This window comes from Mya arenaria, chromosome 9 (assembly GCF_026914265.1).
Source record: "Mya arenaria isolate MELC-2E11 chromosome 9, ASM2691426v1".
Classification (NCBI taxonomy): domain Eukaryota; kingdom Metazoa; phylum Mollusca; class Bivalvia; order Myida; family Myidae; genus Mya; species Mya arenaria.
Window position 1 is genome coordinate 23,686,438 of NC_069130.1, and position 72,089 is coordinate 23,758,526.

General features: G+C 34.7%; 1 protein-coding gene across 4 annotated transcripts; it reads left to right on the forward strand.

The window, feature by feature from the left end:
- The first annotated feature begins 950 nt into the window (after window positions 1-950).
- LOC128202747 (mitofusin-1-like) lies at window positions 951-29,997 on the forward strand. Of its 4 annotated transcripts, none has more exons than XM_052903852.1 (19): window positions 951-1,007; window positions 1,233-1,313; window positions 3,257-3,427; window positions 5,731-5,857; window positions 7,399-7,564; window positions 8,724-8,845; window positions 9,376-9,484; window positions 10,467-10,571; window positions 11,170-11,320; window positions 11,910-11,977; window positions 12,559-12,680; window positions 13,728-13,854; window positions 15,114-15,218; window positions 18,648-18,750; window positions 19,983-20,200; window positions 20,712-20,861; window positions 21,950-22,146; window positions 22,810-22,944; window positions 23,711-29,997. In XM_052903852.1, exons 2-19 carry the CDS (start codon window positions 1,268-1,270, stop codon window positions 23,787-23,789), a joined length of 2,301 nt encoding a protein of 766 aa, XP_052759812.1. In that variant the 5' UTR covers window positions 951-1,007; window positions 1,233-1,267; the 3' UTR covers window positions 23,790-29,997. The 4 variants fall into 4 exon arrangements, with proteins under 4 accessions (XP_052759812.1, XP_052759813.1, XP_052759811.1 ...); XM_052903853.1 differs by having other exon boundaries at window positions 957-977; XM_052903851.1 differs by lacking the exon at window positions 18,648-18,750 and adding an exon at window positions 16,261-16,363 and having other exon boundaries at window positions 980-1,007; window positions 3,242-3,427.
- Window positions 29,998-72,089: the final 42,092 nt, after the last annotated feature.

Genomic DNA, 72,089 nt, shown 5'->3' on the forward strand with positions numbered 1-72,089 from the left:
TGCCATATTCAATAAGTATCTTAATTAGTGAACATTTTCAACTTCGTGATTTTCGACATCGATTATTTTTAAAAAAATCTACTTTTTTTCAGATTTATTCATTTGCATAAATTGGTTAGACCATTTTCTTGCTTATTTTCATAGTTTTGGTATACAAACATTGTTTGTTTTCTCAAAGTAAATTTTTCACTAAGTTGAAAAATGTTACTAAGATGCTTATTAAGTACGGCCCCAGTTCAACATTATTTTTATGTGATCATTTTTATTTATTTTATGTTTGTAACATATTCTTCAAATGCGTGTGTGTACTTGATCTCAAATGCATAGTAGCTCTATATCAAGTTAAGTTAAATAAGGAGAACAACTCCAAACTTCGATATAATATATATAGTAATGCATTTTGAGTATATATAATGTATACATTGTTATTGTAGATAATTGAGTTCATACTAAATAAATTGCCAACAGAAGCAGAACTGCTTGTTATTTAAAATAGGGTGAAATGCTTCCAAGTTGCATTCAATTGTACGAAAAACGTTTCCCTTTTACCCCTAGCATGGTTCACTTCAAGACCAAGTCTTGGTCATTAAGTACACTTTAACTTTAGAATTGTCCGGCAATAACAGAGGCAGTGCAGTGGCTTAGTTCATATCATTTAACGAATAAACAATTTAAATTTTCTTTATTCATTTTTAAACCCTTTTCAGTTAGGAACGATTCTTTTCATGAGTTATAATATATAATAACACTTTTTTAACTATATGATTAAAAAGCAGATACCTGAACGGCAGTCCCGTGTCCTTTAATCGTTGTTTGTCTACCAAAACAGTCATTTCAAAGATAGTAATTGTATCTTAAAATATGCTCCCATATATCAAGGGGTTAGCAATTCTTTCAGAAAATAATTTATTTGATGATTTTGTTGTTTCGACGTATCTAGTCAGTCAATCATCTGCGTCACATAGGCGCTCTTTGAGGTTTGCACGTTTCTTTTAATCTGAAATATGGTAATATTTTTGGTACTTTTCTTTCTAATAACACGTTTCCTGTTGTGTATTTTCGTGTTGCAAAATTCAAAACATTCGAATATATGAAGCGTTTATTGTAGTTTAGGTTTCTTGAACAAGTTTCAGGCGGAAAACAGTATTTGCGAATGACCTTGTTTATGTCGCGAAATCTGATGATATTTTTTTTACATTGTCGTGTATTTTTCTCATGTTATGTAATTGCAGGGTGTCTGAGATCAAGAAACTAGTTGTTGTAAGGAATGTCAGGAAGTGTTTACACACCTATGGAGAACCCTGATCACAGAGGTAAAAGCTTTTAAATAAGGCACTTCTAATACCAGGGTAAGGGGTTTAAGCCTGGCTTTAAGGAGACAGTTGCAAGGTTGAGAAGTTAAGAAAAGTAGAAGGGAATGTTGTACCAGACTATGGAGAATATGAAGATTACATATTTTACTTAATATTTTAGAAATTGTTTTTTTTTATTTTTGTAATTTTCAACCGCTTAATATATATATGTTTAGAATGTGTTTTCGATCCATATATACAATAACTTTTACTCACAAGGATGCACCACCCTTCATGACTCATTAGCTATAACCCTGCAGTGTATTCAACTGGTAAAATTTTAATATATTGTAATCCTCAGTCATCGAATTTAGACTTAAGTATGAACAAGCCTGAATATTCCTATAATTTTGCTTGACATTACATTTTTGGAAGAGCCCTGCTATATAAAATCCAGAATTTGAGCAAGCCTGGAAAGCATTTTACCTGTGAAGGGCTTGCAGGCTTGTGCTTATTTGGAATTATTGGGGTAAAATTGAGCTGCGTAAACCCTTGATCAAATCTTCGGAATGTGGAGTTTCTTCCTACTTTCTCTTTGTTGTGATTATCATGATGTTAATTGCTTTTCATATTCTGATTGGTAGCTATTTAGTTATGTGTGATAGTCATTCATGCAGTTAAACTGGCTACCAAGATAAAAAGCAGTGTCGGGGCTGTTTCTGAGCAGTAAGGTATTGTGGCCATTTCAAAAGGGAATTTAAAATAAACGCAAATAAGTATGCATATTCTAAAATTATATCAAGTACAGAATCTGAGCTGTATTCTTGAGTCCTTGTAAATAAGAATCACATAACTGAATTTATGTTGCAGCATTTTGCAAAAGAAGATGCTTCTACCTTTGATTAGTTCTTGTCTTTTTTTGGTTAGACTTTTTCCATGATAAACAGGACAGCCTGGAGGAATTTTGGCACAAAATTGGGACAATGAGTACTTCTAAGTGCCACAAATGACTAGTGTTAAAACTGTCAAATTAAATTTTTGTGTATTTTGATAAAAAAAATTGAACTGCATGCTTAGATAATCCTTCAGTAAAATGTTTTTGGTATAGAAAATGTGCTCAATGCTATAGACTGCCCAGTGTCTAGAATCAGGACAGACTGGACACAAATGTGTTGAGTTTCAAATAGCATCCGTCTTAAACTTGTCTAATTGTATTAAGCCTAATGAGCAAAGGAGATTCTTGCTTCCTCCAAGATATCAGCTCACACTTTACTTTGGCTAGTGTTATTACCATGGACCTATAAACCATGGACTGGCAACTGCCCGATATCGGTGAAACGATAAGAAATAATAATTTACCCACAATCCTTAGCGCGCGCTCGGCAAATAACGGAAAATTCCGCCGAATCTCTGATCGGTGATTTACAGCGATCTTCGGTTATTTCCACAAACTCTGCTAATAATGCCTTGTTCGTTATAGATTTAATTATAATTAATAACTGTTATTTTAATCAGATTCCATTGGACTATTATGTACTCAAATGAAAGTACCACTTATTTGAGTCAATTTTATTTAATGTTTTCCTACATGTATATATTCGGCCGATGTCGGTCGTCTAGAAAATGACCACACGGTAAGATCTCGGAATGAAATCCCGCTGCACGCGTGAGTTTGAGATTATCGCATTTACACCGATGAGAGTTGCCAATCCATGGTTTATAGGTCCGTGTTGTTACCAGGTGAAGGTGATTTCCAATTCAAGTAATATTTTATGAGTTTAAATTTATGTCATAATAACAATAGTTATTAATAACTCATTACAGCTCACCAATTTATTAAAACGCACAACACTTGACATCTTATGGTTTCATATCTTTCTTGCTTGAATTCCTAATAATGCTTTGTCTTTATGAAAAAGTTTGCAGTGCTTGAAACATATCATTTTTAGACCCTGATTTATTAGGTTCTGGAGATGCTGGTGTTGGCCACCGCAGTATAGGTCATGGACGTAATGGAAATGGACGCATGTCACCAAATTCACCACTTAAGAGGTTCGGGCAGGCTAAGAAGACAATAAACGACATCTTCAGAGATGTCCTTGATTTCATTAAAGAGGCGGATAATTTTGTGGAAGGTAAGTTGGAAACAAATAATTGCAATGTTTTTCCTCGCTTTTCAGTGATTTAAAGGGCCTGAATTGGTATTCATAAAACATCTTAAGTAATTTCCTTACTACATCCATTTCTTCAGTTAAGTATCTCGCTTTAATATCATATGAATTTTTTGATATAATTGCTTCATAATATCTGAGAAACTTTGTTTTCATTGATTCAAGATACATACTTCAACTTTTATGTAATAAAAACACTAATACTTTTCTTTTAATTGGAGTAAGAAAATTTAAGGAAATTGACTTGAGTTAAGAAATGACTTATGATATGTTATGAATACTGCCCCAGGGCCCTTTAGATTGTGAAGATATTGAGTGTCACACTAAATTGTCAACTTAAAAGATTTTAAAAACAAGGATAGAAAACTTGCTATAAATGGGGCTTATAGCGCTGTGACTTCTTTAAGGAATGAATTGCGGGGTTGATGTCATTATCGGGGTATGAACGCAATTGGGTTGGTCAATGTGTGTGGAGTCCGAAGGACTCCACGCGTACTTTGACCGACCCAATTGCGTTCATATCCCCGATAATGACATCAACCCCGCAATTCATTCCTTATATTTACACCAATAGTTCATTATTTCATCCAAGAATTGTTAAAAAAATACTTCATTTCATTTAAGAAAACCTTTCAGTAATCCGTTCTTACCTATTCTGTAAATAGAACGACCCGACTATAACCGGAAACATTTTTTTTCAAACGACGTCACAATAACATGGGAAAAGATCAACCACTTGAAATCACTTTAAAACGTAAAATTGAAACACTTCTGGTACCAATATATTTAAAATATATTAAACTATCACTTTTAAAAATGTTGATCTATATTTTACGGGACCTGCAGACACAATACAACCAATAACAAGATCAATAGCTTTCATGTATATTGTTATGCAATGAATTACAATCCGAACATATCCGAAGATGTTGCGTTCATCGATTGATGAACGCAATTGCCGAAATGACGTTCATTTAAGGAATGGAAGTTGAGGTGTTAATATATGCTGATATACACCAGTATGAATGAATAATTAATTTAAAACAATATGCTGACAAAATGATGAAGACACATATGTATTTGATATAATTATTAAAAGAATTGTTAATTTTCCCACCACTTTTGTGAAAAAGTAGCCAATTTGAAGATGTGAATGAGGCACAATTCCCCTCCCCCCCATCATAGGTTGAGAAATGACACTAAATTGATAGCACTTAAAGATGTACACTTACTCCCACATAAGATTAACCACAATTTATGCTTTTGTTTTAATATTCCAAAAAGGATGAATACACGTACATGTCGAAAACAACGGTTCTTATGAAGGATACCAAGTTAAATTTGAAAGAAAGGTGCATAAAACACGGTATTTCCACCTTATGAGACTATAATCTTTTGGCATTCACCAATCATTTAATATTTTTGCATTTTCAGCTATTAAATACACGGTTACAATCTTGTTATCAGTAAATAATATTTTCCATAAATGCATCATTTAGTAAATAGTAAAAGGTTTATCACTCAAAATTTATGTTTGTTATACATGTGTATGTATTGATTTTGAATAAGAGTGTCACTTTAAGTAAAACAGGGAAAGAAATTTTAAAGGTGGGGTTAAGTGTCTATCCATTTCTGATAACAATGGGCACTCTCCATTTTCAGTGGTCCATTCAAAATGAATGGGAACAACAATTATCAGTCTTAAGAAAAAAGTTATATTTTGATTTACGTTTAAAGCTGCACTCTTACAAATTGAACGTTTTGACAACTTTTTTTTTATTTTTTGTCTTGGAACGAGCCAATTTTTGTGTAAGTGTCTGAAAACCAGTGATACAACACCCTTGACAAAAGATCAAGTCGCAGTTTTGCATATATTTTATGTTCAAAATATGATGTTTTATGCATTTTTCTCTGAGCGTTAATAATGCTTTCAGCTATAAAACATTAATTTTCGAATGGAAATGTGAAAATCTGCGATCTGATCTTTTGTCAGCAGTCGTATCTCACTGGTTTTTAGAGATTTGGGCAAAATAAAAAAAGTTGTCAAAATGGTTAACTGAGAGAGTGCAGCTTTAAAACCTTTCGTTGGAATGAATTTTGTGGTGTTTCATTCACATTATTATTCAGCAAACCAGACAATTTTAAATGATACCAATATTATGTAGGGTCACTGGGTATCCAATTTTAAAGTAGCGGTATGGTTAATGGAGTTATGAGATTGTTGGCTTATTTGTTGGTTAATTACCTTTAACCTTCCATGATTACAGGTATTGCCACAGGCGGTTACCTGGAAGGGGTTTCTTGTCAAGATCAGGTGAAGGAATACCGGGAAAAGGTCTGTGGCATTATGGAGGTGCTGGCCCGGGACCACATGAAGGTTGTCTTCTTTGGAAGGTTGGTTCACGTTCCTTGATAAATGGGTTTTAATGAAAATATTTCATTCACAAACTACATGTATATGGGCTTCATTTTGTTTGAAAATAACTTGATGAAAGTCATTAAGGGGATCTTCCACAGCATGTTTTAAAGGGCACCAGAAATAATATCCCATGTGGGCTGACACTAATTGCCGGGGTGTTACCATGTCTATACTGGTTCATTTTGAAACCCTGATGCTTTTAGTCAAAACATCTTTCCTATCGATCAGATTACGTATAGGTGTAAGCAAGGTATGCTGATCAGGGGCATAATACCCTGTGACACAAAGCCTTATTTGGAACTAGAGTATTCTAGTAAGGGATATTATCTGTTTAAGCTGCACTCTCACAGATTTTCCGTTTTTACAGTTTTTTTTATTTTTTTGTCTTGGAAAGAGCAAATTTTTGCGTAAATATCTGCAAACCAAGATAAAAGACTGCTGACAAAAGATCAGATCTCAGATTTCATATTTCCGTTCGAAAATTAATGTTTTATGGCTTAAAGCTGCACTCTCACAGATATAACATTTTTACAGCTTTATTTTTTGTCTTGGAAAGAGCAGATTTTTGCGTCAATATCTGCAAAACAGTATAAGACTGCTAACAAAAAAATCAGATCGTAGATTTTCATATTTCCGTTCGAAAATTAATGTTTTATGCCTTTAAAGGGTTTAAGACAAAATGCATAAAACATCAATTTTTGAACTTAAATCTGCTATTTAATTTTTTGACAACTGTCTTATATAACTGGTTTCCTTGGATTTTCGCAAAAATTGACTCGTTCCAAGACAAAAAATAAAAAAGTTTTCAAAATGTTCAATCTATGATAGTGCAGCTTTAAACCTTTACCAATGATTTAAGAAAAAAGCATAAAACATCTATTTTTTAACTTAAATAATCTGCAATCTGATTTTTGTCAGCAGTCTTATATAACTGGTTTCTATGCAATTTCGCAAAAATTGGCTCATTCCAAGACAAAAAATGAAAAAAGTTGTCAAAACCTTCAATCTGTGAGAGTGCAGCTTTAACATGCAATGACAATCTGATGTTTATCATGAAGGCCAACTGACAAAATAGTTTTCTTTATAACTTTTTATTTACCTCCAACCATTTTTTTTAAACATTTTATCATTGTAAGAAACATATATATTTAGTATGCAAGGTCATATAGACAATATCAAAATATAGGATTTGACTGGAATATGGTAAACAACTTATGAAAGTCCTTTGCAAAAACTTGAAAAACATTTTTTTCAAAAAGAAGAAGAGTTTTTGAACATGAAAAAGTATGTTTTTTGACAATTTGGTGATTCAAAATGGTTCAAAGAAATGTGCAACCACATATTTTTACCTTGAAATAAGAACAATTAGATTAATTTGAATGTGTGAGTACTGTTATCCATGCCAAAATATATCGGCCCTAACTATCGACCCTTTAATACTTATTTCTGGCCGGAACCGGAAACAAATTTGTTTTTGTTAGGCCTAACTTCAAATGATCTTCATTCTTATTACCAGAACATCCAATGGCAAGAGTACAACCATCAATGCTATGTTACGAGAGAAAATCCTGCCAACCGGTATTGGACACACGACCAACTGTTTTCTACAAGTGGAGGGGTCAGACTCAACAGAAGGGTACCTGCTTACAGAGGAGGAACCAGAAAAACCCAAGAGTGTTCATGTAAGCTGGAAAGCAAACCCTAGATTATTTAGATAAGCTTGATACTTAAACCAAGAGTGTTCAGATGAGCTGGATTCTAAACCCAAGAGTGTTCAGGTAAGCTGTAAACTAAACCCAAGAGGGTTCAGGTTAGCTGTAAACTAAACCTAAGAGGGTTCAGGTTAGCTGTAAACTAAGCCCAAGAGTGTTCAGGTTAGCTGTAAACTAAACCCAAGAGCATTTAGGTTAGCTGTAAACTAAACCCAAGAGCATTCAGGTTAGCTGTTAACTAAACCAAAAAGCATTCAGGTTAGCTGTAAACTAAACCCAAGAGTGTTCAGGTTAGCTGTAAACTAAACCCAAGAGTGTTCAGGTAAGCTGTAAACTGAAACCAAGAGTGTTCAGGTTAGCTGTAAACTAAACCCAAGAGTGTTCAGGTTAGCTGTAAACTAAACCCAAGAGTGTTCAGGTTAGCTGTAAACTAAACCCAAGAGTGTTCAGGTAAGCTGTAAACTGAACACAAGAGTGTTCAGGTTAGCTGTAAACTAAACCCAAGAGTGTTCAGGTTAGCTGTAAACTAAACCCAAGAGTGTTCAGGTAAGCTGTAAACTGAAACCAAGAGTGTTCAGGTTAGCTGTAAACTAAACCCAAGAGTGTTCAGGTTAGCTGTAAACTAAACCCAAGAGTGTTCAGGTTAGCTGGATACTAAACCCAAGAGTGTTCAAGTAAGCTGTAAACTGAACCCAAGAGTGTTCAGGTTAGCTGTAAACTAAACCCAAGAGTGTTCAGGTTAGCTGTAAACTAAACCCAAGAGTGTTCAGGTAAGCTGTAAACTGAACCCAAGAGTGTTCAGGTTAGCTGGATACTAAACCCAAGAGTGTTCAGGTAAGCTGTAAACTAAACCCAAGAGTGTTCAGGTAAGCTGTAAACTGAACCCAAGAGCATTCAGGTTAGCTGTAAACTAAACCCAAGAGCGTTCAGGTTAGCTGTAAACTAAACCCAAGAGTGTTCAGGTAAGCTGTAAACTGAACCCAAGAGTGTTCAGGTTAGCTGTAAACTAAACCCAAGAATGTCAGATAAGCTAGAAACTAGACCCAAGAGTGTTCACCATTGTTGCAAATAAAGGCCTCATATCTAAACATGTACAGGTATATATAAACATATTTTCTCATATTTCTAGTCAATCAAGCAGCTTGCCAGTGCTCTAAGCAATGTGAAGTTGAAGGAAAACTCATTGATCCGCATCCTGTGGCCCAAGTCCAAGTGTCGACTGCTCAGAGAAGAAGTGGTGCTAGTTGACAGGTATGTGATTTAAAAAAAAGTTGAGATATTATAATAGTCTTGGTGTCGTTAGTGGTAGCGACAGCTTCTGTGTCATGCAAAAACATTAACCTTAAATGAACTTAAAATAACTCATTGGAAAAATAGCTCATTGAGCTAATGTTTCTTGATAAAATGTACCCAGCATTTAAATAAAGATTCTTATAACTTGTATCTTGTAACCTGGGCTGTAAATGAAAAAAACATTTAAGATATTTGAATCAAACTTTGTATATGCATTTCTTGTAACAACTCTGAAAAAAATAAAAGTTCAGTTATGCCTATTGTTCATCTAAGAAAAAAGAAGAATGAAATACTCAAGTATTATTTAAGCTTATACTATATGGCATGATTTAAGTGGTGCATTTCCGGCTTTACTTTCATTCCATCTGGGTATAGATGTAACCCCCTGATGTAGAGGTTTGGGTCGACAAGTTCTGTCTGAATACTGATGTGTTTGTCAATGTATCATAAATCAAATGACATGATACCATATTTGGATTCATTTTCAGTCCGGGTATAGATGTAACCCCAGATCTGGATCTGTGGATCGACAAGTTTTGTCTGGATGCTGATGTGTTTGTGCTTGTCTCCAACGCTGAATCTACGCTCATGCAGACTGTATGTGTTGTCATGACTTTCTGTAAATGACATAAGTATCTCAAATCTTTTGTTTTATTACGTATTTTACATGAAAGAAATGATGTCTTTGACATTGTCATGCAAAAGCTTAAAAATTGCCATAAACACAAAAAAAAATCCTGATATCTATGCCAAAATTATACACTTGTTTATTGTGGGAAATGAGATAGAAATCAGTTTTTCATATAATGTGTTCAGATTTTTAGCTCGTCTGTGTTCATAAGATAAAAGTCCCAGTTTTCTTTTAGCCATGGTATTGTTGTCAGTCAAACGCTTCAGCATGCAAAAACTAAAACCTTGGCTGTAACTAGTGTTGGGAATCGGTTCCAATTTTACTATCGATAATTGGTTCCACTCAAGTAACCGATTATCGATAGTACAATCGGTTTTTTAAAATACTAGATACTAAAGTGAAGTTTTATTCATGCACATTATTAAACTCTTAATCATTATATGCATATATGTTTGTCTATGATTAAAGTTATTAAGTGTTATATAAAAAATAGTTCATTTTTACTTGCTCATTGTGGCTTTATCAGCCATTTTGTTAAAGATTACATCTGAACACCTACTTATGTTTTTTTTCAATTGTTTTTTCGATGATCAATTATAACCAAATGCAATCGCTTGTCGCCGATTTCAGGCCAAACCAATCGATTTTCGATTATAATCGATCATCGGAACATCACTAGCTGTAACTCAAAAAATATTTATAACATTCAAATAAAACTTGGTATACATGTTGCCATGAAATATACATGCATGTGTAGCAAGGCAGATAACTCTGGCTATGTTTATATTAAGTTATTTCCCTTGTTCAACTGAAAAAACAGAAAACAAGCATTGGTGTTTACTCTGTGACGCTCTTGTTCCTCATTCAGGGTAATAAATGATGTGTAAGAAACAACCAGAAACAAAAACCTTCATGTGTATCATGTGAAAATGTTCTGTATATTTTCAGGAGAAAAATTTCTTCCACAAAGTGAGTGCCCGCCTGTCCAAGCCCAACATCTTTATCCTCCAGAACCGTTGGGACATCTCGGCATTCGAAGATGATGTCGATGAGGTATTTGTTTTCCTTTGCAAAGCTTTTGTGTATAATTTAATCCCTTCTTTCAGACTTCCATCATTATTTTGACATGATAGAGATTTATCTTCAAATCTGCTTGATATGTTGTTGATCAGTCATTGAATATGTTATCATTTTTGGGTAAATAACTTATCTGTAAATTGTCGAATAAGTTGAAGCTTCAGAAATCAAATTATTTATAAGTTGTAAGAATGTCCGTCACTTACTATGTACTTTTGTCAATGTTTGGAAAAGAACCTATTAAGATATATTTATCTTTCGGTCTGATTTGTCTTTATTTTATGTATGTATACGCTGATGATATGTTTAAATTAATATTCAAATTAAACTGTTATCCAATGAGATATTACTATTTAATAACCTTTGCCATTTTTATGATTCACTAAAATTTGTCATCAGAAATATAGTGGCTGTTGATTTTGCCATTCTTTCACTGTATCCTTTGACTCCTTTCTATGGTTTTATTGGTTGTAATTTTTTTCTCTCGATTGTTCTCGTAATTTTTTGCCTGAGTCCTATTTATGCTAGTGTCCTATACACGGTAATTTACCGTACAATATTTATTGTTCCGCAGGTGAAGCAGCAACATCTTGAGAGAAACCTACAGTTCTTGTGTTCAGAGCTGAATGTGATGGATAAACGAGAGGGGGAGGAACGAGTATTCTTCGTATCATCACGGGAGGCACTCGCCTCTAGGCTGAAGGAACAAGGAACACCTACGCCGAGTAAGTACAGATACAGTCATGAATTGAGGATAAATATTGGAGGCTGCTCATGTAAAAGGGAGCTATCAGGTTCTTTATTTAAATGGACTAGACACTAGATCATGCAATTGCAATTAAAAAAAAATTGTTTAAAACAAACATAAAACTGATATCGTTGTGTACAATGCATTGAATCTTACTTACTGTTGTATGACATTGCTAATAACATCATTATTTTGTATCAGTTATCACTTATAATTCCATTTTGTAAGGGATATATTACAAAGCTTATACACATACTGCAGATTGTGATTGTCCCTTCTGTAGTTATAGATTTACAATTTTCTATAAATGCACATTGCAAGTTTGTAAGCTTGTGTCTCAGACTTTTGCAGTTTATGGACTTTTGCGCCTGTGGTATACTAATGATTGATCAAATATATAAGCCAGAAGGATAATCTGGAGAACAGTTTTATACGGCACATTGCCATCATGCATATTCAACAAAGTCCGGCCTTTGGGCTTGTGGATTTTGCTAAGACTGTCCATAGAATTAATGAACACAAATGTCAATTGATCCGTCCTAATTTTCTGTCGGCTATTGTTTCAGCTGGTATTCTTCAAGAAGGCTTCCAGGAGAGACTGTTCACTTTCGCCAACTTTGAACGTGTCTTTGAGGTAACTATTATTAAAGCATTTCAGCCTCAAAATAGTCATCACTCTTCAGTTGAAAAAAAGCATGTGTGTAGGTTTCAAAACATATTTACACCTTAAAAGATACATTGGGCCGATTGTTTAGAACTTTGTCAAAGTTAACAATGTGATTAACGACATCTTTGTTAACTCTTAGATGTGAAATATTTGACAATGTGCTCACATGTTTTTGTAATTTAAATACAAAAAAGTACAGCTGAAATGGTTGTCTCCCAAATCTTGTTTTAAATCGAGCAGGTCACAAGTGTTTCCATTGAAGATCAAGAGCAGTTACAATTTAAAAGTTAACAACGATGATTTTAACAATGTTGTAAACTATAACAAAGTTTTGAAGCTGTAGTTTTCATTCTTTTATTAGATTATCACAAGATGGATAATGACAAAATACTGAAATGAATTTTAAATTTAGTTTTAAGTACCATGGTACTGTTTGTTGTTATGGCAATGTTTATTTGGAAGATTACATCCAAGATTTATGAAATGCGTGCATAAGAATAATCCCTGACATACCAACTCTTGTATTAAATTAAATATCTGTGTTTTAGGAATGTATATCAAAGACCGCTGTAAAAACAAAGTTCGAGCAGCACACAAACCGAGGGAAAAACATTACAACAGAATTGCGCTCTTTGATGGAGAAAATGCTCAGGACTTCACAGGAACAAAAGTATGTTACAACGATCAAATATGAGGATTTACATGTGTTTTTTTTAGTATTTGTGGGAAATGACCTATACCAATGGAATTGAAAATGTTTGCTTCTATTTTACAGGATTGGGAAATTTTGATAAATAATTATTTTAAGGCTGCACTCTCACAGATTGAACGTTTGGACAACCTTTTTTTTTTGTCTTGGAACGAGCAAAAATCCATGGAAACCAGTTATATTAGACTGCTGACAAAAAATTAGATCGCAGTTCAAAAGTTGATGTTTTATGCATTTTTCTTAAACTGTTAGTAATGGGTTAAGCCATAAAACATTATTTTTCGAACGGAAATATGAAAATGTTCTGATTATTTGTCAGCAATCTTATATTATTGGTTTGCAGATATTTATGCAAAAATTTGCTCTTTCAAAAAATGAAAGAGTTGTAAAATTTGTGGTATATCTGTGAGAGTGCAGCTTTAAGTTGAACATACATAACATTTAACTGTTTTAAATCATTTAATGTGGGATTCTATAACTTCAACAGCAATAAACTTCAATTTTTAAAGAGAACTTGAAATTTTCAATTGAAAAAAAAACACATTGTTTTTGACATTGGAATGATAGCCGAATATCATCTATAAAAATAGCTGTTAAAAACACCTGAACTTACATTCGAAACCCATATCTTCTTTTGATATTTTTAACTGATTTGAAATTTAAGCCCGCTTTCAGTTCCAAATCAAACGTCAGTGCGCATAGGGCTCAGACACAATTTCAAAAATGTTACATGTTGAGCATACAAATAAGCACGTTTTTCTAAAAATTTGTATTGAAATGAATTTTTATTCCAATTTTAGGCATATAATAAAAAGAAAATTGCTTGTTTCAGTGTAAGATAGCAATATATTTCACCTCATGAACACCAAATGTGAATATTTCACTTGAGGCTGCGCCACTCATGAAATATAAATTTTTGGTTCACACTCCGTGAAATATATTACGATCTTACACTGAAACAAACAATTATCCTCTATTTCTCATTTATGCAACACATCCATATTTCAGTGAGAGAGTCAATAAAGAAAGGAGAGAAATGGCCGATGAACTAGACTACATGGAAAAACAACTAACTCTGCTGACTACGGAAATAAAAGACAAGATTAAAAATATGGTGGAGGATGTAGAAAACAAGGTAATTGCGATAAATTACATGATGCAAAGCCTATATAAATATTAATAACTGTTTAACCAATGGAGAGATTTACTAGTCACACGATATCCCTGACATGCATGTAGACTGGGATTCAGTCTTGTGTTTTGTCAATCAAAGGCAGTCGTAAATCTGATTTACACTTCATTATCCATTGTTTGTACCCAAAAGGCATTCAAGAGGGAATTTTCATTGAGTATAAAAGAAGAGGTTAGGACTTGGTAATATATAACGAATTTATGATGAGAGGAACAAGTCCCTCGAATTAGAAAAAATATCGGGGTTTTCCTGGGAATTTTCAGCTAGGGGTCCTGTGTCGTGGTTGAACATTCAGGATTGGCTGGTAAATGATATGAGGTCCCAATATACTTAATGTATGCACTCAAAGGAAGATTTCTGTGTTAGGGAAATCCCTGGTGTGAAGAGATGAAGACACTCATTTCTGTATGATGAAGAAACCATGAGTTGTTTCTTTTAACGGCCCTGGTCACAGAGTTAAAAAACACTGTTCATGTTCAGATAAAGGCTATTTTGATGGATTTTGGGCCAGTTGAAAAACACTTAGTGGAACTAAAAAGGCCCTGGTCACAGAGTTAAACAACACTGTTCATGTTCAGATAAAGGCTATTTTGATGGATTTTGGGCCAGTTGAAAAACACTTAGTGGAACTAAAAAGGCCCTGGTCACAGAGTTAAAAAACACTGTTCATGTTCAGATAAAGGCTATTTTGATGGATTTTGGGCCAGTTGAAAAACACTTAGTGGAACTAAAAACTACGTGGAAAATTCTAGGTATTTGTCATATTTCATTATTTTTTATGAGAAGCAAGTGTTTGTTTAGTATAAACAAGTATTCCTGCATCAAATAGCTATCAACCTGGAAAAAAGCCAATGTATGTAGCTCATAAATCTTTTTAAATCACCTCAAATCATTTAATAAAAAAGTATTTCAGCTTTCTATTAATTTGTCGGGATCTGATTTATCCGCGGATTCCTGTGGATCAAATAGCTCAAGGGATAAAAAAGAAGGAAAAAACTGATTAAAAAAAGTTAACAGATTGTTTATGGATGCTACTCTATGTGTTGTTAGTATTGACACTCCTGTTTGCTATGAAGAGCCTTGAAAAGGTCATTTTAAAGGCCAGTTTTGCTTCAACCTCGTTAACCTCAATTGAGAATTACTAAAATTGTTCAGCCCTTCAGCTGCCAGATCAGTGATGTTCCTGTTTTTTAATCCCACAGGTTGCCATGACATTGAAGGACGAGATTCGAAGACTAGCCATTCTAGTTGATGAGTTTGACCGGCCATTCCATACTGACCAGACATCGCTTGACATATACAAACAGGTAAGGCCACTGTTGGTTTTGGTGATTAAGTGAGACTTATATTACCAAAATAGTAAAGAAAGACATTTAACCAAATTTTAGCTTGTCTGGAATAGCTTGCCATAACCTTGGCGTCGTTGTCTTCATCATTGTCTGTGTCGTTGTCATTTTTCGGCATGCACACACGTTAACATTGGCTAACACTCAACAACCTTGCAAGATATTCAAATGAAGCTTGAAACACATGTTGCTAGATACAATATGCATATGCTTAGCAAAGGACCATAACTCTTGCTTTGTAATAATTGTCAACTCGAATTAAAAGATGACTGTCTATGTTTGCTCTGCGGCACTTATATTGGGGCGTATTTGTTTACAAGATCGCATAAGAATTATTGTACTCTTATCTAAATGAAACAATATGCTTATGTGAAGCAGGGCCAGTTACTCTTACTTTAATAGTTGTTGAGTTATGCCCCTTTGTCTAACTGAAAACAACAACAGGAGAGCTTTGGCATTTGCTCCGTGGGACTTTTGTTTTCAGGATTGTCTGACCGTGCCATCCTGTACAAATGAGGCTTTTTCCTTCTATATTTAATGTTATTTTAACACTCGTTAAAATGTTTGTTAAAAGATCTAAACTTAAAAGTCTGCACAACTAAAAAGTATTATTAATCTCTTACAAACAGTGACCTCAATTTGATTGTTTGTACCACACAGCGCTTGCAGGAATCCTGAAAAACCTGAATTATTTTGAGTTTCCAATTACATCTTATTTACACATGCATTCTCTGTCCTACTATTCCATTGATTTTGTTTTTGGCTATTCTATTTAAACATATAACCCAGGGGCATAGGCACTTCCAAATTATGCCACCCCACCCCCACCCCAAATTTAACCTTTTGGGGTCCAAATAGTGAAAAAGAAGCCCCCCACCCCCCATGTACTTTGAAAATAATTGCCTTCCCTCAGTGGGATATATGTTTAACTGGAATAGCCCTTAGGAAGAAGAATATCAACATGCTATATATTTATTCTACTAATTCTTTCTGATCCCTGAAGGAGCTACATAGTTACCTAGAAGAAAGCATTATCCGTAACATGACAGGCCGCTGCTCAGGAGCGATACGTCACCATAAGGATTCCATGGAGGGACATATGATTGGTACGACATTGAAACATGGCAAATTGCTGTGATACGGTCGGCAAACCACTTTCATATGGTCGGCAAACCACTGTCGTATGATCGGCAAACCACTGTCGTATGATCGGCAAACCACTGTCGTATGATCGGCAAACCACTGTCGTATGATCGGCAAACCACTGTCGTATGATCGGCAAACCACTGTTGTATGATCGGCAAACCACTGTCGTATGATCGGCAAACCACTGTCATATGATCGGCAAACCACTGTCGTATGATCAGCAAATTTGCTCGCACTGTTGTACCCCTCGTAATCTTGCAGTATTTCTCTGATCTCTGCTGACTGCTGAGTGTTGATGTATTCCCAAGTCTGCTGTGTGAAAACGCTGTGATTTGTTACAAAGATTTAGTGCTGCTTAGTTTTATATATTAGCAGCATGTCGACACCATGTATTGTACTAACAAAAGCAAACAAAAAAGCTGAAGTTTCATTTGATGGTTTTAAGTCTCAGAATTTTGAATTTTGTTCTTCTGAGATAAGCTTTGATTAGTTAGAATTTACTTCAGCTTTTTTGTTAATGCTAAGTTTGTTAAAAGTTTTGTGAAAGGCATTGAACGCTGTAAATCAAAGATGACGGGATCAAAAGAATATAATTGAAATTAATGGCTAGTCGATCATCTTCAGCTCTAATGGGTCGCCCTCAAAGCATGGCAGACACAAGGATTAATTTGTCTGGTGGCGTCTTTGTCACATTTTTTTATCAACAAAAAAACTTTTGAATGACTTGTAGAGTTTTCAAACTTGGTATACACATTAATCATGGTCAGTGAATGAGCCCTATTTATTTTGGGGTCAAAAGGTCAAGGCCATGGTGACTTTTTTTAGATAAATGATAAAAGCTCCAAATTGCTGAATTCTGGTTTATACATAGTGAAAGTCTTTTACAAAACTTATATATTTATTGTAGCTTATTTCCTTCTTTTGTAACATAAGTTTATTATTTATTATTATTTTCATATTCAGGGTTTGATCTTTTTTTAGTTCATAAATCATTATTGAAAAGCCTGTCACTTCGTCATCCATTCCTAAGAGAAGACATAATCCAATTTTTATTGCAAAGTTTTGACGTCATCAGGTCAACAGTGGATGGAAACCATCTATTTCAAAATCTTTGATAAATTATATCATAAATGATGTTGTCATCACTAAAAAACGTCATTATATATTTAAACGTCATTATATATTTTAGATTTATTACTAGTGTAATAACTGAAGTGACGTTACGTCATTAATAAGTAGTTTAAATTTGTTTGTGCCTTTTAAATGAACTCTAAATGTATTTCGCACTATAAATCTTCAAACTAGTATTTAATATAATGTTAATAGACAATTACATTGAGTGGTTGTGGTCATTCAATCTAAAATTCAATAAACGAGACTCAAGTTTTAATTTTAGAATGCTTGTTTGATAATTCTGTATGGAATGAACACTGATGTCATATGCTGTATTAGTTCACAAGACTTCAGTATTGTGGACCATGATACCCCGGTCTAAGACCAAAACCTTATATTTTGTGTAAGGTGTTTGTAAAAGATCACGCCCTGAATATTCTACATCGTTTTCATTAATCACACCATTTATCTCATTTTAGATCATGGATTCATGGTCACTCACGTTAGCAGCAGTTTTACAACGGCTAATTGACACTATATTGCTAGCCTTCCAAAACAGTCTTTGAATTGAGTTTTGGTCAAAAAACACTTCTGATAACAGCAGTTTTAAATCTTATTTTAATGTTTGAATGATTGCGACACATTCAGAGGAAATTACTTAAGCTAAGGATTTAAAGGTCCAAGAAAAAAAATTATGGGCAGAGAGAAACAGAGAAATGGCCACTCTTCTTGTGTTTTACCCAATACAGGGTTCGACACTGAAGGGAGTCTAGGAGTCATTGAAGAATTTGCATATACAGTCGAACCCCGTTAGCTCGAATTACCAGGGACCAGCCACAAATACCTGGAGCCTAGGGAAATTCGAGCCAAGCAGTAATGCTAACATTTTACAGAACAAAAATTTCCTCAGTTCCAGCCAACAAGGAAATCGAGCCAAGCGAGTTAGAGCCAAGGGGGTTCGACTGTATCTTTCATTCTCTTGAATAGCAGATTGTAAAGAAATATTCCAATGTTAAAATAATTGGTTATATTTATCAGAAAAAAAATAAATTCAAAGGCTGTTTGCAAAGGTTATAGTTTCTTAAAAATACACACTTCGCATCATTCATTTTTCACTCCATTTTCCCCTAGGAGTTACATGAACACATAGAAAACGGACTGGGGAGAAACGTACAGTCCCGATGCTCAGCGACTTTACAGTCAGCCCTAGAAACTACGCAACATGAAATGACAGGTATTGAAAAGTAGAAGGATTGGATAATGTCTATAAATAGAACACAAGTTGTTCTATCTAATACTCAGCTCACTGATAATGATTTAAAGGATCATTTTGGGGTAATATGATTATTGAAAGGCTGTTATTTGGGTAATATGATTATATAAGGCTATTATTTGGGTAATATGATTATTTAAAGGCTGTAATTTGGGTAATATGATTTTAAAGGCTGTTATTCGGGTAATATGATTATTTAAAGGCTGTTATTTGGGTAATAAGATTATTAAAAGGACTTTTATTAAGAAAAAAATATCGTATTAGATCGTTTAAAAGGCTTTTTCTGGGGTAATATCAGTATCATAGGGCTGTTTTTGGTTAATTTAGTTAATAAAAGTCAGTTATCTTGTTAATGTTATTATTAAAAGGCTATTTTAGAGAAAATATCACCTATAAATAAATATAGCTTGTGCATTATAGCCTGGCTAGGATTAAAGCTTGGCTTTTTAAGGGGCAGGAGCTTGTAGAAAGGGGACAGTGTGCTTCGAGAGAAAGAGGCACAGAACAGAAATTGTATTGATTTGACAAAACAACTTGATTATCGTAAGCAGAATAGCTCTCATGCTGGTCACTTTGAGGACCAAAGGGTAACAACAAAAAAGGGCAGGGTGCTTGCTTGCACCATTCCTAAATATATAAACTGCCTAGCTAAAACCAGCTATATACTGTACCCATATTGCATATTTACGCCATGAACCACTAATAGCTTTTGTGTGATGTGTTGATCATGAAATAAATAAAAATCACCAACTATTCCTTAATTGACAGATAAAGTGTTTGGTTGGATGAGTAAGTAATGGATTTATGTAAATTGTTTCAAAATTATTTTTCATTATTCTTCTATTTTTATTTTCCGCTTTCTATGTTGTTACAGTGATTCATTCAGCTTTTTATACAGGTTATTGTGAAAATCCTGGTTATAAGATACTAGTTCTGAATTTCAAACCTTGAAATTTGAATAAAGAAAGCAATTCTTAAATAGTTACATATTTTACATAAATTTAAGAAAGATATTTTTGTTGATTATTTTTTCTCATAAACATTGAATGGAAATTAAACATTGAATGGAAATTTAGAAATATAAATCTAATAAATATTATTATGCCCATTTTCATAAAAATCTTAAGATATATAAATAAAATGCTTCAAATTATTTCCCTTTGTAAACTCTTCACAAATTATCTCCCTTGCAGAGCGACTCTCCGCCCTTCTTCCTGAAGAGGCCCAGCAGCAAATAAACACTGTGATGCCCCGCCGTGATTTTGAAATCGCTTACCGGCTCGATTGTAGACGATTGTGTGAAGATTTCGAGGAAGATATTGCCTTCCGTTTCACACTAGCCCCACGTAACATCTTGCGATGGATGTTTGGTAGAAGGGGGATACCTGCTCCATCAAAGCACTTTGATGCGGTATGTTTTGAATGTAGTATTTATTTTTGAGTTACTAAAAAGGTTTATATCTAGGAATTTTCAGCCTGAGTCCAGGCACCATTATGTTTGACAAATTAAGGTAGGGTTATTTTGTGGGGTCCAAATATAACTGTTTATACTTTTGAGTGTTTGTTTTGAGGGATACACAGTAAGATGGAAACAGGGGTTCATAGCCAGAAAACTGCTTCAGGGATTTTAAAGTTAACAACCAAGAAGTTAACAATGTTGTTAACTTTAACAAAGCTCTGAACAGTTGGCCCATTGTTCTTTATTGCATGTGTAACCTTATAGTATACAAATCCATTGTAAGATGCTGCATTTGACGTCATTTAAAGTGTAATCAATATTTTCTTAAATCAATGTTAAACTAGCAGTGTTGAAATCAGAGAATATTTGTAAGTATTTGGTTTAAAATGTTTAAAACAGACATTTATTAATTTCTGCCTAAACAGTGAGGCATACCATAAATATGAAAATTAAAATATTTCAGGTTCCCCGAAATATACCAATGACCCCCCAGGAGCCTCGAACATTTCGGGAAGCCGACCCAGATAATGCCGAAGTCCTGGTTAATCTCGTAAGCATTGCCGGGAATATCGGACAGAAAACTGCGCTCGGAGGGCTTATAGTGTGTGGCGTGGTGAGTACGAGTTTATGAAAAGTCAATGACCCTAGCCATAAACTTTTTACAGATATTTAATGGTACAGTTTGTGCTTATTAATCGAATAACATCCCAACTGAATGAAGCACGACTAATTAATCAGTTAACAACCCAAACATACGTGCCTGGAATAGGCATGTTGGACCAAATTATGGCATGGTGGGAATCCAGCTCTGCCAGTGAAGGGATGTACCGATTCTAAAGGCCCTAGGGGAAATAATGCTATTGACCAATCAAATTGCCATGATGTGAACTCAGCCCAAAGATTACCTGTGGATAAGCTATCCACTTTGATATAATTGGCTGCCGGTATATAAAGCAGTATGTTGAATCATTCTAGCAGACAGATTTTTTGATTATAATGGAGATTTTCATGGTTTCAGAACCCATCGTACAAAGTTCTTTTTCTCCTTCCTCAGAAACATAAAGCAGACGGCAGAAAAGCCATAGCAGACGGGTTTCTTATTTTGGAGGTCTTCACCCAATTAAACAAAGTTTTCTTTCTCTATCCTCAGAAACATAAAGCAAATGGCTGAAATGTCATAGCAGACGGAGTGTTTGGTTATAGAGACCTTCATTGTTTCAGACCCATTTGTACAGATCTTTTTCTCCCTCCTTAGAAACATAAAGCAGACATTTGAAAGGTCATTGCAGATGGGGTTCTTGGTTATGAAGATCTTCATTGTTTCAGACCCTATTGTAAAAAAATTCTTTTTCACCCTCCTCAGAAACATATAACAGATGTCTGAAAGCTCAAAGCAGATGTGGTTCTTGATAATTGGATCAGAATTGTTTTCAAAATAGTTGGCTTTACCATTATTATATAAAGATCAAATTATTGTCTTTAAGTTTAATAAATACAAATTTTTTTTTCCCCTCCCTCCTCGGATATATAAAGCAGTAGGGTGGAAGGTCCTAGATGTTGGGGTTCTTAGTAACGGAGATCTGTTTTGTTTCAGCAGAATGAGGTTGACCATTAAGGCTTAGCTCCATTTATATTATTTGATTTAAACATATATTCTTTTCCCCTACCTCCTACAAAATTTCTTTTCCCCTTCCTCCTCAGATATATAAAGCAGTAGGGTGGAAGGTCTTAGCTGTTGGGGTTCTTGGCTATGGAGGATTTTACTGCTTTGAAAGAATGCGTTGGACGTCTAAGGCCAAGGAACGAGCATTCAAGGCACAGTACGTCGACTATGCCAGCAGCAAACTGAAACTGATTGTAGATTTGACGAGCTCAAACTGTAGTCATCAAGTACAACAGTGAGTATTTTAAGTTAAATTGTTTAAAAAATTCATTTTATAGCTTTATTTGTACAGTCGAACCACGTTGGTTTGAACTACCAAGGACCAACGAAAATACATCAAGGCTTAAAAAATTTGAGCCAAGCTGGAATTCTTACCTTCAGTATGAAGAAATCAATCCGTTACATCCAGTTCGAGCCAACAAGGAGTTCGAGCCAAGCGATTAGAGCCAAAAGGGTTCTACTGTACATGTACATGTCTCTGAAGTTTAGTGTGGTAGCCATTTTTAAAGTACAGGTAAATTTGTGAAGCAAAAATAAAGTTTCAGTCTTAAAGAAAAGTTGGTAAAAATATCTGCATCAGTTTTTTTAAGCATTCAATTATTAAATGTAAAATAGGGTAAAGTTCTGACATATTTTGGCAATATGGAGCAACTAAAAATAAATAGATTTGACTAAAATTTCTATTATGAAATTTTACCGTTTTTTCAAGCAGTTGTTCACATTTTACAAGAAATTAAAATGTGTTTGATTTCTGACTATATCAGTAGTGAGAGAGTTCCTTTATACAAAGGTTGTTTAAATTTTAACATTCCTGTGTTCAGGGGTGTGGGGGATATTTGTATTTCCAGCGACAGCTCTAGTTACATTGTATTTCACTAAACCCTGTTCTGCCTTCTAGGGAGTTAACTTCGACGTTCGCCCGGTTGTGTAACGAGGCTGACATCACCAAACAGAAGCTGGAAGATGAGATCAAACAGCAGGACATTGTCATCTCACAACTGGGGGTTATATCTGCCAAGTCTAAAACTTACAGGTATGTCTTTTTCTCCACTTTTGTAGGCAACAGCATTTCATCTGGCTCTGTCGTGGAAGAATTCTAAACACAGGGATGCAAATTTTCCTCTTTTCAGCTGATTTCCTCTTTTTTGGCCACAAAAATTTAAAATTAAAGTTGTTGGCCTTTTATCTGATCTATACAAAGAATGACTTTTTGTTATGTAATGACTCAGTGTGATGGGGATACTCCTATATTACTGTACTTGTTTCATTTTTTTTACAAATTTGTGTTGGCACCCCTGTAAACACTGCTGACAAAGGACCGGAATATGTTTTTTTTTATTTGTACTTTAGAAAATGGATGTTTTATGCCGAAAAACTTTCTTTTAAAGTGTAAGTAACTCTTTTACCCACAAAACTTCAATTTAGAAATTGATGTTAATATTAAAAACTGCGATCTGATCTTTTGTCAGCAGTCTTATATCATTGGTTTCCACACATTTACGAAGAAAATGGCTCATTCCAAGACAAAAAAATATAGAAGCTGTCAAAATGGTCAATCAAGTGCAGCTTTAATAATAAGATTTCTAGGGATAATGCATACTTATGCAGTCATCGAACTTAGACTTTTGGATGAACAAGCCCGAATTCTTATTGTATTGCTTGGCATAAAAGTTTTGAACAAGTCCTGCTATATAATATTCAGAACTTGAGCAAGCCCGGAAGACATTTTACCAGTGCAGGGCTTGCGGGCTTATGCTAATTTCGACCACTGCTTATGTCGGAATGTTTGTTATTTCCAGGAACAAAGCAGACTGGTTGGACAAAGCCCTGGACAACTTCAAGGAACAGTTCCTGATCGCTCTTACTTCAGGTGTATGACCTGTGTGTCATCCTTCGATAACACTTTGTAAAATATGTCTACTGTTCTTGACATGTGATATATGTGCAGTAGCGACATGTATTTCTTATAAGACTGTACTGTTCTCGATATGAACATGCGTGAAATACATGCAGTGGCTACTAAATTTCTTGGGGAGATGTCAATAGCTAACATTTACATGTGTATTTAGTATCATTGTACTTCAAAGCTTAACCAGCAGGGCCCTAATCTGTCCTTTTCATGGGGGTGGGGGGGGGTAATTTTGCCCCATTGCCCCCTTTTAAAAAATGAAGTATCTTTTAAAAAATGAGGTATCTTTTATTCCCCCCACACATGAATGTTTAATATTGTGAAACTATTTTAATGAAGGGATTAACAGGTTGAATTATTAATGTATTTGTTCAGTTGAGAATCTTTCTTGAAAACCCACATTCTATTGGTTAAAAATTCACCCATATAAGGGCTATGACCCCTTTCCACAAAAGTGCAATAGGGGCCCTGTCTAAACCTCTGCAATTAGGGGTCAATTTTCACTCGCCTGCAAGCAGTAGAACTTGTTAATATTTGTAGAGTTTAAATTCAATGACTAAACAGTTAGATTCGCCAGCTATCAGTGTTTTAAAAACAAAATTAGCATACATGTTATGATTTATTTGCTGTTTAACAGTTATTGAATGAATTTTATGCTTAATTTAGTATTATTGAATGAATTTTATGCTAAATTTCATATTATACATGTACCAATTTTCTGTATATTATATTTTAATGAAATGCTATATTCGACAATATTAAATAGGTATTCAAATGAAATGATATATTGTCAATCAAATTGAATTGGTATATTGTAATTGTATAAATAAAAAGTCCTATAAGATACATGAGTGTATGTATATATACATGTAGTTTATAGTGATACTAATTGGATGTTAATAAAAAATAAACGATTTCCTGAATTTATTTGCTCAGGGGTTCTAAAAATCAGGATTTATTCTGAAACAGGGATCAAGAGCTTTTAACTTTAGACTTTTGTACAGTATTCGGAACTCCTCGTTCATTTTCCATCTACCTTGGATGTATACCAGTTGATCAGAAGAAATAGTTCATAAAATTTTAAATAATTATATAAGTTGATTGTAGTTTTCTAACGTGTATTTTGTGTTACTAAATTAATTGCCAGTGAAGTGTATTATTGTATAATTTAATAAGATTCTCAAGAGTTAAGTCATGAAGTTCAACTGCTAAATTGAAATTACTACTAAATTATTGGAAGTATAGTTAAATGTGAAGATTTCTGACATTGTAAACTGTCCATATACATTGGAGGTTGTTTTTGATGGAAAATGGCTGAGGAGTTCCAAATCTATGTATAGTTATAAAGATCGTTTTTGCCTGGAAATTTGCATCAAAAACAGTAGGAATTACCTTGAAATAAACATGAATTAAATTGGAAACAGTTTCAAATCAGGTCCAAGCCCCTTCACCCTGCTTTGCACATAAATCCTTTATACTCAAACAGACCCCCGGCTATTTTTCAGGATTGACAACTAACAGCTGTAAGAACCCCTGAATTGCACTGTTCTTTAAAACTTTTAAAAGGGGTCTTAGCCCCTTTACCCTGCCTTGGGCATAAATCCCTCAAACAGACCCCTGGCTCTTTCTTGATTGAGAATTATCAGCTTTTAGAACTCTCGTTTATTGAAAAAATTCAGATATTTGCAATCTAAATTATGGTTGTGAATGACAGGATAGTTGTAAATTGTATGACATATTTTTCGTCTTATTTTTAGCTCGTAAAAAGGTTAATGAATTGTCATAATCTTGGTGTTGATGTCACCAGCAGCATTGTCATGCAAACACTTGTTCATAACTTGAAAAGCATTCAAAATATAGACTTAGTGTCGATGTCATCAGTAACATCATTATGCAAAACCTTTTCCTAATTCATAGCTCTTAAACCATTCAAATCATCGTCTAAGTTTTGATGTCATCAGTAACATCGTTATGCAAAAACTTGAAACTTGTTCATAGCTCCAAAAACTATTGAAATCATCGTCTTAGTATTGATGTTATCATGCAAACACTTAAAACTTGTTTATAACTCTTCATACATATAAAACATGGTCTTATTGTTGGTTTCACCAGTAACATTGTCATGCAAAATTTTCAAACTTGTTCATTACGGGGGTACTCTAAAACCATTCAAAATATTCCAATGAAACTTGGCACACATGTAACCAGAGACAAAATGCAAGGCCGGTCACTCTTACTTTAAAAACTGTTATGTCAGTTATTTGATTGAAAAATAAACAAGACGAGCATTTGCATTCTTGTTAAACGTTCAACACTTTTAAGATATTGAATGTTGCACTGTACCATGTATTTGTAAACACATTTTAGGCCACACCAATTCAATTTTTTGTTCAACGTATTTTAGCTGAATTTTACGTTTTCAGTATCAGTTAAAAACAGGAGCAGGTGATAGCAAAACCTTTTCCCCCTTCATAAATTAACACCTCTTATGATAATTCCACAATTACAGCATTATTAACCATTCCTTATGTAAGAAAAACAATACACCATGAAATATTCATTTTATATACATGTTTCAGATTTCTTTTCATGCAAAGAGGGATACAAAAAAAGCGATTTTTAAACCAATGAATTTTGTGTTAAACTATAATTGAGTATACATGTTTAATACTTATTTATTTTTATTTCTGTACACATGTTTAATATTTATTTAAAAAAAATTTGGCAGTCTTTGTTTAATGAAATTAAATGTATACATTTGTGTAAGCTATGGGCTGATTGGTCAGAACTTTGTTAATGTTAACGACCGGCTGATTGGTCAGAACTTTGTTAATGTTAACGCGGTTGTTAACGTCATCATTGTTAACTTTCAAATTTTTTCTTCTCTTGAAATTTCTTGGAGACCCTTATGATCTTCAGTACTTCAAACAAATTTTGGGACAACTGTTTCAGCCCTGCTTGATTAATTGAAATATATTGAAATATATCAGTATATCAGTACAGCATAAAGTAGTTCCTCTTATATACTTATATACTAAGGGCTATTCCATTTAAACATATAACCCCCAGGGGGAAGGCATTTTTAAATTATGCAACCCCCCTACAGAAGGAAATTTACCCTTGTGGGGTCCAAATTAGCGAAAAACACCCACCTATATACTATTTAGATAATTGCCTTCCCCCCGGGGGTTATATGTTTGACTGGAATAGCCCAAAGTGACAATGTCATAAATAATGTTTTTACAATGTTCAGAACAAATGGCCAATTTGCATTGTCATTAAAATGAGGGACACAATTTGCACATGTATTACTGTAGTCTTTCATTTTGTTGTTTAGATTATATAAATTCATCGTCAGACACCCCCGATATACTTCTTCGCTATGCTTTGTTGTGTACTGTGGGCGATTTGCTAGAAAAATCTCGTAAACATGAATAATTAAATGAGACAGTTTCATTGGTTCTGCAAGGTACCAACGCCGAAATACGCACAGACACTCGTACTAATGTTTTTTGGAGGAAAAATAATTTGGCGAACTTGGTCCACCATTTCACGACAATTTATTTATAAGCAGCCTAAACCCTTAGCCTATGGAAACAGCTGACAATAATGGGTTATTGAAGTGTAATGTATTGTTACTTGCAAATTCATTGGTAGAAGAGTTGTCTCCTCTGCCTCATGCATATTCATTAAAGCGAGATCTTGCCAGTCAATTGTCCCAAGGTATTTATGAAGTATAACAGAATAAATACCGTGGTTCCCGACGTTGGTAAATATTGTATGATTGTTTTACTTTCATGTGCCTCTAGATATTTCTTATTATTTATCTTTTGTTGTTTCAAAGAGGTAGCAAGATAAGTTAAACATGATTGCATATTTGATGTCATTTTACTATCTTACCCAAGCGCCTCAATGCTTTTGAATTACACAATGAAAACCCCCTGTGTAATGTCAATGTTTTAGTTCTGTCAAACCTTTTTTCAAATGTTTTGGGTTTTGTTATACATTGTTTGAATTTTGGTCATCTCGAAGTTAGTTATCTCAAAGTGATTCTCGAGATCCAAACGACCTCGAAAAAGCAAGTTTTGACTGCTAAAAAAATAATACAAACCTACAGACCCTACACTGGGAAATGCTTCCTTGAATTTAGAAATTTCATATAGCAAGTTCATTAAAAAAATCCTGATAAAAAGAGTTACAATTTACATGATTATACCGAGGAAAATATGGTATGATTGAATTAATGATTTGATGCCAAGGACTACTTTAAGAATTCTAGTTCGTTCATCTAAGTCTACTTTTTGTGACTGATAAGATAATGGTTTTCAAGCAAGAAATATATTATGTTTCAGTTGTTTTACCTCATTGTTAGCAAATGAAATGTTGTTTTCCTTTTTGATCCTGAAGTAACACTGTTAGTTTTTTGATTGTCTGGAATGTATTTCAGAAAAATTTAAAGTGAATCTGATAGGTGTCGTTTAAAGTGACACTCTTATTCAAAATCAATACATACACATGTATAACAAACATAAGTTTTGAGTGATACACCTTTAACTACTTACTAAATAATGCATTTATGGAAAATATTAATTACTGATAACAAGACTGTAATCGAGTATTTAATAGCTGAATATTAAATGATTGGTGAATGCTAAAAGATTACTGTGATATTCTATAGTCTCATATGGTAGAAATACCTTATTTTATGCACATTTCTTTCAAATTAAACTTGGTAACCTGCATAAGAACCATTGTTTTCAAAATTTATTCATCCTTTTTGGAATATTTAAACAATATTATTAATTGTGATAAATCTTATTTGGGAGTAAGAGTGCATCTTTAAGTTGGTGGTTAGCAACTTTCGCTGAAAAATATATTCCCATATGCTACCAGAGACCATATGTGCAGGGGTTATCCATAACTCTGTATTTACTATCTGTTGAGTAAATATGCCCCATTATCAGGGGAACATGGCTTAGAATAATAGTGTATGATAGTTGGCATCAGCTTTTAATGCTCTTGTGTTTGTAAGTGTTTACAATGAGAAAATGCAATGCAAATTTCATCCTATGTATTCAAGCTGCATACTCACAGATTGATTGTTTTGACTTTTTGTTGTTGTTGTCTTTGAATGAACCAATTTTGTGTAAATTTCTGGAAACAAGTGATATAAGACTGCTAATAAGAGGGCAGTTTTCATACTGACGTTCGAAAATTGATGTATTATGGCATTACTTACTAAATTTTCAGCATTTTACCAGAAACTGAGGTCTGCTCTATTGTTAGTCTTCATTTATGACTGAATTGAAGGCACTGATGCCAAAATCAGCCGATACTGAGACAAAAAAGGGTCAAAAATCTCAATTTGTCAGAGTGCAACTTTAAGGTACTAATTACACGCATTTTATGAAATCTCACTATTAAATGTTATTCTTGTCAAATTATTTGCAGCAATAACTGCTGTATACATTAGATTCATAACATTGCTCATCATTATGATGGGGAAAGATGATTTTCTTTCACTGTGAATTCACGAACCATTTGATGCTTTTAAGGCATTTGATGTACGCTTAGGCCTAAAAAATATAATTCTAGTTACTGTTACCCAACCGTAAATAGGTGCTGAATCTTTGCCATACAAAGTAATAAATTCCATTCAAACCCATAAGTATTTGATGGGAAACTTCAAGGTTATATAGAATATATTTTTATTAAAGATATACAGTTGAACACTGTTAATCCGAAATCGTAGGGACCTAAACATTTATTTCGGAATAGCAATATTTTAGATTAACAATTTTCAGAAAATGATAGCTTTTGCGAATTATAGATGACGTGAATTTCTAAGTTGTGATACTATTTTTTCTTTTGAAATATGGAACAAAAAAAGTAGAAACTCAATAACTTGATGTATAATTTAATTTCAGCCATTTATTAAAGAGATTAAGTTATCAGCAGGCAAAACCCTTTTGAATGGTACAAACATAACATGGGGTCACCTGTGATCAGAATTCAACATTATTGCTAATGGCATGATAGAGTGACAAGATTATTTGTACATCAAATATCTTTAATATTCGTGATTGCAATGCTTTGCTATTTGTTTTGTGTTAGTGTATTATGTTCTTGTATTTTGTTATAGTTCATGCCATAAAATCGAACAATAAAAAAATACATAAAAATCTTTACTGTCTTTACAGTCTGCATTGAGCTGCACCATTAAAACAGTGGAAACAAGAGATATCACTGATTGTGATCAAAATCCCTGAGCGCCGTTCGATCAATATCCCTGAGCTCCATTCGATCAATATCCCTGAGCGCTGTGTGATCAATATCCCTGAGCGCCGTGTGATCAGTATCCCTGAGCCCCGTGTGATCAATGTCCCTGAGCGCCGTGTGATCAATATCCCTGAGCGCCGTGTGATCAATGTCCCTGAGGGCAGTGTGATCAATATCCCTGAGTCCCGTGTGATCAATATCCCTGAGCGCCGTGTGATCAATATCCCTGAGCGCCGTGTGATCAATATCCCTGAGCGCCGTGTGATCAATATCCCTGAGCGCCGTGTGATCAATATCCCTGAGCGCCGTGTGATCAATATCCGTGAGCCCTGTGTGATCAATATCCCTGAGCGCCGTTTGATCAATATCCCTGAGACTCGTGTGATCAATATCCCTGAGTGCCGTGTGATCAATGTCCCTGAGCGCAGTGTGATCAATATCCCTGAGCGCCGTGTGATCAATATCCCTGAGCGCCGTGTGATCAATATCCCTGAGTGCCGTGTGATCAATATCCCTGAGCGCCGTGTGATCAATATCCCTGAGCGCCGTGTGATCAATATCCCTGAGCACTGTGTGATCAATATCCCTGAGCGCCGTGTGATCAATGTCCCTGAGCGCCGTGTGATCAATGTCCCTGAGGGCAATGTGATCAATATCCCTGAGTCCCGTGTGATCAATATCCCTGAGCGCCGTGTGATCAATATCCCTGAGCCCCGTGTGATCAATATGCCTGAGCGCCGTGTGATCAATATCCCTGAGCGCTGTGTGATCAATATCCCTGAGATTCGTGTGATCAATATCCCTGAGCGCCGTGTGATCAATATCCCTGAGCGCCGTGTGTTCAATATCCCTGAGCGCCGTGTGATCAATATCCGTGAGCCCCGTGTGATCAATATCCGTGAGCCCCGTGTGATCAATATCCCTGAGCGCTGTGTGATCAATATCCCTGAGATTCGTGTGATCAATATCCCTGAGCGCCGTGTGATCAATATCCCTGAGCCCCGTGTGATCAATATCCCTGAGCCCCGTGTGATCAATATCCCTGAGCGCCGTGTGATCAATATCCCTGAGCCCCGTGTGATCAAAATCCTTGAGCGCCGTGTGATCAATATCCCTGAGCCCCGTGTGATCAATATCCCTGAGCGCCGTGTGATCAATATCCCTGAGCGCCGTGTGATCAATATCCCTGAGTGCCGTGTGATCAATATCCCTGAGCGCCGTGTAATCAATATCCCTGAGCGCCGTGTGATCATAATCACTGAGCCCCGTGTGATCAATATCCCTGAGCGCCGTGTGATCAATATCCCTGAGCGCTGTGTGATCATAATCACTGAGCCCCGTGTGATCAATATCCCTGAGCGCCGTGTGATCAATATCCCTGAGCGCCGTGTGATCAATATCCCTGAGCGCCGTGTGATCAATATCCCTGAGCCCCGTGTGATCAATATCCCTGAGCGCCGTGTGATCAATATCCCTGAGCGCCGTGTGATCAGTATCCCTGAGCACTGTGTGATCAATATCCCTGAGCGCCGTGTGATCAATGTCCCTGAGCGCCGTGTGATCAATGTCCCTGAGGGCAGTGTGATCAATATCCCTGAGTCCCGTGTGATCAATATCCCTGAGCGCCGTGTGATCAATATCCCTGAGCCCCGTGTGATCAATATGCCTGAGCGCCGTGTGATCAATATCCCTGAGCGCTGTGTGATCAATATCCCTGAGATTCGTGTGATCAATATCCCTGAGCGCCGTGTGATCAATATCCCTGAGCGCCGTGTGATCAATATCCCTGAGCCCCGTGTGATCAATATCCCTGAGCGCTGTGTGATCAATATCCCTGAGATTCGTGTGATCAATATCCCTGAGCGCCGTGTGATCAATATCCCTGAGCGCCGTGTGATCAATATCCGTGAGCCCCGTGTGATCAATATCCGTGAGCCCCGTGTGATCAATATCCCTGAGCGCTGTGTGATCAATATCCCTGAGATTCGTGTGATCAATATCCCTGAGCGCCGTGTGATCAATATCCCTGAGCCCCGTGTGATCAATATCCCTGAGCCCCGTGTGATCAATATCCCTGAGCGCCGTGTGATCAATATCCCTGAGCCCCGTGTGATCAAAATCCTTGAGCGCCGTGTGATCAATATCCCTGAGCCCCGTGTGATCAATATCCCTGAGTCCCGTGTGATCAATATCCCTGAGCGCTGTGTAATCAATATCCCTGAGTGCCGTGTGATCAATATCCCTGAGCGCCGTGTAATCAATATCCCTGAGCGCCGTGTGATCATAATCACTGAGCCCCGTGTGATCAATATCCCTGAGCGCCGTGTGATCAATATCCCTGAGCGCTGTGTGATCATAATCACTGAGCCCCGTGTGATCAATATCCCTGAGCGCCGTGTGATCAATATCCCTGAGCGCCGTGTGATCAATATCCCTGAGCGCCGTGTGATCAATATCCCTGAGCCCCGTGTGATCAATATCCCTGAGCGCCATGTGATCAATCAATATATGGCAGTAAATTATTTGGAAATCCAACTTAAAATTGACAATGCTATGGATAGAGTTATGGTTCTTGTACACTGCACTTCCTTTGGTTGTGCTTCGTACAATTGTATGAAGTTTAAATAAATTCCATTCAGTTGTTTTCAAGTTATGCTTCGTTCAAGAAAAAGTAACAAAGGGCAATAGCTCAGTTATAAGCTGAAATAGAGTTGTGGTTCCTGCTCTTCCTCTTATTGTGCTTTACCATTGTATTAAATTCCATAATTATTTTGCGAGTTAGACTCCTGCCATGAAAAAGTTACAAAGGGTAATAAATCTGTAATTGGCTAAAATAGAGTTACTCTTCTAGAACACTTCAATTTCTCACATTGTGCTTTACCATTGTATGAAAGTTTATAATAATTCATCTACCGGTAGTAGTTTTCAAGTTATGCTTTGGACAAGAAAAAGTAACAAAGGCCAATAACTCTGTAATAAGCTGAAATTGTGGGAAGGTTCTTGTACACATCACTTCCACTGATTGTGCTTGATCATTGTATGAGTTTATTTAAATTCCATAATTAGTTTGCAAGTTGTGCTCTGGATAGAAAAATCTAACAAAGTAATGGCGAAATTCATGAATGTATGGAATACTGTTGGTAGTACATGCTTCACAAAAAATGTCCTTAGTCAAGGGCAATAACTCAATAATCCATGCTGACCAACATACCTATGAAGTTTTATGTGATTGTGCAATACTGTTGGTGGAACATGCGACACAAGATTTTTCAGACCACTCTTTACTTAGTCAAGGGCCATTACTCTTGTAATCCAGAATGACATGTAAAAAAATTGCAGGTGCACAACAGCCCATGCTGACCAACATGATGTGAAGTTTCATGAGCGTTCGTGCAATACTGTTGGTGGAACATATGTCTTAAGATTTTCAAACCATTATTTTACTAAGTAAAGGGCTATAACTCTATTTAGCCCAAGTGATGTGACAAAATGTGCAAGTTTAAACAGCCTTACATACCTATGAAGTTTTAGGTGTGTATGTGCAATACTTTACCTGAGACGCAAGACCTCTAAACCATTTTTTACTATGTCAAGGGCAATAACTCTTGTTACCCAAGAGGTTGTCTGGTTAGGGCATTTGCTAGCACTTTCGATATCAATCTTTATGTTACATAACTAAAGTGCCCAATAGCAGATTAATTTTTTTTTAAACAAGGAATCAATGAACTCAATTTTGTTTTGAACGGCACAGGGAAAAAGAAGAATACATATTGAAAAGCTTAACATTTAATGAATAAAACTCTTACAATTGAACAGTTTTACATTCACCAAGGTTTGTAATAAATTCTACTTTACATTGTCAAACAATTAACTATAGCAGAGTTTATAGAAATATCAGTGGACATAGGGTGCCAAATCCAGTTTTATAACCAAACAGATTTGACGTTGACAAATTTTTATTAATTTTTGTTAAAATGAAGTCATTTTACTTATCTGAAAATCATTTTTGTAAAATTACGGCAAAATAAAGCATATTCTGTATGAAAATTTGAAATGATAATTAACAATAGAAATCTTATCCAACTGTAAAAGCTGCACTCTCACAGATTGAACATTTTGACAATTTTTTTTTTGTCTTGGAGCGAACATATTTATGCGAAAATACATGGAAACCAGTGATATAAGACTGCTGACGAAAAATCAGATCACAGATTTTCATATTTAAGTGAACATTTTTATGTTTTATGTTTTTATTTTCTTAAACGGTTAGTAACAGTTTAAGCCATAAAACATGAATTTTCAAAGCTTTAAAGCTGCACTCTCACAGATTGACCATTTTAACAACTTTTTTATTTTTTGTCTTGGAAAGAGCAAATTTTTGCTTTAATATCTGCTAACAAATGATATAAGATTGCTGACAAAAAATCAGATTGTAGATATTCATATTTCCGTTCGAAAATTAATGTTTTATGGCTTAAACCGTTACTAAAATGATAAAAAGTATCATTATTCCTGAAACTTTTAAACCTTGAGTATCTGTTCTTGCTTGATTTATCATTTAGAGTAGAGATTAAAGCATAAACTGCTGCCCTATAGTTGAAAGGTCATTTTGGAAGAACTGTCATGGCGGACTGTGCAATTTTTAAAGTTAGTTTTTCAAGTGGAGATATTTTTCTTAGGAATAACTTGACCCCTCTTTTTTATTGGCTTAAAAATAAATTAAAGCTTGTACGGTTATATATATATATATATATATGGTTATCATAGTCTGCATTCGCTCGAAATGCCTTTAAATGTTGTCTAAAAATAATAATTTCACATTGCATTATAGAGGAAATGACAATGGTGGTGTGAAACCTTTAATAAAGAAAACCAATAACAATGGCAAATTTTACAACAAGGGAGAGAACTTTGAATCAGATATATCAGATGTTAATATACACAGGTTATGTTCCACCAATAGACTGATCAAAACTACTGCCGCGACCTCTTCTTCCTCTGTCCACCTTTAGATGTGAACTATACGTTAATATTAACAGCAAACACATTTAACAATAGCTATGAAAGATCAAACTAATTATAAGAATTCCAATAAACACACATGTATCAAGCCTCTGCATCAGATTGTAAACAGTAAAAAAGGTGCAAAACTAACTATATAGGCTTATTATTTTCTAACTAAGGAATGAACTCATATTACAAATGAAAGTCTAGGAACTTGTAGTACAGTTTTACACAGAAAACCTTAAATGATAAATTTAAATGAGTTTCAAATGAATGTCTACGAACAAAAGTAATCATCAAAATATTGTGGCTGCTTGCGCGACCGCTGTGGCCGTTTTGTAACATTTGCATCAGTGTTCGAACTCCCCTCTGCTGGCACAGTTAAGTCACAATTACGATTTTCGGTGGATTCACCAGAATGTGTGTCAATAGATCCTAGGAGTAACGGGATGTCACAGGCTCTTCATCACGAGGACTAGGTTCTGGAGAAGCAGGGCGAGTTAGCGTGTCCGGAATAGTGGTTGGTCCTGGTGGTTTGCGCACGATGACCTCATCATCGCTCTCCTGTTCATGAAACGAATCAACTGTGTTCGTAAAGTGTTCCAGCACCTGACCGGGTACCCGATAACATACACTGAGTTTGACCTTATAAGAGGTAAATAGTACTAGAGCGTAACTGATTCCCTGAAAACAGTCATCCTCAATTTTCACAACTAGATATCTGTTCCTACTTTGTGATTTGTTTTTGTCTTTATACAAATGGACAAGGTCACCAACACTTATGTCTGGAGAGTTTCGAAGCTTAGCAAACTTGTGTTTTGATTTATCGCTGAACGGATGGTTGTCACATATCTGCTGATGTTTTTCTAAAATGATATTCCTATCTGAAAGTGGAATTTGCTCATGGGTGAACTGGTCTCTCTGCGTCAAGATCTCACGCGCAGATAAACCACTGCTTCGGATTCGCGAATTGAGCCGTGACACGGCAATCGACAGTCCTAATTCAGTCACAGGCCACCGCCTGGCTCAAGTCACAACAATTCATTCTCAAGCTCAGCTATAGCCTTTTCAGCCACAGGATTTTTATTTACATTTTTGATGCGACCGATTTCAAGTGGTATTCGAAAGTTTTTAAGTGTTTCGTCGTCCTTAAGAGCAACAAATCCTGGCGCAGGATCACACCGAATCAAAGCATATGGGCCATCAAGGGGATGCAAATCCAACATGAGTTTCAACAGAGTGATGTGCCTTTAATTTTCTACAATGCAAACTGTCGTAACACCATAATTAACTGTTTATTCCGTTTCAGAATATCCACTGCGAAAGAGACACCGATTGTTTTAGGAGGATCGTCAGATGACTGTTTTGTGAGGCTCTCTGGAAATGTTTTCAAGGATGCACATACATGACATGATTCTCTTACGCTATCAATTGCTTGACTAATGTCCAAGGCATAAAAATGTCTCTTCATAATGAGCTGAAGTTGGTGTTTTGATGGGTGATTGAGTTGAATATGAAGAGCGGTAGCCAGACCATCGATTACTGATCTGGGCACAATTATCTGTTCAATGGAGGGAACTAACGGATCGTGTTTCTTGACAATTAACAAATTGTCTCTCGAGATGGTAGCAACAGAAAGGTAACGCTTCACATCTTTGATATAAGTAAGCTTTTTGGAAGATCTTGTACCCTGTTTCAAATGGCCATGAGTTCTCCTAAGATCGGGATCCTCCGACTGTATGTCTATCCAAGCAGACCTAGTTGTGAACGGTAACTTTGACGTATTGCTTAAAACATCATTCAGATTTACAGACCTAACAATTGAGTCTTCAGTTTAAATTATGAACTTGCAAATCTGACAATTTGTCTCATTACAATCTGGTGCATTTCTACTAGAAAAGTCAAATGGAACATTGGCTGAACCTGCCAGGTGTCTAACGTTTATGTTGTACCGACTGACGACTGTTGAGAGAAATGACGTCACAAGCGGACTGGCTGAGAACTCACCACGACATAGCTTTTCAACAGCCTGAACACACGGCTGGCTGTCAGTTAAAACGCATGTTTCTTCTTTAGACTGAACAATGTAAGGACTAAAATGTTTTATTGCAGCTGCTATGCTTAATGCTTCTATTTCGCACGGAAGCCAAGTAACCTGATGTATTATCTTATTTTAGCACTAAAGAACCCAGGCAGAGACAGTTTATGGCCTCTCATAATGTACAATGTAGCACCAATACCACGTTTGACAACCGAATCCTCCGTGACAATCCATAGCTGGTCTGAGGCCTGCGGTAGTAAGATTGCTTTGTGATTATTGAGAGACTTCTGGGCAGTCGTAAATACGCAAGCAATTCCTCACTCCACACGACTTTCTCTTATGCAGACTGACCTGCAATTGCATCATCGAGTGGTGCTAATAATCTTGAAGTGCTAGGAATTACCCTGGCAAGTACCTTATATATGCTCCAATGAATGATCGCAATCCATGAACTGTTTCAGGCGGAGGACAGGATGATAACGTTGCGACTCTATGTGGATTGGCTGACAAGTAACCTTGAGACCACGTCCATCCTAGTATGGTTGTGGATTTGGGACAGACAATAGTTTTTGTGGGAGACAACTTACAATTGGCTTTTTCTAGGGCTCCGAGAACCCACTTCCAGTTGGTGTAGAGCTCTTGGTGACTGTTTCCACCACAGTACAGATCATCCGCCAATTTAGCCACAATGCCGTCCTGTAAGCAGTCACCTAGAACACGACACATAAGTTCTTCAAGAGCCGTCTCCGAGCCTGGCATACCCATGGCAGATCTAGTGTAAACTCTGACTCCCTTAAAAGGGGTTGCCACCTTCATTGAATCTCTTGATAATGGGATTTGGTAGAAAGCACTGGTGAGATCAGAAACAATGATATGTTTCCATGGGGCGATTGTGCGAAGAGTTGAGTCTACGTCAGGCATCAGTGATGGTTGGGGTTTGCTGTATCGGCCGACATCAGCGAAGGCTGTGACAAGGCGGTAGCCACCTTGTTTGTTTTTACCAGAAAGGAAGGGTTGAGGTATTCAACAGTTATGCCAATATCCTCAGGGTGTTTTAACACACCTTTACTTTCAAGTTCATCAAACTTTTGTTGGAGCTCTACTAGCTAACCTCTACCGTATTGTGGGACTCTTCCTTTACGCTGTGGAGGCTGCATTGGACCCATGTTCACTCTTGCTTCAAACGGTCCCAAAGCTCCACTGTAACCACTGATATCTGGTTTAAATACTAAATTAAACTGTTCATGTAATGTATTAAACTTTTCACATAGAGTGGCATCAAGGATATTGCCTGGATCTAGTTTGATTGTATCAAAGTATTTTGTTGAAATAGACCTGTCATGAGCTGGTGATACATGAGTATTGTCAACAGGTTTCGTAGGCGCTACTGTGGTAGTGTAAGCCTGTCAAACATGATCATGCTTTCTGAGTACCTGAGGTTTCGGAATGTCGTTCAGAATGCGAATTTTACCACACACAGCTTCTATTACCTGAGGCTGAGGCCAATCATCCAGTGTATGTGTGAGGTCAACCGACGACTGTGGTGGTGCCCTTAGCACAAATGCTTGAGCACGACGAACCCTGTTCTGTGAGTCAGTCTTTTGGGGTCCATAGTACAAGGTCTCAGTATTACCAATTTTGATTTCTTGTAGAGCTGGTATAACAGCAATATCATTCGAAACCATAAACGGCATGCCAGCTAAGATATCCACATCAAGTTTGTCAATAACAATAGCATCCAAAGATAGTTTCATCTTGCCCCTTGCCAATTGTATACGAGTCTCACCTACAATAGGGAGAGGCGTAACACAATCTGCTTGTAGAGCACTTTGACTACTTCTTTTGATTGGAGCATTGATTAGTTTGGCAACAGAATGTTTGATCATGTTTATTTCGGCGCACGTATCAAGTGTTACTGTCAGAGCATTAGACCCATAGAATGTTTTCATAGTGGGTGACTGTTTTGTGCCAACACGACGAGAAAGTGGGGCAACACGAAGTGTATACACCGCGTCCTCACATTGCTCCTGGATGTCACTATCAAAATCATTGTCTTCTTCATCTTGTTCAACGGTACATCGTACTTTAGACTTTATGAACTGCATGTCACTTTCAGGTAGAAACTACTTAAAACGTGATCGTAACGGTGCCTCCCTGCTTGTTTGCAAAGTGGGCAAGCGATGTTGCGTTTTTGGTTTTGACGACTCTTTAATTGAAATGTACCTTCTGGGGGCTAGTAAGAACCACGCATGATTTTCGATTCATTCAGGCTATGAACTTCATCAAGCAGACTATCTAGAGCTTGTGAAATTTAAGGTTTGATGGATGCATTTGTTCTCGAGCGTAATTCAGTACCATAACGCTGTATAACGAGTGCCGGGAGATTAGGGTGAATTAGGCGAAGCCATGTCAATACAGTACAATTTTCACACAGGTAAAACAACGCATTAGTAAGTAATACCTTGATTTCATCACATTCTATCAAAAGTATTCGTTAACTGCCGGCATGACAACGTCGGTCATCGGATAAGCTCACGACTTGGTCAATAAAACAAGCGTATTTATTTTTTCTCACGGCCTTGTACAGTCTCTTCATACCATGATTCAAGGGTTTGAAAACCTTTATAAGGAAATTACTTGAATGGATTGGTACTGACAAGCCTCGATAGCTTAAATTAGTTATGAATTAACAATTGTATACTTTCAGAGGGACATTTTATTTCGTTTTTTTTTCGGAAATGCAGACATAGTATTACATCTTTATATATTGACAAACTAAAATAGAGTCTTTCTTTTTTAAAGACATCGACAATACCAGAACCATCAGTTATATAATATTACTCACTAAATACGTGGTTATAAATGAAGACGATGTCATGTAGTGCTGATGAATCATCGTCAATATTATATCATTACCTTGTTGTTGATTCCAAAGCTCATACTTAAATGCCAAGAAGCAATATTACCACTGTCACTTTATAAAATGCCTTCTCCAGTACAATTTAACTTCACCTTCAGATGTTGATGTTTTATTAGTTTGACAGTCGACGATGTTTTTAGTTTTTGCTTCTTAAACATGTTGCTACAACCCTATGGGGTTGCTACCCACAACAATTATAATGTCTGTAACTTTTTATTGCATTACCTCTATTATGCATTATTATAATGCACTTTGTCATAAATGAATGTCATTACACATAAAACATACTGCAAAAGTAACAAAATATATGTATAGCACGTGTTAACAATCAACTCAACTATCGATCTAATGAGTTTGCAACTCTATTTATATTTCTTTACAAATGTCATTAGTATCTGTTTTATACATATTAACCTGTTCTCTGTTATGGCTAGATTGTGTCGTAGGACTAAGACTTTTTTATATATTGGTTAAATGGAAACACAATTAGTATCATTAAACGTTCGAGGTTTAGGTAACATAGAGAAACGAAAACAAATATTCGAATGGACTATTAATAATAACTATGATATCATATTGTTGCAAGAAGTACATTGTTCAAAATTATCTAATTCAAAATGGAAACATGATTGGAAGGGACCCTGTTTTTTCAGTGGAAATAGTACAAACAGTAAAGGAGTTTCAAGTCTTATAAATCCAAAAGCTAACTTAGACATACACACATACACAGGAATTATAGAAGGTAGAATCATAGCCTTGGACATAATTTTAAATGAAAAGGAATACACCATAATAAATGTATATGGACCTAATAACGACGACCCGACCCCTTTTGAAACTTTACAAAAAATTCTGCTAGAGAATGATGAAAAAACCTTTATCATTGGTGGTGATTTCAATACTGTTCTAGACTGTACACTAGACAAAAAAAACGGTAAGATGGACACTCACAAAAAATGCAGAAATACTTTAACAAATATAATAGATTCTTGCGAATTAGCCGACATATGGGGTTTAACGCATCCCTCAAAAATGAAATATACCTGGCATTCGAGTAGCAAACCTCATATAGACTGTCGACTTGATTACTTCTTAATATCAGATAATATGTTAAACTACATTCCATCTAGAACGGACCACTCCGTTGTTATTTTAACGATAGATCATTTAAAAAGTGAAAAAGGCCCAGGGTACTTTAAATTAAATAGCTCTCTTTTATTAGATACAGAATATCAAACAAAAATAAGAAAGTGCATCCGTGAAACGATAAACTTAAATAAAGAAGCAAATCCAAATACACTATGGGAAATAACAAAAGGTTCAATCAGAAATGAAACAATAAGATATGCATCACATAAGAAATCATTATTACAATCTAAAGAAAAAACAAACTGATAATCGATATAAGTTATATTGAATCAAAACTAGACAAAAGTACACCTGACAATATCGACATCATCACGCAAGAAATGATACAACAAAAGAAAGAACTAGATTATATTCGCAGTAATCAAATAAAAGGAAATATTTCAAGGGCAAAAGCATTACACGTTGAAAATAATGAAAAAACCCAAAATACTTCGCAAACCTTGAGAAAAAATATGCAGAGAAAAAAACAGTGTATAAATTAAAGGTTAACAATGAAATAGTCACAGGCGTAACAAATACATTTAAAGAAGAAGTCAAATTTTATAAAAAAAACTATATAAAAAAGACACAACCTTAGATGAGAATATCATAGCCTGATTTTTTGGAACGATATTCAGAAAATTTTAATAGACTCTTTAAATTACTCCTTTAGAAATGGTCATTTAACACCACTTCAAAAACAAGGTATAATCTCTCTTATTCCAAAACGAGATAAAGACTTAGAAAACCTTTCAAACTGGAGACCAATCAGCTTATTAAACACTGATTATAAGATAGCAACGAACAATTTCGAACAGAATAAAAAGTGTTTTACCTGAACTTATTGACAACGAACAAACGGGCTTTATCAAAGGCAGATATATTGGTGAAAACGTTCGTCTCATAGTTGAGGTCATGCAATACCTTTAAGAGAATAATATGCCCGGACTCCTGTTTTTTGCCGACTTTCAAAAAGCCTTTGACAGCGTTGACCACTCTTTTATATTAGACAGTTTGAAAACTTTAAATATTGGCTCGGATATAATACAATGGACGAAACTCTTCTACAACGATATACAAAGTATAATAACGAACAATGGTCATTTGTCTGAAACATTCCAAATTGAAAAAGGGGTAAGACAAGGATGTCTACTCTCATCGATTTTATTTATTATCTGCCTACAAATACTGTCTAGCAATATAAAACAAGATACCAATATTAAGGGAATCAAGTTGTTAATACGGAAATCAAACAATCGCTTTTTGCTGATGATGCAACTTACTTTATTGATGGTTCTGAGAAATCTTTCGAATCCTTGATCAAATCATTAGAGTCCTTTTCTAAATGCTCTGGCCTAAACCTCAACATTAATAAATGTATAATCCCAAGAGTGGGAAGGTTAAAGAATACTACAATTAAAATATGTCAATCTAAATCCTTAATATGGACTTTAGAATGTGCGACAGCGTTAGGCATCACATTCTACAATAACAAGCAACAAACAATCGACACAAATATCAACAAAAAGCTAAACGAACTACATAAGACATTAAAACAATGGGAACATCGAAAACTAACTTTGTTGGGTAAAGTAACAGTTGTAAAAACGTATGCGCTACCAAAGATAATATATCCATTTACCGTGCAGGCGAATCCAAGCAAACCCGTTATTGAAAATGTTAAAAGGGCTATCTTCAAATTTATATGGGATGGGAAGCCAGACAAAATAAAAAGACAAATACTGTATCAAAATTACGAATATGGAGGATTAAAACTAACAAACACTGAATATTTTCTTGACTCAGTAAAAGCGTTATGGGTTAAACGATACTTGGATGATAATAATAAAAGCAAATGGAAAATCTTCTTTAAAAATACACTGAAAGCACATGGCAACCACTAATATTTGAATGTGAAATGGATAAATATTTCATTGATAAAGTGTCAGGACAATGTGCATTTCTGAACAATGTGCTTGAAGCATGGAGCAAAATAAAACAAGTTTATTATCTAAATAAAATAAAAATAGCCAAAACAGTTATATGGAATAACAAAAACGTCCAAAACCTAGGAAACACACTTTTCTACAAACATTGGTATGAAAAAGGTATAAAACATTTTGAACACATTTTCGATTACAGAACCAATATTTTTTATGTTTTTAATGAAATTGAACATCTATACGACACACCGACTTTATAAGATAGCAGACCCTCATTAAATCTATTTCTGCAGAAACGAAACAACAGCTGATAAAAGACGGAATTAACCACATAAACGGCACGTCGCTTCGAGAAAAAATGGTAGAATCTAGGCAAAGAAATAAAATCCTGTACTTAATATTGAACAAAGCAACAATTACATCGCCAGCTTCAAAATTAAATGGAATGAAGCCCTCGAAGAAAATGTTGAGTGGAAAAAATATACTGTAATATATACATATCTACAATAGATACTACGTTACGTAGCTTTTACTACAAATTTCTTTTAAGGACAATACCAACCAACAAACTGCTTTTTAAATTGAAACTTGTCGATTGTAGCTTATGTACATTCTGTAACTCAGGTATTGCATTTATTGAACATTTTTACTGGGAATGTTACAAGACACAACAATTATGGAATAAATTAAACAACTTCATAGCTTCAACAACAATTAACATAATTATAGGTAAACGCGAAGCTTTATTGGGAACAGTGACAAAAAATAAATACAACAACATATGCAACTTTCTTATTATTCTTATGAAATTTCATATACATTCAATCAAGTATGATAACAGAACACTATCCTTTGATGCATATTGACGTATTTAAGATTAAGGATTAAAATAGAAGAACAAATTGTGTTGAACAATGACAAACTTGAAACCCACAACAAAAATGGGAAGTACTTAAACATACACTATAATTGAATAATAAAAGACACAATTAGCCATACACAGAAATCTTAGACTTGAAAAATATTAACACATTAATGGAATCTAATACAGGGGACACCGATCGTATAAACATCATACGATCGGGTGTGTATGAAATGTGTATGTGTGCGTGCGTGTGGGAGCGAGTGGGAGCGAGTGTTTGTGCGTGTGCATGTGTGAGAGCATTATTGTTTCTTAATATATGTATTTCCTATCAAAATACATAGATATGTTGTATATGTTGAGAATTTAAAACTGTACTGATATATGTATCTATGTGAAAAATAAATGAGAAAAAAATATAATATTTTCTAGTGTTGGGCTCATTTCCTCATCAGCATCAGGTAAAACCCCATGGTGTTGTATGGGACCATCGTGTTTGAGGAGATTATCTTCAACAAAGCTGTTTAAATCGTTGAAAAAGATCCTCGGGACGTTAATCTGGCGCAAGCTTTATTTCACTAAAGTTCAAGAAATGTGAGCCCGAGATTTGCAATCCATAATGTTGACGAATTGACTGCCATATGTTCTTTATAGATGTAGAGTTTTTGACGATTGTATTGCGCGATATGACAGGACAGAAGTTGGCAATCTGCCCTAACATCAGATCAAGGTGCGTAGCCTTTTTTTCAGCAGTACGTCTATGAGGTGCACCTTCATCATCAGCCTGGAGGCCTGGAATTGGCTGAGCATTTGTTTTCTTTTGCCAAGTGAACCCGTCTACAAGGAATGGAGCAAAATTGGAATCGAGGGACAAGGTATATTCAAGGTTTTGTCTCCAGGATTCAAAGGATGTTATGGATTAAGTTTTTGTAAGAGTCCACTGTTTAGGAGCGCGAATATAAGCCATGATGTTGGAATGCACACACAACTTTTGAGCGCAATGATTACAGGTTGTGCAAAAGCTGTCTCGTCTGTCATACGCTTGGAAGATTCACAATTAACTGTATTTTATGTGGAAAAGGGTTTTGTACAGCGATTGTCCGTGTTTAAACCGCAGCCGCCACGGCAGTAAATCGGAATCTAGACGAAATCACGTTCAAACAGTTTAATGAAGAAAACCAACAACAATCAAAACTACTGGCGTTGTTTAATATGTCAAAGTACATGTATTTCCAAGAACAGTGTTTTTTGATATATCACTATTTTGGGAATGAAGCTGGGCCTTTCTGGTTGGGAAAAATGTATCATTTCGACTAAAATCTGGAATTCCATTTTTGCCTAAATATAAACAATAATGCTTTTAAAACAATCACAAAAGATAAAAGAATATGATAAAAGTTTGTTTCTAGATACACCAATTTTTCCATACAAAATGTGGTTCATTTTTTTTAAAGATTAAAGTGCTACCGGGTATTTGTGGGTCAAAATTGAAGTTGGGAAATTTAATTTTTATTTTTGGGAAAAGGTGTATGTTTTAGAGAAAAAGTGGTCTTAACGTCCCTCCGCACAAAAGACAAATACATGTTTGCATGGGATGGGGCAAGACTTCGATATTTATTTTGGCACATGTTGGAGCAGTGTGGCACACACAAACGCATAAAAAAAGCAAATTCTCTACATAAATACTTTAACAACACTGTAAAGCTCGAATATACTGTTCCATTCTGTCTAAATGTTGCCGGCCTCTCCGGCACATGCCCTGATCAAACCTGTATACTACCAGGTGTCAACAATAAATAGTTACAAAGTTTCAAAGAGTCTTCATTCTTACTAACGGTGATACAGATTTGATCATATATCCTCCATAGGAATGACAGCCGCCCAGGAAAAACACCCGGTGGATGAAATGTGTTACCGTAGCGATGCACGTAGATACAGATAACCCCTAATTAATTCCTCGGAATATAGGAACTACGGACTCCATCCGGACATGCATGCATGTATAAACACATATCAAACATGTATACAAACATCCTTTTTTCGAATTTAAATGAAATCGATATTCGCAGATAGAAGTCAGGCCTAGAACTGATTTGCCCGCCAATATAACCGACCACCCTAGCTCGAATACCACGTGACCTTCACGCATTTGCGCTCATAACACGTTAAGACATTCGTTCTGCCCTATACTTCGTAACGGCCAGAACTATCAAGTCTTAACGTCGCACAAAAGAAAAACACATGTTTGAATGGGGCAAGACTTCGATAGAACAAAATTCAAAGGTTAGAGAAGCAGTTAGCATTCAAATTCGAAAAGAAATATAACATAATGCATATATCGAACTATCCATACATATTTACAAATTCAATTGCTTTGAAACATTTAACTTGTTTTGAGCATGCCGTTTAAGACAACCTTTTTCACAATAGGTTTTGAGTTATGTCGCTTTGCGCATTCTAACATGCTTTTCAAAATAGAATTCTCTGTTGGATCAGGAAGATCATTAATGCTGTGAAACCACTTAATAGCGTAAAATGATGCTGAAATAACTGCATCTGATTTGCTCGAGTCTATCAAATTCGACAAAAACATTGCAACGTGAATGGATTGTGCAGGGTTCGTGGAAAATCCTTTAGCACCACAAAAAACTTTAAATGCTTTCAAGAAAGATGTATATTTATCTACTGTCCCGTCCGCTCTTGACGCTAGAATGTGTGTTGCCATTCCGTCCACAATGTGTGCCTCGTTTTCTATTTCCACCCCTGCCTCCTCGAATTTCCGATATAGGTTAAGTCTTAGGTCAACACCTGAATAAAACAATAAAACATAATTTCCACATTGCATAATCAACGTCTATATAACAATAGTTTAACGAAACGGCACCTCAAGGCCACCATTCTGAAAACAAATGGTTCTTTGCCAAATACCCCGTTATTACCTTTGCCTTTACAAACAGATCCCATCACTGGGAGATGGAAAATCTCTTTAACAAATTGCTTAAATGTGCAAGATTTCTCTATCAACAACGGCCAAAATGAAGCCGACTCCCATCTCGGGATAATCAGAGTGCACATGCGCTTGTCACTTTCCATTTTCTTTATACATTTCGCCACCATACTAGGTGGTGGTACCAGCCAGTTATATTGTTATGCTGTATGTCATGCCATACTTTGGTTCAAAATATTTTTGTTAATTGAAACCAGTTTCATAATTTCAGCGTTTCTCTATTTACAAATTATTGATTTGTTAGATGTTTTTACATCTGTTATTTGAAATTTGCAACTGTGTTTGTACCAGGTTGTACGCCAATGAATTAGGATGTTGCTAATTGCCAAACAAAGGAGGTGTCAATCGAAGCCGTATTGACGTAAGCTAACTATTTTATTGTTTCTTTGTATCTATTTTAGCACCCTGACAAATGTTTGATAGAAAACTATCTGAAATCAGAAGTAATTAGTTTGAGATCAGCTGTCAGTCTTTTTGAAGTATGTTCTGTTTTTCTTTTGGTTAAATTTATGTAATGCATGACCGGGCCGCACAATATAAGGGAACTGATTTTGAAATGTTTAGAGGAAGTTGTTAATAGAATACGGACACTTGAAATTTGTCTGAGCTCGAAGGTGGTTCTACCACATTCGCTGTTATACAATATATTTGGTGTTAATTTTTGGACTGCACACACTGTGTTATTGCATCAAATATTTGTTTAGGAAAGAACATCAGAATAAAATCGTGAAAAGAACTTGTTTTGTTTTGGACTTCAATAGTTAATTCCCCATAGTGCCAAAAGTAACGGTTAATAGGAATAAAAACCTACGGCACAATAATATTCTAAAGACCAACATTGTTCGAAACAATTCACGGCTTCCGTACCAGGAACCCACCATTTGGAATTAAACCTTTTATATTTGTTATTATAATGCGCAGAAAATCTTTCAACTGTGTGCGGTCCCCATATTTTATCCAAGTAATGAAATATCGTGTCACTTATAGACCAATCGTCAGAATTTAAGCATCTACTTAAATGATCCGCCCTAAACTTTCCAGATCTAGGTATTCAGTCAACGCAGAATTTTATATTGCACGTTTCACAAACATCGTGAATCTCTAAGCATGTACTATGCAAACTGTCTATATTGCTTCCTGATGCCAAAATATAGCAAATATTTTTATTGTCTGTGAAAAACTTTACTTGCTTACCTCTCAGAATCATCAAACTACTCCTTAAAACTCTAAACATAGCTTGAAGTTCTCTCCATGTAAAACTTTGGATGAACTCACTTTCAGTCCAACAACCGACCACCTCAGTACTAGTGTTATCTACAAACGTAACTTTATTGGTCAAACAAAAGTTTGCCTTCTTAAGTTCGCCATGCGTATCTAATAAAGTACTCGTCTCCGAAAGTACACTACAAATTTCTGATTTCGGTTGTTCGAACCGAGAACTACTCACTTCCGGGAGCACCGTGTCGTTTCTCTCGACTTGAAAACCAAGACTCACTTCCGGGAGACTTAACTGCGCAATGCTCACTTCCGAGAGCAAAAGCGAACGCACGCCCACTTCCGGGAGCGCCAACTGACCCTCGCTCACTTCCGGGAGCGTTAAATTGCCACAGCTCACTTCCGGGAGCAAAAGCTGACCCTTGCTCACTTCTTGGAGCGATTTTGCTAACAATGAAAGAATCCAGTTGCATTTCTCATTCACAATCAAAAACCCTAAATCTAACAAACATTGTAAGACAAACTTACTGCTGGCAACCGCCTGGCGGAGATCAACGTGACCACCAATTCCGTCATCGAGAAACATGATGACGCTGTGCCCTAAAGCTCTAAGATACTTAACAACACACTTAAGAGTCTTTGAAAATATATGCCCGGCAAAACATATGCCAAATGGTAAGGAATTGTAGACATTGTTTCTGATCCAACCGACCATGAGAAGCCCAAGTATGTCCTATTGTACTTAAAAATATCTATACGGTGATATGCGCTTTTCAAATCGTACGTGAAAACAAAACTTGACCGGTCAAACATCTGTAGAGCAATAGAAATATCCTCAAACTTGATGTTAAATAAATGCAAATATGGATTTATGTGCTTACAGTCGAGGACCAATCTAGGTTAACCAGACTTGCCGTAAGCCACGGTTAATGGGTTCACAACCCAAGGTTGTTCATACACCTTAAGCCAACAGCGAGTGTATTTCTGTTTCTACAAACGCTGGGGTATCCCTTGCGGACTTAATGTTCTTTAAATGAACTTGTTCTTTATTAAGAATTGTTGGGATAAGAGTTAGGTTTGTGCACATAAACTGGTTTAAACCCCCAGTAAGTTTACATTTTACTGACCGTTCCAAGGCGGTACCTAACAATTCTTGATAAACATACCAATTATTTATATATATATATATATATATATAGTATTTATGCACTGTGCAGTTTGTAGAGTTGTGTGCTGATCTATGTTTCTTGTTTGTGAATTTGTGTTCTTTGTCTTTGGCGTTGCCCATTGCCACTAAACCGGGTTTATGTTTAAACTTTTTGCTACTGAGCATGTTTCTGTAGCTTTTTGCATATATATTGTGGAGGAACACTCTTAAATGGAAGCTTATATCCATTCCGTACCACATCTAGAATATATAGAACTATCATCGGTAATTTCTTCCCACTTTTTAAATTATTTCTTTAAACAACCTACTGGCGATGAGATTTGAGCCGCGTCGCTTCTACAATATTCTTGTACCTTTACATCATCTGAATAAACTGTACTAAAATGATCTGTACATACCTGATCGACGCTCTCCGATCCGTTACACCCTTTTACATGCCCCTTATTTATAAATGTACCAACCTGTACCTCATCCGCATACTCTTTGAAGCCAATACTGTCTTCATTACAAACAAAACTAATAGCACTTATCTTATTACTGTAATGCTTGTCCTGGCCACATTCCGACTTCCAATGCCCGGGCATTCCACATAAGAAGCAAAGCCCCGGACGCGAACGCTGTCCGCTGATTGGAACCGCCTGACGCTGAGTCCCAAGAGCCGCCGGGGATTCGGATGCTTGCGCGGGTTTCCTGTACGAATACGGCCACCTTTTAGACATCGATCGCTTGGTGCTATCTGACCGGGCCTTCCTTGATGCTCTGGCTTCCGCCTTGTATATCCTCTTTTCATCATCACTCTCAGACGCAATAGGATTGACCTCGTACTCGGCAACGACTTTCCACCCCAACTCTGGTGAATCGGCCAGCTGAATAAGTTTCTGCCTTCTTTTCACAAGGTCTTTAGCTTCAATGACGGATTCTTGAGCCTTCGTTACTTTTATGTTTAAAAGTTGGTTTATCTGCCTTTGCGGCAGACATATTAGAAGGCTTAGCACTTATCTTGTCAATCATGCTGCCAATGCTCTTCAACAAATCATTGTTGTTTCCTTCCAAAGCCGCGTTAACTTCATCTTCGACCAACTGCTCCACGTGTCTTTCGTCCATTATAGTAAGGGCGTTTTTGTTGGTTATAAACTGGTTTCGGTTTTATATCGGTTTCATGAACTGTGTATTTGTTGTAACAGTTTCAACTAAAACCAAAACAAGTTTCAATCGTTTTTTAACGAGAACCGAAACCGGTTTTTGAAACTATCGAAACCCCTACCGGAGGCGGTTTCATCGGTTCGTTCCATCCGAAAACTAGTTTACTTCGAAAACAACATGGCGGATAGTGATCAACTTCTTTTGTTGAAACTCAATCTTTTTTATAACAATGCCTTACAATGGGCAAATGTGCTAAATGAAAAGGATTACATTAGTAATTGTGTAGCTCAGTAGCTACAGTAGCTCAGCCATATTATTGAAAATGTACACAAAACCATGCATTTGTTCCTTGAAGCAAAACTCTCAAAACCGGTTTCGTAACTGCTGAAACCTTTCAAACCAAAACTGAAACTGGTTTGGTATCAACAAAAACGCCCTAAGAGTAGCCAAAATCGATGTTCGCTGATAGAAGTCAAGCCTAGAACTGATTTGCCCGACCAGAACTATCAATACTTATTAGCCAATCTTCCTTTATTCTGTTTTAAACGCGCTAATTTTGTGGCAGATGGCGCTCTTGTTATATACATACATTTAAATACTACTAAAGCCTTTTTTCAGCATTGAATTATTATTTTTTAGTATAATAAGTATAACTTTAAAATGTTCATCGAAGGATGTTGCCAGTCAAATTAGAAAATTAATTGTTTTGCATTTGCTTCCTTTGACAAAGCCTATTTGTTGTTCCTGATAAAAAAAATGTTTATCACAATATCTTTTACAAGTAACATTTCCTAATAAATATATTTTTAATGATGATATTCTGATCTTGTGTCCTTTTCATCAACAATCTTTTTCATAAACAGCACATATACAGGGAAAACATCGACAAAAGAATAAAGATGCTTAAACAGTACAAAGATAAGTTTAAATTCTCTAAAAGCCCGCATAACAACAAAAAGACCCACTTTTTCAAAAGCAAGTTTAAAGTCTTTTTATGGTGTATCCCTGCTGTGAAAAACTCACTTATTTTGAAAAGACCCACCTTTTCAATTGCATTGTTTCAAAGATTTACTTCTGTGTCCAAAAACTCACTTTTAGACTATAAAGACCCGCTTCAGAGAAATAAAGACTCACTTCTATTGTAAAAGACTCGCTTTTTTCTCACTTCAAACGGAAAAGACTCACTTTTTGCTCACTTTTGAAGTAAAAGACCCACTTTAGCCTACTTTTTGTGCATAAAACTCACATTTGCTGTGAAAAACCCACTAAAAACTTGCTTATGCCCACAAAACCCCGCTTAAAACACACATTTTATGAAGAAACCCATCAAAAAAACCCCGCTTATAAGTGAGTTTAAGCGAGTTTTGGTAAAAAACCCACTTTTCGTTTGGGAATGGTAGGTCCGGGGAATAGCGGGGACCTTGACTTTCGGTCCAGGCAATTCCAGGTAAAGTCCCCGCCCTGCGGGGATAAACTGCTGGTGCATCAATCGTAACAACTCGTCCATCTCCGGCAAGCTTCAAGATAGACCTCGTAAATAGTAGTAAAGATATACGAAAGTGCGATGCGGCTGCCGGCGATTAACACCGTTTTCAATCCGCGTATAGAAAGCCCATTGTAACAACAAGGAAGTGGATTGTGTTAAATTAAATGTGCTTGTTTAAGAGAAAATATTTATTGTAACCTCAAAGAATGGTCTTTTTATGAATATTTAGATGTTTCCTTGTACATGAAGCACTCTGTTTCCTCTAGAAAAATCGTGAGCACACAGAAAATGTACTTGACAGTAATTAAAATGATCATACATGATACGGTTCATGGCATGCATGAATCATTACATCGGATTAAATGCATGCATGGACTAAATGTCAGCATTTTCTCAACAGCCATAGAACAAAATAGAACAAGGTATTTTGGTGTCCTGTTCGTGTATAAGATAGAAACAACCGTGTGTACAACACGATAAATAAAATGATTCATTGCCAATTAACAGGTAAATTGTGGTAGTGTCAGTCTAGTTCTGGCTTCCATAACTTTAATGTAAATTAACAAAAATATGTTTACTACACATTAAAAGGTTATATATCACGTGGTCGCTGAAGTTCTTTAGCTAGTGTCGGTCTGACCAATTTTAGCATCGAAAATATATGAGATATTATAACAGAAGATGAATACTAAACACACAATAACCAAAAACATGGATTACATTCGTACACACAGCTTTATGATGATTAATCCAACCAGCTGTTAGTGAGGTTTTCCGCAAGATTTGATCCAACATTTACACTGTTCAATGTTCCGTTTAGGCATTGGAAAACAAACCAATTTCCCATCTTTCAGTCTTTCCGGGTACGTTCCCCAAGTACCCATCAACACCATTGTTCGAAATCCGATTTATTTTATGGATTGTGCCAGTACACAAGTCCTGTGTTGGTAAACTCAAACCGAAAGTAGGGTGGTGCTAAAACTCAGTACACGGTACCCGGATATTATCAGATAACAAATCTCGGTATCAAATGACCCGCTATTTATTGCCTATTGAAGGTATGATGATCGGATAAAGATCTCTGTTTTGAAGTTTTTGTATTACAATAAGATTATCTAAGTGTCATCTCTAAATAGCCATGGGCCATATAATTACATATATGTTGATAAATATTTTATTTACTCACAGGGTGTTCCCTTCATACGTCTTTGCACTCGAATTGTTTTGATTATGTCACATATTACATATATTGTTATCAATAAACTAAGGTTAAAAATTGGTTGCATGTGATGTTTAGGACAACATACATTACTTATTGATTTATTCTTTTTATTTTCAAAGTAGAAACACTTTGTACAACTTTTTAGCCTTATATTATCACATATATTTTTATCACGCCGTAGTCTATTTTGGCATTTCGAACACTTTGATCGCCTTGCTGTTCTGTAATCCCACGTACATACGATGTGTTTTAGCACAGACCACCACATTATTTGGTTTCGTTAAATTGTCTTTTAGCAGCGGGGTGACGGTTCGTGTTTCAAGGGACACCAGACAAACCGTGTCGATTCCACACATGTAAACTCGACCTGCAGAGTCCACATTTATATATTTTATGGGACATAAATCTTGCTTTACATTCGCAACACCGAGAACACGGCCTTCTTTGGTAAGAGCATTTACCGTGTTTTTGACAGTGTCAGTGATGTATATGGTAATGTTGTCAGGGCTTACTGCCAGGGAATCAGGACTCTCAAACAATTTCTCACAGTCATATTCTTTCTCAAATTGCTGAAATTATACATCCGAATATTATATATCTTGATAAGTAATACTTTTGTTCCAAATTAATTGAACTTTATAAAAAATAAACACACATTTGATGAAACTGAAAAAAGCCTGATGTGTTGCTATTTTGACGTTTATAATACTTCAGCCTTATTCTAATGATGGGCTACAGCTCTCTTGTCGTCTGTACGATTTATAGAGGTGAAACTTGTTCAAATGATATGTTCTAAATGTTCAGAACTTGATGTTTATTCAATTTTTATGTTGTCAACAAAGATACAATTAACGTTTTTTTACTATTGAATTTCTGATATATTTGAAATATTTAACTCGGCAGCTCGTAAACACATGCTGATGTAATATGAAATATTCGTAAATTTAATTAGGTGAACAAAACTCAACTGTATCAAACATGAATACTCCTTTCATGCCTCTATACATGAGACTGATTGATTGTTATGGGCGATTACGTTAAGATCTTTCAAATGTCCATGATCTTTACAGACACTTGTCGTAAATGGTGAAATAAGCTTTAGACGTAAACTTGAAAGTGCAATCGTTTTTGTGGCAATATTGTTCGCTAAGACCGGCGTGCCCTTTATCTATATTTAGACGAGACGTGTTTCGTCAACCATGTTTACATATAAAGAACATCGGTGAGGCACAACATATAATGTGTGTTTTGTAATTTTAATGCAATTTCTGGTTTTGTTTGCTCATTTGACTTTAATGACAAAATACTAGAAAGCACACGATTTAAAGTATATATAAAGCACATAATCCTTTATAAATGGATTTTTTAAAGTGACACTCTTATTCAAAATCAATACATACACATGTATAACAAAAATAGATTTTGGGTGATGAACCTTTAACTTCCCACTAAATAATGCATCTATGGAAAATATTTGATACTGATAACAAGATTGTAACCGTGGATTTAAAAGCAGAAAGCGCAAAAAATATTAAATGATTGGTGAATGCTAAAAGATTTACTGTAGTCTATTGTAATCTCATAAGGTAGAAATACCATGTTTTATGCTCATTTCTTTCAAATTAAACCTGGTATCCTTCGTAGGAACCATTGTTGTCGGCATTCATTCATCCTTTTTGATATATTAAAACAATTGTATTAATGGTGGTAAATCGCGAAAATATAGCTAATTATCTGTTGTCTGTACCTAAATCATAATATGTTTTTGCCGTTGGTCAAGTGACTGAAACATTATATTGAAATAAAACAAAACACATACACACAAAATAAAACCCATACATTTAGCATTTACCTATATTGTGCGCCTTTATATTCAACTGAAATATGTTTTTTTTGTTGTTATTTACGATCATATCACTTAATGTTTATATAATAGTTTAAAAGCGCAGTTTTTCTGTATTTTTTTCTGACGTCCTGTGTACCAACGAGTTTCGTTTGTTAACTCGTATCCGTCGAGAGACCGTAGTATTTTGTTTTTCACCGAACTACATTGGAATTGTTTCTTTAGAAAATAAAGTACTATTTTTAGTAAAATCTGTAAATAATTCAATTGTAAATAAATATAAGGATATTTCTTTAATATTAGGATACTAGAAATGCCTTCGTCGTTATCCCATATTATTTGATCGTTTCACATTATCAACAAATATTACTCTCCTTGGTACTTGATAGACTGTAAATTTCCATGATAACATAATGACGCAAATCCATCCGATCGATTATTGTACGTCTTCATTTTAGCATAACCCCTTTTGTTCTGGAAATATCATTTATTGTGCAAACATATATAATATAGTTTAATTTACTAAATCTTAAAAATAACTATCATTTTTGTCAATCAATCATTTTAAGATATCTTGAAACTGAAGGGTGAAGTTCAGAAATATAACAGTAAAAATGTCAAGTAGAATTGTTTACCTTTATCACGTTTTCCTCCATATCCAGTATTTCTACTCCATTACCAGGATAGTTGTGACTAACAATCAAGTTGTCACCACACGATGCGATTCCATTGCAAAAATGGTTAACAGCTATTTTATTTTCAAACAACAAGTCTCCTTTTTCAGTCACACGCAGAAACCATATTTCACGAACGGAAATCACTGCCACACGATTACCAGGTATTTTCGTTATATTCCAAGGTAAACATTCACTTTCATACCATCCTACTTGTTGTTTCCCACTATTCATATCAAAACATCGCAAACAGCCTTTCGCCGTATCTGCGGCCACCAGGAACCTGTCCCCTTCAACAGCCATCCCCGACCTCAACATGCCCGTCTTTTCCCAGCAGTTTCATTTCCCCTAAATACTTGAAGGTCGAAGCATCAGTAGGCTCGCTTATAATAAAAATATTAATGATAATAAAAATAGCAATACTATTAATAATAATAATGATAATAATAATAATAATAATAATAATAATAATAATAATAATAATAATAATAATAATAATAATAATAATAATAACAATAATAAAATAATAATAATAATAATAATAATAATAATAATAACAATAATAATAATAAGAAGAAGAAGAAGAAGAAGAAGAAGAAGAAGAAGAAGAAGAAGAAGAATAGTGATAATTATAAAATAAAAATAAATAATAATAATAATAAATAAAATAAAATAATAATAATAATAATAATAATAATAATAATAATAATAATAATAATTATAACAATAAAAATAAAATTAAGTTTTTTTTTTTTAAATTTAGTAAAATAGAGATCTAAGGTAAGGTTCGAATTATATTTCTATACGTTAATATCTCATAATTTAGGAAATTTAATACAGTTTTTTTTTTAAATCTTATAACAATATAACTCGAATAATCACATGCTTTATTTTCTTTCCTGTTTGATATAACCATCGCGTATTTTTTTGTGTTGTACATGTGTAATAAAAATTAACTCCGCATATATATTAACAAAATAATTGGAAATAATAATTGCGTAATTGGTAATATTTTAGCAAGTCATTTATTTCTAGATACTATTAGATGGATATATTCATTTGGAAGACACATTTAAATTATAAAATGTATCACAGTTTTAAGGTAAGTCAGTTTGGTTAATGGCAATCCTAAATAAAAAAAATATATAATTGCACAATGACATTCTGGAAACGACCAAATCACAGAATTATAATGCTAATGAGTCAACAGTTATATCACAGACATTGTGTTACAAATTAAAGAATTAATAATAAATATATATATGACAGGAAACCGAATTAAAACAATGAACTAAAAAGAAACAGCCTTAGTCCAACAAGTACGCCTTAACTGTTGACTTAAAAGTATTTATGGACTTCAAATTCCTTATGTCTTGTGGCGACTCATTTCACAATGAACAACCACGATAGGCAAATGAATTCTTACCAAAACTCTTTACCTTAGGGTAGGGTAGGTAAAGCGACCACTATCGACACATATACTTATATTATTATGACTAGTTGAAGCGGTCACTCTAAACCTAGTGCTATAATTGTAAGCAGAGCTAGCAGGGATAAAATGGTCCACCATATAGGAAGGAGCTGTTTTAGAAGATACCTTAAAAAGATGACAGAGAGTGATAAAGTCAACTCTTATTGCCACAGGTAACCAATTAAGACAGGAGAAATGCTCTTTATAAATATGGGCTCTAGAATCTAAATTTAAAACAAATCTAATTAGTTTATTTTGGGTAACCTGTAGCTTGTTTCTCAATTCTTGAGTAACATAATAAAACCAAACAGGTGAGGTAAAATCGAAATGGCACCGAATAAGGGACATAACCAACACCTTCTTAGTATGCTGGGTAAGGAAATAACGCTTTCTTTATAGAAACTTTTATCTTGCATTGGCTTTCTTGATGACAGTCAAAACCATAACATCGAAAGATAAACTCTTATCAATGGTTGCATTTAAGTATTTAACCGAGTCCTTAGACTCAATAGAAACAACATTACAAGAGACATTAAGATTACTCTGAGATTTAGGCTTCTGTTTTGACCCAAATAATATAGTTTCTGTTTCACCAAGGTGTGATGATAGTTTGTTGCAGATGAGCTACATACTATCTAATCCCAGCTCATAGCTTAGAGTAGACTCTATCACGTCTTTATGTTTACCGGAGACTAAAATGGTAGACTCATCATCATATAGGAGCAACTTATGCCTAACAACAGCTGGCATGTCGTTTACAAATATTAAAAAAAGAAGAGGGCCCTAATATAGATCCTTGAGGCACATCACATGTTACACTGGCCTGGGACGAAAACGTTCCCGAAATTTCAACTAACTGATGCCTGTTGGGCAAATAGGAAGAAAACCATCTGATAGCGGACTCTGTTAGGCCAAGGGCTTCAAGTTTCATCAAAAGTATAGAATTATTTACTGTATCAAATGCTTTCTGTAGGTCAAGAAGTAACATGCCGACGAGATTTCCTTCATTCATGTTAAATCGAATATAGTCTGTCAGGTGTATAAGGCAAGTCTCAGTAGAGAATTTGCGCCTAAAACCGGAATGGTAAGATATTCTTCAACTTGAACATAACTGACCTTTTCTAGTCGTCTGGCACTACACCCTGTATAATTGACAAAATGATTATGTGTGATAGAGGGTTTGCAATGCAATGTGCAGAATCCTTAACAACCGAGATGGGATGTCATCCAGACCAGTGGCCTTGTTGGAGCTAAGACCATTCAGGTATTTTAAAACTTTACATTCAGTTACAATGGAAAGACCATTGCTGTTAGCTCAAACACCTTTAGACAAATAAAAATGAAAAACAAAGTTTCTACCAAACGTACTAACACACTTTGGAAATTTTTCAACAAGTTTAGCAGCAACGGACGTGTAAAATGAGTTCATTTTTTTCTGCAACTTTCAATTTATCAAAGCAAATTTCATCATTCATATTTAAACCAATATAACATGAACACTGGCTTTTCTTGGACGGTAAACCTAACTGTTTAAGGTTATTACACACATAATTTAAGTCATTTTTGCTAGTTTTGAATATGCTTTAAAGATTTATTTTCAATAAAGTCATTATTTTCTATTCAATCATATGACGAAAACGTATTATTTCCTTTTGATTTGATTTAAAACTGTATTCAAACAGAACATGACGTCATGAACATATAACAAAGATGTTTTAAGTAACATCATTTAACCTGGTTAAAACGAAATCTAATTTTGCGAACGGAATATAATTATATTGTGAGTCTTATTTGATATCACCTCATTGTACATCCAACAAATAAACGGAGTAAAACAATCGTATATATATTTTGTTTTTAATTATTCCCATCATGCCATTTCTGCAATGCATCAAGCGCGGTTTATAGCATTGCTGTGTTGTATTCGGCTCATCATCACCGCATGTGGAACATATAGGTCTATTACACAGGAAAGGCATGTAAGAATCTGACACTCGTCATAATATAATGCACAAATTCATTCCACTTGTCCAGGAAATATGTAAGTAAACTCGCTAAAGGCTCGCTTGCTTCAAGTTTTCGGATTTCGTTTAATAAAATTTGTGTTATATGATGACTCGTGATTAATCCGATATATCTAATTATCGTTTTTTTCTGTTCATGAAGATATAGAGGATATTTGTTTATTTCAGTGTAGTTTTTTATGATCACGAGTGAAATAAAATACGATCTTACACAAAAATAAACAAATTTTCTGTTTCTTTTATGCTTATTTTCGGAGTTTTATTTGTTTTTTCTATTTATTTCTGAATTACCCCCCTTGTTTGAAAAGGATGGGCTTTATGCCGCTACCCGTGGGGCGCCCCTCATGCATTATTATAGCTGTCAACTTTTCTACTTTCGGTTTGCTGAGAAATAGTTCTCTGCTCTTCATTCTTATAGCTTAATATTCGCTCGTTTTTTATTGCAAAGCTTTATGAACAGTAAACAATGAAGTATTATTAGTGCACAAATGTTCCAAAAATAATGAAAACACTTTTTATTTTAAGATGGACATGAATCTTAACCAAATTACTACGCCGCTATTTAAAGAATGAAAATTTGGAAGGTCAAATGTGTTAGCAAAACAAATTGGATACTCATTGGATTTTAACCATTTTTCTTAGTTTAAGACTGCATGTACGCGTGTTTTTATAGTAAGATAATATTCAGTCATCTTACTGTCAGAGACCAGTCTGTTTCGCTTTAAAATGTTTGTTTTCCAGATATTAAAAGAATAAATGCCAGTTTGTTGGCACATTTTGAGGTGTGGGTGGGGTAAAAAATATCGGATCTATCTGTAAATTGTTGTGTGAATTCTCCAGGAAGCTCATTTTACGTACTACAATGGTTAACAGTTCAAAATACATTTGAACGATGATATAAAATTTTATTTATGTTCGAACAGTTGTTTTTATCTGTAATTTGTTTGGTATGAAAGCAAATGTTCGAACATTCAGCTTCAAAGATCAGTAAAATGTTTGATAAACGGGATAACCGGTAATAAACCTTAAGTTGTTAATTTTCAATTATATATTAATTTAAATTTATAAAACATTTCTTTTATATTTTTTTAAACATTTTTTGACATAATTTATTGAGGTCCAGTGTTCTGTTTTGATCAAGGCAAGCACATGTAAGAACAAAGGAATTTAAAGTAGTTCTGAAAGTTGATATTTTCACTCCATATTTTGCAGTGAAAATATCAAATTGATATTTTCACTGTTGTTATTTCACTGGTAAAACCCCATATTTCATCGAAAAGCATGAAAGGAATTATTAACAACGCAATGGCCTAAACTACATGACTTTTTTTATTAACAAAATTGAATAACATTTGTGCAAATCTTTAAATGAAAACTTAAAACTTACAAACAAAAACAACTTATTAAGAACAGGAATAAGATCTAGATTTGAAATCGGTAGTAAAATATATAGACGTAACAACAAGAGGTCAGGCTAACAAAGGTAACGCTGAACTGGCGTTAATGACGCCAACGGATATGCTTGTTGTATACTGCAAAATTTAGCATATTGTGAAAGGAACTATGAACACTATTTTGAACGGAATATTTTTTTTTGCCTGCTCGTTCATAAATATAATTGTTTTATGGATTATTGAAACATAATCATATTTGCATCAAATTTAAAATGCACAACCAATACCTTTTACCTATTCTATATTCACATTCACTGGAGGTGAAATGCTTGGAAATTGAAAAGCTAACGAAAATAGACCATGCTTATTTATGGTTTGGAAATCTCACTTATATTAACATTAATAATTTATTGCATATCAATATAAATTAGTTGGTGACTATATTAACTTTACTATTCGATGCTATTCTTAAATATTTGATATATTTTCGCGATAAAATGACTCCTTGAATAGATATCGTGCAAGAATGCAACATAGTGTTTTTTCAAGTTAAAAGTTTTTACTTCTAAAATGAATTTATATGTACTGTACACAGATGAACAGACGTATTAGGTGAAACTATTCAACTTCCATTTTGTAAACGTTTGACGTTGACATTTCCAAATTCTAAAATGGTAGACAACTTTAAAACAGAGGAACATAGTTAATTTATTTCTTATATATATATATATATATATATATATATATATATATATATATATATATATATATATATATATATATATATATATATATATATATATATATACGCTTTCAAAGTGATACTCGTATTTAAGATCAATACATACACATGTATAAAAAAACATTAAAGTTAATATTTTGAGTTTGATTTAAAAATCACAGCTTTTTGGACAATTTTAAAAGCGGTCACTAGTTGTTTTGAATTCCTATTTCAACCATTTAATCTATGAGAAAAATATATCTTTTAATCAAAACACTTAAACATACCTTAAAAATATTTAATGGTATCGGACAATCAAACAAATGGAAAACAATCGCAAAACTTTAATAACGTTAGCATTTCGAAGCTTTCTTCATCCGCGTTCAATTCGGTTTCTTTTTTTGTCAACATACAGAAATAAAGTCTGTAATAATCTTGGACAAACGCCTTTTCAAATTATATTTTTTATTAATGACTTGTGTTCCGATACCTAACAATCCTTGATAAAAATACCTAGTGTTTTATATGGTATATATGTACTGTGTTGTTTGTGTAGTTTTGTGCTGTTGTTCCATGTTTCTTGTTTGTGATCGTTTGTTTTTGTGTTCTATGTCTTTGACGTTTATCCCGTGCCATTGAACAGGGTTTATGTTTAAACTTTTGGTTACTGAGCTTGTTTCTGTAATTTTTTCTTATACATATTAATTTGCTTGCGTATAATATTTTGAGCTGTCATTGGTGCATACTCATCTTCATTTAATGACAGAATGGTTCACTAAAATGACGGTTTGCTCAGTATTTTCAGTATACATTGATTAAAATACATTGGGCAACGCATACTTTTGTGTTTATTTCCCGAATATTATATTTATCATGCAATCAAATGATGCCAGACACATTTATAATTTATGTTTGGCGATTCTCGAATTAGCCTGACCTTTTGACGTTACGCCATGGACAAAAATAATGTACTTATATAGCCTATACTATTAAACATAAGTATAACGTTTTTCTCCTATCATTTTCAATTTAAAGTTATAAGAAAACATGTAATTAAGTTCGAGCTATTATCCTCTCTCTTCACTTGGTATGATTGCAGTCTTATATGCGTAAATAAAGCTATAATAGTTGCGAGCCCCGGCTAGCGCAATCGGTAAGGTCGACATCGTTTCATTGCTAAGTTTGTCCATCGCAGCAGAGGGTGTTGGTACGAGTACGCAGCCGGGGCATTTTTATATATATAATGGTCAAGTGTTACTAATGCTCGCTGAGAGAATATATTAGGTTCTTCATCCGTCCTTCTGTCACTTCCCTCGTCAATCTACCATACACGTTACACACCTCTACCACCCAAAATAGTACTGTGTTGCCTATCGTGCTTCTAAAAACATATTTTTCATTGGCACAAATAGCGTGTGTTGTTTTAAAACAACTTGAAGAAAAAAATATTTCTAATATGCCTTTTGATTCCCAATTTGTACACTGTCACATTATTTACATCGTTTTTAACGACATTATTGTGGAAGGTCGGCCGGCCGAAGAGAAAAAATAGTGCTAACATTTTTCGACAAAAGCCAGGTTATACCGTTTAACCCCTTGAATCATTTACGAAAAATAATCATTTTTTTATTTGAAATATAGGATTAGACGAAACGTGTTATATTTTATTTCAGGCAAAATAACGGATGTTTTCTAATTCGATTTTTTTTATTTAAACTGCATTTGTTTTTATGATTTGTGCACGTTATAAAAAGTAACACTCATAAAGGCAATCAATCGTCAATTGTTAAAAACTCGTAGGTATTTCAAACATAATTCAGACAAAGGCTTTAAGCTTATGCATTGTCTCTTCCGTGAAAATTACCTATTTTGATTAGCAAAATTCTAATGAAATCAATACCAAATGCATGTGGTTGTCCACCGTGATCAAGTAAGTTAAAGAGTTACGACTATTTAGAGCAAGGGGCTCAGCCACTTTTACTTTGAAAATCATGTCAATCAAAGTCAAGCACAGCGTCTACAAAACTTGCTTTAAAAGCCTTCTAAGCGATGTCCTGTTTGATATTTACAAAAGTCTAAACGTTTCTTCCGTGACCTGCAGATACAATGTAAATTAAATATTTGTAAAAGTCTTCGATCTTAAAAGTTTTATTTACTGGTGAATTTTGATGTAAGCTAGAATTTAAGCACAAAGTCTACAAACCTTGCTTTAGGAACCTTCTTATCAGCTTCCTCTCGGATATAAATAACTTTCGTAGCAGCTTCTTCTCTGATATTTGAAGGAGGCTTTACGTATTTACTCATCATCCGAGGTCTGCAAATATAATGTATATTAACTACTTGTAAAAGTCCTCGATTGATAATCTCGCCTTAAAAGTTTAATGTACAGGTGAATTTTGATGAAGACTAGTAATGTATTTCACTGAGTGACCACAAAAAAACAAAACATAATTGTCTGTAATCATAACATTTATCCAACTACTTGTTACACACACATTGTTACAACCAATATAAATTTAAATATCAGGAAATAATATTATTTCTTGATAAAAAGGTGAAAATATAGTGGTAAAATTATCGACAAAAGCAAGTGATGAACTTTAAACCACTTGAGTCTTTTACAAAAAAATAATTATTATGCAATATAGGTATTTCATGAAACATGATTTAACCTACCGAGTTATATAAACATGCCTCTAAGAATGGCATCAACCTAAAGGCATTTGACGAATTATAAGGCATACATTTGTATATACATGTGCAGTTTGAACGCTACAAGGAGACTTTTGTCTTGCTGTTATCTTTTTGATCCGTCATCCAAAATACATTTGACATTAAACAGAAATGTTAATTACAAAAAATGGCTTCGTTACCATTTAACCAGACCATTTGCACCGCAATTAAATTTTTAGTAATAGAACATGCCTTTCCCAGTATTATCCTAAATGTCTTTATTATAGAAGACGTAATTTTGATTTTTAGGGTAATAAGTTGTGACTCGTTTAGATAGCTCTTCTTCATTCTCACTTGTATTGTTTGTTTGCTAATGCATATTATGCTTAATATTGGCAAATTCAAGACGTGTTGTCAACAAGAAAAATCGCGAAGTAATAGTAATCACATATCAATTAAGGTACTCGGTGTACAATTATGTAAATTTTGGATGCCTTGTGACCTCATATTAAACTGGGTTCGTTTAAATGCGTTTAATTATTCGAATGGGGATAAGAACAACTTCGGAAACGCAATTTTTTGGTCTTGGTGATTGGAAAAAACAGGCATTTCATGTCGGATTTCATTTGAAATTAACAAAAAATCAAACTAAAATTACTATTTTAATAATAATTTCCGCCTTTTAGAAAAACGTTATACTTATGTTTAATAGTATAGGCTATATAAGTACATTATTTTTGTCCATGGCGTAACGTCAAAAGGTCAGGCTAATTCGAGAATCGCCGAACATAAATTATAAATGTGTCTGGCATCTTTTGATTGCATGATAAATATAATATTCGGGAAATAAACACAAAAGTATGCGTTGCCCAATGTAATGAAGATGAGTATGCACCAATGGCAGCTTAAAATATCATACGCAAGCAAATTATTATGTATAAGAAAAATTACAGAAACAAGCTCAGTAACCAAAAGTTTAAACATAAACCCTGTTCAATGGCACGGGATAAACGTCAAAGACATAGAACACAAAAACAAACGATCACAAACAAGAAACATGGAACAATACTATATAAAACACTAGGTATTTTTATCAAGGATTGTTAGGTATCGGAACACATGTCATCAATAAAAAATATAATTTGAAAAGGCGTTTGTCCAAGATTATTACAGACTTTATTTTGTATGTTGACAAAAAAAGAAACCGAATTGAACAATGATAAAGAAAGCTTCGAAATGCTAACGTTCTTAAAGTTTTGCGATTGTTTTCCATTTGTTTGATTTTCCGATACCATTAAATATTTTTAAGGTATGTTTAAGTGTTTTGATTAAAAGATATATTTTTCTCATAGATTAAATGGTTGAAATAGGAATTCAAAACAACTAGTGACCGCTTTTAAAATTGTCCGAAAAGCTGTGATTTTTAAATCAAACTCAAAATATTAACTTTTTTTATACAATATATATATATATATATATAAGAAATAAATTAACTATGTCCCTCTATTTTAAAGTTGTCCACCATTTTAGAATTTGGAAATGTCAACGTCAAACGTTTACAAAATGGAAGTTGAACAGTTTCACCTAATACGTCTGTTCATCTGTGTACAGTACATATAAATTCATTTTAGAAGTAAAAACTTTTAACTTGAAAAAACACTATGTTGCATTCTTGCATGATATCTATTCAAGGAGTCATTTTATCGCGAAAATATATCAAATATTTAAGAATATCATCGAATAGTAAAGTTAATATAGTCACCAACTAATTTATATTGATATGCAATAAATTATTAATGTTAATATAAGTGAGATTTCCAAACCATAAATAAGCATGGTCTATTTTCGTTAGCTTTTCAATTTCCAAGCATTTCACCTCCAGTGAATGTGAATATAGAATAGGTTAAAGGTATTGGTTGTGCATTTTAAATTTGATGCAAATATGATTATGTTTCAATAATCCATAAAACAATTATATTTATGAACGAGCAGGCAAAAAAATATTCCGTTCAAAATAGTGTTCATAGTTCTTTCACAATATGCTAAATTTTGCAGTATACAACAAGCATATCCGTTGGCGTCATTAACGCCAGTTCAGCGTTACCTTTGTTAGCCTGACCTCTTGTTGTTACGTCTATATATTTTACTACCGATTTCAAATCTAGATCTTATTCCTGTTCTTAATAAGTTGTTTTTTGTTTGTAAGTTTTAAGTTTTCATTTAAAGATTTGCACAAATGTTATTCAATTTTGTTAATAAAAAATTTCATGTAGTTTAGGCCATTGCGTTGTAGATAATTTCTTTCATGCTTTTCGATGAAATATGGGGTTTTACCAGTGAAATAACAACAGTGAAAATATCAATTTGATATTTTCACTGCAAAATAAGGAGTGAAAATATCAACTTTCAGAACTACTTTAAATTCCTTTGTTCTAACATGTGCTTGCCTTGATCAAAACAGAACACTGGACCTCAATAAATTATGTCAAAAAATGTTTTAAAAAATATAAAAGAAATGTTTTATAAATTTAAATAAATATTTAATTGGAAATTAACAACTTACCGTTTATAACCGGTTATCCCATTTATCAAACATTTTACTGATCTTTGAAGCTGAATGTTCGAACATTTGCTTTCATACCAAACAAATTACAGACAAAAACAACTGTTCGAACATAAATAGAATTTTATATCATCGTTCAAATGTATTTTGAACTGTTAACCATTGTAGTACGTAAAACGAGCTTCCTGGAGAATTCACACAACAATTTACAGATAGATCCGATATTTTTTACCCCACCCACACCTCAAAATGTGTCAACAAACTGGCATTTACTCTTTTAATATCTGGAAAACAAACATTTTAAAGCGAAACAGACTGGTCTCTGACAGTAAGATGACTGAATATTAACTTACTATAAAAACACGCGTACATGCAGTCTTAAACTAAGAAAAATGGTTAAAATCCAATGAGTATCCATATTTGTTTTGCTAACACATTTGACCTTCCAAATTTTCATTCTTTAAATAGCGGCGTAGTAATTTGGTTATGATTCATGTCTATCTTAAAATAAAAAATGTTTTCATTATTTTTGGAACATATGTGCACTAATAATACTTCATTGTGTACTGTTCATAAAGCTTTGCAATAAAAAACGAGCGAATATTAAGCTATAAGAATGAATAGCAGAGAGCTATTTCTCAGCAAACCGAAAGTAGAAAAGTTGACAGCTATAATAATGCATGAGGGGCGCCCCACGGGTAGCGGCGTAAAGCCCACCCTTTTCAAAAAAGGGGGGTAATTCAGAAATAAATAAAAAACAAATAAAACTCCGAAAATAAGCATAAAAGAAACAGAAAATTTGTTTATTTCAGTGTAAGATCGTATTTAATTTCACTCGTGATCATAAAAAAAAACTACATTTTCACTCGTGGCTTCGCCACTCGTGAAAATATGTTTTTCTATGACACTCGTGAAATAAAATACGATCTTACACTGAAATAAACAAATATCCTCTATATCTTCATGAACAGAAAAAAAACGATAATTAGATATATCGGATTAATCACGAGTCATCATATAACACAAATTTTATTAAACGAAATACGAAAACTTGAAGCAAGCGAGCCTTTAGCGAGTTTACTTACATACTTCCTGGACAAGTGGAATGAATTTGTGCATTATTATGACGAGTGTCAGATTCTTACATGCCTTTTCCTGTGTAATAGACCTATATGTTCTACATGCGGTGATGATGAGCCGAATACAACACAGCAATGCTATAAACCGCGCTTGATGCATTGCAGAAATGGCATGATGGGAATAATTAAAAACAAAATATATATACGATTGTTTTACTCCGTTTATTTGTTGGATGTACAATGAGGTGATATCAAGTAAGACTCACAATATAATTATATTCCGTTCGCAAAATTAGATTTCGTTTTAACCAGGTTAAATGATGTTACTTATAACATATTTGTTATATGTTCATGACGTCATGTTTTGTTTGAATACAGTTTTAAATCAAATCAAAAGGAAATGTTACGTGTTCTTCATATGATTGAATAGAAAATAATGACTTTATTGAAAATAAATTTTTAAAGCATATTCAAAACCAGCAAAAATGACTTAAATTATGAGTGTAATAACCTTAAACAGTTAGGTTTACCGTCCAAGAAAAGCCAGTGTTCATGTTATATTGGTTTAAATATGAATGATGAAATTTGCTTTGATAAATTGAAAGTTGCAGAAAAAAATGAACTCATTTTACACGTCCGTTGCTGCTAAACTTGTTGAAAAAATTCCAAAGTGTGTTAGTACGTTTGGTAGAAACTTTGTTTTTCATTTTTATTTGTCTAAAGGTGTTCGAGCTAACAGCAATGGTCTTTCCATTGTAACTGAATGTAAAGTTTTAAAATACCTGAATGGTCTTAGCTCCAACAAGGCCACTGGTCTGGATGACATCCCATCTCGGTTGTTAAGGATTCTGCACATTGCATTGCAAACCCTCTATCACACATTATCATTTTGTCAATTATACAGGGTGTAGTGCCAGACGACTTGAAGTCTGCACGAGTTGTCCATTTGTTTAAGAAAAATGACTAAACAGACGTGGGAAATTTTCGCCCTGTCTCCATTTCAAGTATCATGTCTAAGGTCCTAGAAAAGGTCAGTTATGTTCAAGTTGAAGAATATCTTACCATTCCGGTTTTAGGCGCAAATTCTCTACTGAGACTTGCCTTATACACCTGACAGACTATATTCGATTTAACATGAATGAAGGAAATCTCGTCGGCATGTTACTTCTTGACCTACAGAAAGCATTTGATAAGTAAATAATTCTATACTTTTGATGAAACTTGAAGCCCTTGGCCTAACAGAGTCCGCTATCAGATGGTTTTCTTCCTATTTGCCCAACAGGCATCAGTTAGTTGAAATTTCGGGAACGTTTTCGTCCCAGGCCAGTGTAACATGTGATGTGCCTCAAGGATCTATAATAGGGCCCTCTTCTTTTTTTAATATTTGTAAACGACATGCCAGCTGTTGTTAGGCATAAGTTGCTCCTATATGATGATGAGTCTACCATTTTAGTCTCCGGTAAACATAAAGACGTGATAGAGTCTACTCTAAGCTATGAGCTGGGATTTGATAGTGAGTAGCTCATCTGCAACAAACTATCATCACACCTTGGTGAAACAGAAACTATATTATTTGGGTCAAAACAGAAGCCTAAATCTCAGAGTAATCTTAATGTCTCTTGTAATGTTGTTTCTATTGAGTCTAAGGACTCGGTTAAATACTTAAATGCAACCATTGATAAGAGTTTATCTTTCGATGTTATGGTTTTGACTGTCATCAATGCAAGATAAAAGTTTCTATAAAGAAAGCGTTATTTCCTTACCCAGCATACTAAGAAGGTGTTGGTTATGTCCCTTATTCAGTGCCATTTCGATTTTACCTCACCTGTTTGGTTTTATTATGTTACTCAAGAATTGAGAAACAAGCTACAGGTTACCCAAAATAAACTAATTAGATTTGTTTTAAATTTAGATTCTAGAGCCCATATTTATAAAAAGCATTTCTCCTGTCTTAATTGGTTACCTGTGGCAATAAGAGTTGACTTTATCACTCTCTGTCATCTTTTTAAGGTATCTTCTAAAACAGCTCCTTCCTATATGGTGGACCATTTTATCCCTGCTAGCTCTGCTTACAATTATAGCACTAGGTTTAGAGTGACCGCTTCAACTTGTCATAATAATATAAGTATATGTGTCGATAGTGGTCGCTTTACCTACCCTACCCTAAGGTAAAGAGTTTTGGTAAGAATTCATTTGCCTATCGTGATTGTTCATTGTGGAATGAGTCGCCACAAGACATAAGGAATTTGAAGTCCATAAATACTTTTAAGTCAACAGTTAAGGCGTCCTTGTTGGACTAAGGCTGTTTCTTTTTAGTTCATTGTTTTAATTCGGTTTCCTGTCATATATATATTTATTATTAATTCTTTAATTTGTAACACAATGTCTGTGATATAACTATTGACTCATTAGCATTATAATTCTGTGATTTGGTCGTTTCCAGAATGTCATTGTGCAATTATATATTTTTTATTTAGGATTGCCATTAAACAAACTGACTTACCTTAAAACTGTGATACATTTTATAATTTAAATGTCTTCCAAATAAATCTATCCATCTGTCTAATAGTATCTAGAAATAAATGACTTGCTAAAATATTACCAATTACGCAATTATTATTTCCAATTATTTTGTTAATATATATGCGGAGTTAATTTTTATTACACATGTACAATACAAAAAAATACGCGATGGTTATATCAAACAGGAAAGAAAATAAAGCATGTGATTATTCGAGTTATATTGTTATAAGATTTAAAAAAAAAAAATGGATTAAATTTCCTAAATTAAACAATTGAAAGATAAACAGCCGAAAGAGTTTTGGAAATACTTTGCTAAGAAAAAGCAAATGAAAGGACAAAATATAGACGTAAAGAGTTCAAAGAACATTTTGAAAATTTAGCAAGCCAAATCGGACCACAGTATGAGAGAGATTCGGAGAATTTTTGTTCTACGGAGCACCCGACTGACACACCGGCATTTCCTTAGCTATATAGGGACATAAGTGTTGACGAGGTTAAACGGGCTATTAAGGGACTGAAACGGGGAAAGGCTTATGGAACCGACCTTTTGATTAATTAGTTTTTCATCGACGCAGGGGACATAATAATTGCACACTTAACGGACATTTTTAATATGATATTCAATACAGGTTATTTCCCTTCGTTATGGATGCAGGGCATTGTTGTCCCTATCTTTAAAAAGGGTGACGATAGCAAAGTGAATACTTACAGAGAAATTAGCCTATGCAGCTGCCTGTCAAAACGTTTCACCTCGGTTTTAAATAATAGGCTGAAGAGTTGGGCCGAATAAAATAGCAACATATCAGACGCACAGTTTGGAATTCGTCAGGAATTATCAACTACGGATGCGTTTTTTTTGTTTGAATTGTATCATACAACACATATTCTTTAAAGGAAAACGCCTATATGCAGCATTTATTGATATGTCCAAATGTTTAGACAGTGTATATAGAAATGGTCTGTGGTACAAGATTTATAAACAACTTGGTTTAGGGGGCAAAATGTTTAGAATTATTTAGAACATATATGAAAATGTACGAGTACAGGTACGGCACTGCAATAGTTACTCTGATTTCTTTGATATAGCTTCGGGCTTGAAGCAGGGAGAATTATGCTCACCTTTGTTATGGGACATGTTTATCGAAGATCTAGAATTATTTTTACAATCTCATCCAGACAATGGAATCACGTTGGAACAGATAACTTTGATAACATTCCTTTATGCCGACGACATGGTAATATTAGCGGAAACGGCCGAAGATCTACAACGAAGTTTTAACAGTCTATCTGATTATTGCAAGCGTTGGGGTTTGCAAGTCAATGTCGATAAAAGTAAAGTCATGGTTTTCAGAAAACGAGGAAGGCTGAAACGTAGCGAAAGTTGGACCTATACCGATAAAGTAGTGGAAATAGTTGACCAATTCACGTACCTGGGAACGATATGTAGTAGTAACGGCCAATTCAACAATAACCAGCAAATGCTAGCGGGAAAAGCTTTAAAAGCTATATTAATATATTTTAAGTGGAAATTTAAAGGGCTTTGATTTGAGTCCAAAGACACAGTGTGACCTTTTTGACGCGTTTGTTGGTTCGATATTAAGTTATGGTTGTGAAATATGGGGATATTCCAATGCTAAAGAATTGGAAAGAGTACATCTGAAGTTTTGCAAGCGTATGCTATGTGTAAAGCTTTCAACAAGTAATGTAGGTGTTTATTGTGAATTAGGATGCTACCCATTACATATTATAAGACAGACTCGAATGGTGAAATATTGGTTTAAAGTCATCACTACTAACAACTGTGTAATTAAGGCACTTTATGACGCATTAGTTGCTAACAACAACATTAGACATTTAGATAACTGGTCGTCGAAGATAAGGGACCT

What these genes read in the sequence shown, in the direction of transcription:
- LOC128202747 (XM_052903851.1), top strand. Translation starts at nt 1,268, where the DNA reads ATGTCAGGAAGTGTTTACACACCTATGGAGAACCCTGATCACAGAG. An exon ending in TCGAAGATGATGTCGATGAG is followed by an intron (nt 10,572 to 11,169) that starts GTATTTGTTTTC and finishes ATTGTTCCGCAG; the next exon opens with GTGAAGCAGCAACATCTTGA. An exon ending in CGCTTGACATATACAAACAG is followed by an intron (nt 15,219 to 16,260) that starts GTAAGGCCACTG and finishes TGATCCCTGAAG; the next exon opens with GAGCTACATAGTTACCTAGA.